The sequence below is a fragment of the Zosterops lateralis genome (assembly GCF_965231275.1).
Source record: "Zosterops lateralis genome assembly, chromosome: 2".
NCBI classification, from domain to species: domain Eukaryota; kingdom Metazoa; phylum Chordata; class Aves; order Passeriformes; family Zosteropidae; genus Zosterops; species Zosterops lateralis.
The window spans coordinates 92,000,853-92,072,100 of NC_139763.1; the positions used below are offsets into that span (position 1 = coordinate 92,000,853).

General features: G+C 47.9%; 1 protein-coding gene across 1 annotated transcript; it reads right to left on the reverse strand.

Annotated features, from left to right (window-relative positions):
* Positions 1–384: 384 nt before the first annotated feature.
* Positions 385–26,131, reverse strand: ATP1A1 (ATPase Na+/K+ transporting subunit alpha 1). Its single transcript, XM_083855293.1, has 23 exons — positions 25,910–26,131; positions 18,339–18,446; positions 17,068–17,127; positions 15,848–16,051; positions 15,379–15,492; positions 14,735–14,869; positions 14,465–14,582; positions 13,716–13,984; positions 12,521–12,719; positions 11,005–11,114; positions 9,506–9,640; positions 8,793–8,985; positions 8,139–8,314; positions 7,474–7,610; positions 6,105–6,255; positions 5,416–5,584; positions 4,663–4,817; positions 4,184–4,307; positions 3,254–3,399; positions 3,001–3,131; positions 2,322–2,423; positions 1,143–1,234; positions 385–724 (listed from the first exon to the last, which is right to left on the reverse strand). The coding sequence occupies exons 1-23, from the start codon at positions 25,919–25,921 to the stop codon at positions 696–698; spliced, it is 3,069 nt and encodes a 1,022-aa protein (XP_083711419.1). The 5' UTR covers positions 25,922–26,131; the 3' UTR covers positions 385–695.
* Between the last annotated feature and the right edge of the window lie 45,117 nt (positions 26,132–71,248).

Here is a 71,248-nt window from a genome sequence, read left to right on the forward strand (position 1 = left end):
TTGGATCCAAGCGCCAGTCAGTGGAAGCCTGTTCTCACTCAGAACCCAGCAAAGAGCCCCTTTAGGCAGGCCAGCTCTTCACTCAAAGCTCCATTTGCTCAAAGAAGCGAAGATGCACAGTCAAAGGGCAGGAAGGTTCCTGAGCTTTAAGCAGTGAGATTCAAGTGCTGGCAAACAGTTTGTCACATTAAGCACAGAGCTAGAGTAAGATGCACTGGCTTTTACATATGCTGTTGTCTGTGGGTCAAGCAGCTCTGCTTCCCGATTACAAAAAACAGGAAGCCAGACACTAACCCTTGCACTCACCACCACACCCTAAGCCAGGGTGAGGACACTGCCCTGAACCAGTTTTTGCCTTGAGAAAAACATCCACCTAAGACCATGTGGGGGCATCCTCTTATAATCCATCTTTATTTGTAAAAATCCACATATAAAATCTTCAGTTTCCTTTTACAAAAACATAAAGGCACATAAAACTACTCAAACTCTCATCCCCCTGGACTGATGGTCGGACATTCCCCCCACCCCAACCTCCCCCTTGCTTTCTCCTCCAGTCCATGTTTCTTCATGTTTCCTTTAGTTTCAGCTCACTTCTGCTCAGGCACAGTTCTGCTCTTGCAAAGATGAAGTATGCACACAGGAGAGATGGTGGAGAGGTGGCATGGGCTGTGCGTGGAATGTTTTACAGGTACTTTTTAGTAGTAGGTCTCTCTTTCCACCCAGCCTAAAAGAAAAGGGAGAAAGCAGAATTAGTCTCAAGGCAAACCAAATATGAGGTTTTTGAAAACTTGCATTGTAGCATGTGAGCTAGTAAGTGACCTGTAGCAATGGGAAAATCTTGCCAAACTAATGTTCTCCAGCTTTCAGGACCTCTTTCAGCTTTCTAGATCTATCCAAGCATTAATCAGTCTTTTCCAACTACTTCTGCATATCTGTACTTTTATATAATGGGAGAGAATGTAAGGACAGCAAGAAGTCCTTAATTTGAACTAACTGCACATTGATGTTGAAAAAGGGGGAAACACAGCAAAATACAGCCACAAATAGTGCTTAGGAGTCTCCAAGCTTTGCTGGGGCTTCTGGAGAACTCAGCAGCATGAAGGGGTGGGGAAGGAAACCACAGATGAGCAGCGCATTCTTACCGCCAGGGTTGCGTCTGATAATGAGCTTTCTGACTTCATCATACACGAATATGAGGAGGGAGTATGGGAAAGCACAGAACCACCAGGTTGGCCTGTTTGGGAGAGGAGACAGTGAGAACACAGGTTATGGAGGTGCTCTTTGCCTAGCACACCTCTGACTTGATGGCACACTCAAGCGCAAGAAGGCTGGCATGACCCAGCCTGCCAGTTCAGTCTGGCTAGGGTTCAGTCAAGAATCCTCCAAGCCAAGAAAATCCGTAGCCAGGTTTCCTGCTACAGTAGATTAATTCACTTTTGGACAGTAATTCCAACACAAGGCGTGTCATAGCACCTTTGCTCATCTCTGTACCAGCACCTCCCCACCTACCAATCAAGCAATATTTCCTATAAGTGCACAACCTTTGTGCCCAGAGCCTTGCTGGCTGGAACTCTATTGTTTCCCTCGTGATTTACTAACATGCAGCTGCTGCAGGCACTGGGCAGAGGCCAGCTTTCTTGTAAGGAAATGCTCCCACTTCAGCACCCAACTCCAGGCAACGCTTTGAATGGAATGCAAGATGTACCAGGATTTCTTTTTTTCCATGAAGATTTCGTGACGCTTAAACTTTGAATAGTCCTCTGGCTTAAGACTAAAGCCTGCCATGGAAGTGTTGCAATGCTGTTGAGCAACACTTAAGATGTTGGCACCTTTCCAACCATTAGGAAAGTTACTGTGCATCAACTGGTCATCTGCATCTACGTAGCAGCTTTTAAAAGACTTTACTACTTGTTCTCTTCCCAAGGAACATAGGAAAAAGGCACAAGACGTCATCAGCAGTTCTGCCCTATGATTTACAGCAATACAACTGGCTCTCTTTGGAGGTGCAGTACCCTAGCCATAAAAATACTCCATGTAGATAAGTGCAAGAGGCAGCTGCACTAGAGCACATTGGTACTCAAGTTGTACTGCTGATTTTTAGTGAGGCACTAAACAGGAGGCTACTCATGAACATTCCCACACACAGTGAAGAAAACCCTGGTGTGCCACAGGACAGCAAAGGATCACTGACACCCTCCAGCCTAAACTCTTAAGACCAGGTTTGATCTCCACTGGTTCACAACTACTTTTACTCATCTCCCCACTCATGCACTATTGTTCTGTGGTACAATCTGTTACACAAAAAGCATGATGCAACTTACTTCAGAGGATACATCCTTAGAGCAACATCCATCCCAGGGCAGTAGGACAGGAAGGCAGCCAGAGCAGTCTCCTCAAAGAGACCAAATATTAAGATCTTGTTCCTAGAAGAGACAGAAAAGAAATCAGGGACAAAGTACTTTCAGAGATGACATCCTAAAAAACACCTAGTTGCCACATGGGAGTGAATTGAATGGAAACAGACATTCCAGTCCAGCCCAGGAATTCATCAGATGGGGACTACCAGGCCATCCATCCAAGGTGACAGCAGAGTTGCCATGATGGTATTTTAAGTCTCTTCAGAGACAGTTCATGATTAAGTCAACCAGCAATTGCTTTCATCACAAATTCAGGAGGTGTCTGGGGGTTCATGCCACAAGATCTCTTGATGTATAAGATCAAGAGATCAAAGCTGTGTACTGGAGTGTCAGTGTCCTTTGAGGTGGGCTAGCTCCCACAGACAATGCCAGCAGAAGCCACCATTTCTTTGTTTCAGCCTGACAACTGCAAGTCTACAAGCAAGTACTACAAGGAAGAGAGCACCCAATCCTCTTTTACTCACTACCGAGACAGTCTGGTCAAGACTTTTGCCAAAACAACTGCTGGGATGAAGGACTAGAATGCTGTGTGCTGGAGAACACAGAGTCCACATCTAAATCCACCATGGACAGGATGACTTACTTCATTCCCTGCTGGAAGACAGAGTTTCTTCGGGTCTTACAAATGATCAAGTCTGCCCACTGCACGACCACGATGCTGACAAAGAAGGCTGTATGGCAAGTGAACTCCACTATCTTCCTCTGTTCGTAGGTCTAGGAAGCAGACAAAGCAGAGAGCATTCAGACCTGCTGCCTTTGCTCTCTGGTGCTCATACCAAGTTCAGCAGGCATTAATATTTTGGCTGGCAGCCTTTAAGCTGTGCCTCAAAACTTACCCATTGCTGCCCATAGCTGTCTTCCACATCATTAATCCATCGGTCATCCCACTGAACTCTGATCCCTAGCAAGCCAGAAGGCCAGAACCCATTCTCTGCCATGATTACAAAATAGGTGAAGAAGCCTCCAAGGGCCTGGATCATACCTAAACAGGTAAGAAAGGATGATACAACTGATAAAGCTACTGTGCAGAGCAATTATAACAGAACAACTGTTTGCAAGAAACGCTAACCACATTAAAAATTACTCCCTGTGGGGCTTAGTGTCTCAAGCAGCAACTGTAGAAATAGTTCACACTAACATCAAACTCAGCTGCAACCCTTTTGCTGAGCAGCTTCTGCCCCCGACTTTGTACAGAGTTACTTCTGTTCTGCCCTGTGCTGTGATGGCACTGTACTCAAGGACACAAGATAAAACTCCCTTTGTATTCTCATCATGCCTTGCCCACCCCCAACCCTTGCAAAATACAGTCAAGAAGATTCCCAAGGTCTGCTGCAATTAAGCATGAGCTCCCATCCTGTGAACTGGACACGTCTCTGTAGCTGCCTTTAATCAAGGCTCCTAATGCTGTGCATTTAGGGATATGCTGGAGAGAATCCTTTACTTCTAATTAAACTAACAATGGGATCTATGTTCTTGCTGAACAAGTCTGAACCAGAGGAGAGCTGGTTGTCAGCCAGTTCCTTTACAGCACTGTGCAATTAAACAAAATTACTGTGAAAGCGATTCAATGGATCAAGCTGCACAAGCCACTGCTATAAGCCATGAGGGAAGAATCATTGCAAGTTCTTTACAGCCTGAGGTTCTGGTTTACATACCCCAAACCTCAACCCTACCAAAATAAGCAGAGCAGTCACTGACTCAAGATTGTTTACAACTCCTGCTACCATCAAGTTCAAATTGGTGCCAGAGCAAACAGAGCAGCTTACCAATCTGCCCATAGGCCATGCTGATCAGCCGTTCATTCACCAGCTTGTCTGTTTTGGGATTTCTGGGCTGCCTCTTCATGATGTCACTCTCTGCTTGCTCGTATGCCAGGGAGATAGCAGGGACCTGAGGGTGTCAGGACTGCTGTTAGAAGAGTTTCAATTCTCCACTGTATAGTCTTCCCTGTCTCATATATTCAGTGAGAGCAACACCACTCCCCAAAAGCCCTAGATGTGACATTCCAGAAGGACCATAGCCCCTTCCCAGCCCCAGTTTGTCCTTACAGGGAGCTGAAAGATCCTCAGACTCAAGAGCCATGAGATGAATGTGAATAAAAGGAGTATCAGATGGTCATTTACTTTAAATCAGAACACTAGAGGAAACTGCATTTAAGCATTTTCCTTCCACCTGTCCTTTCTTCAGGGTACCTAAGAATATCCACATCTTTTCTTATAACAAAAAAAAAAAAAAACATATTCACCATGTCAGTGCCCAAGTCAATGCAGAGGATGGTGACTGTTCCCAGAGGAAGGGGTATGTTTGCAATGATGAAGATCAGGAACGGCGTGATTTCAGGAATGTTACTGGTCAAGGTGTAGGCAATAGACTTCTTCAGGTTATCGAAGATCAGACGCCCTGGGGCAAGGAAGAGAGAACAGGGAACTCTCACTTGTCAGCAGAAGGCAGCCAAACAGGCCACAGGCAGCCTCACTGCTAACACCAAATGGCAGAATGTTAGTGTAGCAAACAAAACGGTTCTCTTGTAAGTAAGGGTGAGACTGCTCCATGCACAGTAACACCTGTGGAGAGTGACACTTGTGGTCACAGCAGTCAGGGCTCACTGCATACAGCACTAGGATACTAAGCCTTTCTGGACATCATCAAGAGCCCCTGGAGGGACCCTCTGTTGTGCTCCTGTTTGAGAGCTACACGTCCATCAGGGAGGAAAATGTCACACCCAGCTGGCAAAGATGACTGTAAGGTCACATGTTAAGCAACACCACAAAGTGGCTTTTGTTACTCAGCTGCTTCTTACTCTTACCCATCCCAAGAGGTCAAGCCGAACACCCATGGAAAGGAATAAAACTTTGAAGGGAGGAGGAAAAATGCTGTTCTCCTTGAAAACTCTTGCCATGGAGGCAAGTTCAAAGAAGAGCCCCTCAGATGCCTCTATTTCAGAGGTGATACTGAAGCATATTACTTTACCACCACTGCACACAAATTATAGACTCACCTTCTTCAACCCCAGTGACAATGGAGGCAAAGTTGTCATCCAGAAGAATCATGTCAGCTGCCTGCTTGGAGACATCTGAGCCAGCAATACCCATAGCAACACCAATGTCAGCCTTCTTCAGGGCTGGGGAATCATTCACACCATCACCTGTGACTGCTACAATGGCACCCTAGGCACAAAGAGAGGAACAGCAAGACAAATCATCATGTAAGACGTTTTGGGCAGAAGAGCTTTCTCCTACCTTTCAGATGAAGCACAAAAAACTATTTCACTTTGCTGTAAAGAGACCTCAGTACCTTCTTGCCCTCCCCTCACCCTTTCCCAGTTCTGATCAGGCTCATCCAGAGAACCATGCTGCTCTATCCAAAGGAGACCTTGAACAACACATGAACATGTTGGGTCCTCCTCTCTCAAGCACATCCAGCACCTTTAATGAACATCCTAGGATCAGAAGATAGCCTCAGTACAAACTGAAGATATTTTCCTGTCAGACCCTTAGATTTCTGTATTGTAGAGCAGCCTGACATCAGCAGCTGAAGGCTGCTGACAGACAGATTTAATCTGGCCCTTTACATAAGGGCACTGAGGAGACTTAACCCTACCACTTCAACAGCAGAACTTCCTGGTAGTTTACATACTTATGTCTGGGCACGTCTCTAATATGACACCCTTATTGTCCCTCTCTTTACCTGTCTCTGACAGCCTTCCACAATGATAAGCTTCTGCTGAGGAGATGTCCTGGCAAAGACAATTTCTGTATGGTGAAGCAGGATGTCATCCAATTGCTCACTAGTCATGTCCTTCAAATCTGAGCCATGAACCACGCAAGCTTTGGCATCCCTGCAAAATAAGTTTCCTGTTAGCTGTACTTGCCCCATAAAAATAGGGCTCTTCAGTGCTCTTGGGAAAGTCCAACTTCTGCTATGACTAAATACTAATCCAGGCAGCCTCTGCACAGAGATTTGATGCTCAAAATTTGAGAGGCAGATGGGGAACACCAAGAAAAAGACAACAAAGCAGAACCAAGCAACAGACAAAAACTAGTTGTTTCCACAAATCTTGGTCTCTCTAAAAAAAAAAAAGGAACCCCTGGCTCAGGTAGTTAGCTTCCAAGGTTTCAAGAGATGCTGCTGTCTTCTGCAGGCAATCCTTTTTGCAAGACTGATGACCATGTGACTGATGACACATGGTTCCTCACAGTGTGTTCACACCATGCCAGTTCCAACTAATTTACACCCTTCGGCCACAAAAGCATGCAATGTTATATTTAGACTGGTTTGGTACCCTACATGCTGCAGCAAAATACCATCTCTCCAGCCCAGCATACCATCCCTTATAGGTCTAGGAGACTATCCACACAGCTCTTGGCATCACCCAGTTTAGACAGGGTAGACAGGGAAATTCCTTCCCCACCCTTAGAGCCAGCTGCTGACCTGCTCAGTCATACAGCCCAGCCAACCCTAGCCTGCATTGCTAGGTTTTGAAGTTACCCTCAAAATTTTTTAATAAAGAAAAAAAATCCCAACCAAAAAAAGCCCCAAGCAATTTCATTTCACAGGGTGTCTCTATTCACAGTTCATAAGCTACATGGCTGTCCTCCAGCCCAAACACAGGCTGGGTCAAGCTAAGCAATGCAGACAGCCCAGCCATTCTGCAAACAGCCTGCTTATGCCAAAGCACATTTTCTGAGGATGCCTCAGTTCCAGCTAGGCTATGAAGGCAAGCTTTAACCCTTAAGAGGAAGGAGTTCCCTCTTTACATTTATTCTGCTTGTTGCTATGAACTAGTGTCAACTCCTGTACCTGGCAAAGCCCTGCTCACTTTGCTCTCCTATAATCTTACTCCTAAGTACTTCCCACACACAAGACATGCACATTTAAGACAGTCTTGTGCATTCTTCACGTAACTCATGATACACATTGAAGAGCCACAATATCCTGAGCCAAGCAAATGCCAAGCTTTTCATGCCCAGGGGGGAGATAAGGAATTATCAAAGGCAAAGAGAGAGGCAAATGCTTAATTCTTTGAACAGCTCTGGCCTTTCCCAGCAGACATTACCTAGGGTTGACCTGGCTGACAGGAATGTTGAGGCGAGCAGCAATATCTTCTACTGTTTCATTGCCCTCGGAGATGATGCCGACACCCTTGGCAATGGCTTTGGCTGTGATGGGATGGTCTCCAGTAACCATGATAACCTGAAATGCAAACAGACTGCCATGAAAGCCTTGCCTGTACTGCAGAGCAACACTGCCAAAAAGGCAGGGTCCCTTACACTGAAAAGGCTATGTATCTTTTGTTCCACTCATGTGCCCTAGCACAGAGCAAGTCTGAGTTACAGGCAGTAATCTGCTACCAGTATGTGAGGGATTGAGGTGGATGGAAGACAAAAAAATTGTTCATGTTGAGATAATGGAGCCAGCTACGTCTCCAGCCCACACTTCCTATCATTTTAGTCAGTATTGTGGCACATGCAGAACTCACCCTAAGCCAAATCATGTGCTTTGGGACACCATGATCTCAGTGCCCGAGCAGTTTGGAGTTTCACTTATTTTTCAGTTAATGAACACACAACCATTTGTATTTAACTTAGAAATTAAGCCTGTAGTAGTTAAATCCTGATCAATTACTTCATCCACTCACATTACAGTAACATAGGAGGTCAAGGAAGCTCTTTATTTCCACAGGTATGAAATGAGGAGTTTTTCAACTCAGGAATAAATTACCTTGATCCCAGCACTTCTGCATTTGCCAACAGCATCTGGCACAGCAGCACGAGGTGGGTCAATCATAGACATCAGTCCTACAAAGCAGAGTTTGTCTACAGGGAAGTTCAGGTCGTCTGTATCAAACTGGAAGCCCTCAGGGAACTGATCATCAGGCAGAGCCAAGTGGCAGAATCCTGTAACACACCAAAACCACATTTACTCTGTTTCTACACATCAGGAAGCAGAGAGAGTGAACATTTATTGCTTCTGCAAGCAGCTACACAAGAATAACAGGGCAGCTTAGTCAGAGGTTTAGCCAGGGCTGCTGAGAAAGGAGTCACGCTCCCATTCTGAAAACTAGCAGCTGTTGCTAGGTGTCCAGACAGCCTGGTTCTCATGCAGTGGAATAAACACAATTCCATGTAGTCCCACAGAAGGTCCCAAATGCTTTGCTGCATTTTGATCTATGTGACTTCGCTGCCGGGAGAGACCAGACCCTGCAGTCTGCCTTTTAGATTAAAGGCAGGACTGTCCCTACATGAATTGCTGAAGTGACCTTAATACCATGGTTACACTGCAGGAACAGAGTGACCCTTCACTTAATCTGTGAGGACTACACAGGAATATGAAGGACAAATCTTTTTCCAATGTAATAAGGCTGTTTTTCCTTACCTAACACTCTCTCCCCGAGGCCTCCCAACTCAAGGTATGCATTCTGAAAAGCATCTTTCATTTCCTCATCCAGTGGTTGCTCTTTGCCATGAATAAGAATGGTGCTGCAGCGATCCAAGATCCTCTCTGGAGCTCCCTTCATCACCAGCAAGTAACGGGATTCTGATGGATTTGCGTTTTTGTGGATAGACAGCTAAGGGTGGAAGAAATGAATGTGTTCTATAAACATGTAGTGTGAAGGACACAAGTAATAAACTTCAATGTTTTGAAACTATGGCAGCTCAGGGCCATTTGTGATACTCTGCTCTAGTTTCATTTACCCCCCCTTTAAGAGGTTTACAAACTAAGGAATCTGTGCATTCTTTAGCATTAGGGTATAACTGCAGGTGTTGAAATGACCTTTTCTGTATCCAAGTGCCACCTGTCAAGGTCACTTCCCAGCAGTTCATTCCTATTCCCAGATTTGAGTTACTCCACACTCTGTGCACTATTGCTACACAGGCTGAGAGCATGTCTGATCCTTTGTTAGCAGCTTACACCTTAGTGTCAATGCAGCTCCACTTGGTCTGCTAACTTAGATTTATAGAGCAGCCTTCAAGCAAGTAATGGCTAGACAAGATTTAGGTGCCAGGACAAGTTTTGAAGCACACTGTGTGCAAATTTACACAAGTACTTCACACAGCAGCTCTCTTTTCAAGAGGACACCTGCTTACCTGGTACTTGTTGGTAGAGTTAAATGGGATTTCCACCACTTTGGGATACCTTTCTCTCATCTCCTTGACAGAACCACAGCACAATTCAATGCATTTCAGAAGTGCAGACTCAGAGGCATCTCCTGCCACTGCTCGCTGAGGAAAAAAGACAACTATCAAAACATACAAGCACAGAAGACTGGATATTTAAAATAGATTTTTAAGAGTGAATTCATCACAGCCCAGTCATAGCTTCTACAGAACATTATATGAAAGTAAACAATAAATAGTTCTATTCTCTAGTACTGACAAATACTGCATTTCAGAAAGCCAGGCCTCCCATCTTGAGAAAGCAGCAGTCTTCTTATGACAAAGTCAAGAAACCCTTTTAAAGGGTTAGAAAAAGTCACATAACCAGGTACAGTCAGACCAAGTGAGGCTGGAGGGTAAACTTTGAGAACTGCTGTAAGCTGCTTGCCATGAAGAACAGCTAATATGAGATGAAGAGTGATGACATGCACATAAGAAACACTTTCATGTGCTCTCCCATTCCAATATAACACCAGTTTATCAAGCCTCTGGGAGAAATTTGATCTGTCCGTGTCCCTCCTCCCCATAAAGGTTGGCACTGGTAGAGATGGGGCTCCTCAGCCCAGGAGATCTGTATGTGCTCAATGTCCTGGTGGAGTTTCCTTTGCTGCAGTTGAAACCAAGTATTTCTTGTCCTTCTGGTCTCTGAGATTTTTTTCTTCCATTTCTGTACTACTTTTTGGTATCTAAAGACTTCTCAAAACTCCCCTCTTCCAAAGCCTTCCTTAAACAGGAAGAACTCCAGCTCTCCTAACTTCAGGTCACATTTTGTCGTCTTAAGATACAGTCAGAGGAGTGCTGGGGAAAAATAGTTTGTTCCATCATCTCTACTACCACTGCATCAGAACACCCCTGGGAACAAGTTTACGAAGCGACATGACTAATACTTGACAGATTATAAGCACTGTATGGTTAATTTCAGCCCTGGCTGGGTCACAGTTCAGAACGAGGAATGTGAACTGGTGCTGTGCCAGCACTTGCACCGGCACTGAAAGCTTAAGGAGACTTGCCAGTGAGAGCAGACCGTCTCTAGCCAGTCTCCCACAACCACTGCTCCCCCAGCACCAGGTGTTTGTAGCTTTGAAGTGTACAAATGCCAGAGATAGCAATTCCTGGAACAGCCAGATACTGGAAAATGCTTAGGAAAGCTTTCTGTCTTTCCTAGCCCTGTCTGAAATATCTGGCCTCCCAAACTGAGTGTAAATGGCAGAGGATAGCAGGGATTCTGCTGTGGGAAAAATGTCTCATCAATCCCATCTTCCCTGCCCACAGCACACTTCCATTAAGAGTGCCAGACTGTAGAAAAGATTAAGATTAGCAGCTACCTCTACTTTGCAGGTTCATATATCTTCACAGGATATCATCTCACCACTATTATGAGAGGATGGTGGTGAGGAACAAGACCAACACCTTTTTTTTTGGGAACTCACCTTGAGAATTGGTACATTTTCCTGGCCAGCCTGGAACACAGCACGGTTACAGAGACCTGCAATTCTGGACAAAGCAGTCCAAGTGGCTGAGCTCTTGTCAAAGGAAGCACCTGATAGCAGAGAAGACTGTCAAAAAGCCACCCCTCAAAAAAGTCACATAAGCTCAAAATCCCACAGGTTTAAGAGCAAGAAACTTTTATCTCAGAAACAGGAAACACTCAGAACATAACTACATCTTTCAATCCTCCTCTCTTCCCAGATACTTGATGAGCAGCTGATTATTTTAAGACCAGAGAGTGGAACAGCAGCAGTGCAAGAGAACACCTCTGCTTTTAAGATTCCAGTAATGGCCATATCCAGCAGCAACAGAGGAACATGCTGACGAAGGTAAGGAATTCTGGACAGATAACATGCTTTCAGAGGGCTTGAGTAAGGGATGCTGGGTTCTACCTCCAGGTTGTCTCACTTTATCCATTAGTCCAGTAACTGGATGAAATAACTCCCAAAGGAAAAATGCTTAAATAAAGATACTCTCTCATTCTGACTTTTAAGTTGGCTTTAAAGGAGATGAATTGAAGAGACAGTTAACCGATAACCTAACATACTTTCCATGAAGTGAAATCCTCTAGGTTTATTTCCACTGCAGCCAAGCCAACACTGCCAGGCCTAGGGCTTCCAAAAAAATCTATTTATAGCTCATTACTTCGCAGTAGTGTTAAATAAAGTGGCTTTTTAAAGCAGTGCAGATAAGCACAATGTTTTGGACTAGTTCAGGGCAGGGTGCAGCAGCACCAGTGGAAAAATGTTTATGTTAATAAATGTGTTGCAAGTACAGCATTTCACAAGGTAGACGACAGCTAGGAAACTCCTAAGTTTGGTTGTATTGAACAGTTCTGGAGAGATAAGCATTTCTCTCAGTTGCACAGCACGCTGAGATTTCAGATTCTTATCAACTAGGAGAAACTTCCTGCTAAAGTCTTACATTCATTACTGGCACTATGCAAACACAACCTGGATGTTCTGGGAAAACCCCTGTCCAAAGGCAACCATCTAGTTCCACATGGGAACTTTCCATTTATATCCAGCCTCAAGTAATTATTACTGGGGCCAACACTTCTGCTGTCCATACTTTCAACAGACTTAAGATTGAGCAATTTCATCAAGAAACATTTTAGCAAAGATAATTAGGTACTTTGCAAATATTTCTATGTACAGGACAAACATATGGGGCTGAACATTCAAGAGGCTCAAATTCCAATGGAGTAATTCCGCACAAAAGGCAGCAATACAGACTTTCAAGATTAAACAGAATTGTGGTACAGTACAAAGCTTTCTAGGTATCATTTCAATTTTTTTACACTTATTCTAGACTGTCCATTAGAAATCCTTGCATTGTGAACATCGCTTGGACTGGAGAGCTACAAATAAAGGCTTTTAGAAGTACCAGTGTCCAGAAAGGCCCAGAAAAAAGCCATTTTTTAAACGAGATGCCTCAAGCACAGAGAGGCTGTCTTACCACTCTGGTTCTCTGTAGTATCAGCCTCATGAATCTGATTGTCAAACCACATGTGGGCAACTGTCATGCGATTCTGTGTCAGAGTGCCTGTTTTGTCAGAACAGATGGTGGACGTGGAACCCAGGGTCTCCACAGCCTCGAGGTTCTTCACCAAGCAGTTCTTACGAGCCATACGCTTGGCTGTTAGTGTCAGACATACCTGGGGACAAGAAAGAAGATGCCAGGTTAGATGCACTTGTGCAGTAGTAACACTGCTGTCCAACTCAACATGCACATGGAATGACAACCAGCTTCCATGCCCTGCAGTGATTCCCTAACTCCTTGATCACCCTGCCAGTATAAAATAAACAGCAACACTTCAGACCAGGTGCTAGGTTTAAATGACATTTTCCTCATTACAAAACCTCCAGAAAAGGCTTCAGCCTCCTGCTTCTCAGTGCATTAGGAAGGAAATAACATGCCTCAGACTAACATTTCAGTCAAAGTTGCCACCTCCTAATCATAGGGGCTCTCGAAATAGGTGAAGGCAAGCCACATATGAGATGGCCCAAAGTAGCTCTGGTGGTAGGGCTTGCAAGTTACTGGGGTAGAAAGTGAGCAGCTCCAGCTCACGTTTTTGCTAGAAGCTCTTAACTGGTTTGAGTGCCCAACTGTTCATTCCCTGGCTTGGTTGCTACTCTGCTTCCTAAGGCAGCATGAAAGCATTTTCTCCTGTCCACCACCACCCTCCATACACCTAAGAACACCTAGATACTCTCACCACCTCTCCAAGAAACCAAACTTAAAAAAACCTGACAGATCCCAAAAGCTGGGGCTAGAGTGAAGCTTGGGGGATGCTCTGCTAGCTCTAAAGGGTTGGTGTGCATGTGGGTGTAGAAACCCTGATGGTTGGAGCAGGAAAACCCCTTCCTGCCACAGAAAAAGGCAGGACTAGAATGCCTAGTCTTGCTCCCTTCAGCTGCATGATGTGGATGTCTAACTCAGGGATCCATCTTTATGAGATAAATTGCTGCAGAACTTGATGTTGATTCAGGCAATTAGTTAAAATACACTGAGATTTATAAATCCCAACCCTACACACTCACCTCCCATTACTTTAGTGTTCACCTCTCTGAATGCACACTGAGATAAGGCACTCCACTTCCTTAAGGACCACATATGTAGCAAATTCAATCTTTTTTCCAACTTCACTCACCGTAACCGTTGCAAGCAGCCCTTCAGGGACATTGGCCACAATGATCCCAATGAGGAAGATAACAGCCTCCAGCCATGTGTACTCAAGGATGAGGGAAAGGATGAAGAAGGAGACACCCAGGAATACAGCCACTCCAGTGATGAGGTGGATAAAGTGCTCAATCTCCATAGCAATTGGAGTTTTACCCCCTTCCAGTCCAGAAGCCAAACTGGCAATACGTCCCATCACAGTGCGATCCCCAGTGCTAATGACAATGCCACGGGCAGTGCCTGGAAGAGAGATGGTTTTCAGAAAACAAAAGCAACCACAGCTTAATATCCTGTAGGTGTGGAAGAGGTGTTCTGGGTGGGCTTCAGCACAAAGACTGTGTACTTCCATATTCAGAGCTGCAACAGAAGTCCTGCCAGAGGTTCCTCCTCTCTGCAGCAGCTGTACTACTTCATACAGCTCTACCTCATGGTTCACATTATGTTATCTGCACTTCAACACGTTTTTCTTGTAATAAAACAGGCAGGCTCGAAGACACACCACATGGCTGCTCCTCTAAAAGAAGCAAGAACAAAAGACCCAGTAGTGCTGTGGAGCCTTTGCCCATTCTACAGTACTGCAATTGGAATGGGCAAGGACTTTGATGCAAACTTCCACCTTGTTCTTGCATGGTAGAAATAGGCTCATGGTATATTCACACTGCTTATCTACACAGCTCAATATCACTGTTCATACTTCAGGGAAGTAGGAGACACACATACCTTCCACACAGTTGGTGGAAAAGAAGGCAATGTTCCTGGTCTCTAATGGGTTCTCATGGGAGAAGTCTGGAGACCTGGTTTGAGGCTCTGATTCACCAGTAAGTGAGGAGTTATCCACCTACACGAAAAAGAGTACTTCATCATACACGAGCAGACAGTTGCCTACTAGGTACTTCCCCATCCTTCTCCTCCACTCCAGCCCCCATTCACAGCATAGAAGACTAATTCATCCTCCTTCAGAATTAAGTTTTCCAATAGTCACTACTGTACCTTGCAACCATGTGCAGATATGATCCGAAGGTCAGCTGGAATTCTGTCTCCTCCTTTTACCTCCACTAGATCTCCAACAACAACACCTTCAGCATTTATGCTCATTTTCTCACCATTTCTGACTACAAGTGCTTGCTAAAAGACAGTGAAGAAACAATCTATGTCAAAAGCAACTCTTAAGACAAGGCTCAAAAGATTTGAGAATCTTAAAATACTTATGCTATGCTTCTACAAGGTTTCTACTTGTACTAAGATGTTTATATGTGATATATATGCTATTTAAGAAAAACAACTTTTTTTCTTGATATTAAAGCTCCTTGTTACCAAGGTGACAGTGTGATAGTTAGGTATGATCCAGACTGTCCATGAAGGAATCCAAATTTTAGTGCTTATTACACTGGTTACTGAACTCCTCAGACTATGCAGAAAGTGTCCAATGATTATTAAAAGGCTGGTGGAACCCACAGGTTTCCAGGAACTGCCTTGGCCTATTAGCGTAGTTACTTAGAGGAGTCTCACAGATCCCTCAAAATTAAGAGCTAGTAACCCACATTAACAGCAGGCCCTTGCAATTGGAGATGATGTTTAAAACCTTTGAGCAAGCTATGGCTTGCCACACCACAAGGAAATGATTTATTCCATACCTGAGGCACCAGGTTCTTGAAGGACTCCATGATCTTGGAACTTTTTGCTTCTTGGTAATAAGAGAAGCAGCCAGTAATGATAACCACAGCAGCCAACACAATACCCAGGTACAGCTACAAAAAGCAGAGAAAGTGAGTCAGAGGACAATCTGCCTGAAAGGCTTCCAGTTTGTCCAAATAAATTGCCTGGCATTTAAATGCACCATCACAAGCATGAAGGTACTTGCAGTCTCTGTACATTTTGAACACAAAAGCTGTCCACATCTAGTGTTGTTAAAACACAACACAAAGGAAGTTGCCTGTTCATTTCATTATGTGGAAGCACTCCAAAACATGTTAAGCTCACACACTGAATTTCCCATGCTTATGGGAAAAGCTTCTGGACTGAATGCTTAAAGGAAGTTAATCTGCCTTGAGCCCAACAGGCTGCTTGGCCTGCCTTTGAGGTAAACCAGACACTTTTACTTACGTTATCGTTGTTGGGCTCCTCCTCCATCAAGCTCTGTATGCCATAAGCCAGAAAACACAGAATAGCACCAATCCACAGCAGGAGTGAGAATCCTCCGAAGAGCTGCCGACAGAACTTTACCCATTCAGGAGTGGTGGGTGGGGGTGTGAGGGCATTGGGGCCATCACGAGCCAGGATCTCAGCTGCACGTGCAGAAGTCAAACCCTACAAGAGAGGTTCCTTTTTCAGGCATTGTGGCAAGACCAGCTGCAGAAGGTAGGTCTGAATTTGTTCAAGTTCTACCGCAGCAACAAGCAGCTGCTAACAGGTAATGGAGATGTCCAAACCTGCCAGGGCTCCACAACACAAGTGCAGGATGTGAAAACTGAATGCCAAAACAGCACCTACAGGATGCTGAATGCTACTTGAGGAGCCTGCAGACCATGGGCCTACGAAGAACACTGAAGGGCAGAACAAGAAGGCTACAGACCAAAACTTTGAGCTCTGAGGTACAGCACAGTGCCATCCACCCTTATCAAATTATGGAACAAGTGAAACCTGGAGGCCATGAAAGTGATGACAAGTTAGAAGAACCTGCCAGGAAGTTCAGCTTTCAGAAGCAAGTATCTTGGACACAAACATGCAAATCTCTGTACTGTTATAAGAGCAGACTTGATGCTATCTGCAATCATACAAGAGATGCATTAAGCAAAGCAAACAAAAAACCAGCAAAAACATAAAACCACTGCAGTGCTTCTGCACTGGACTCTACGGTAGCCTAGAACATTTGCATACCTCTTACTGCACAAAGGCAAAATTTTAACTGTTACTAGCCGTCATTAAATCTCTGGGTATGTGCTAGCTCTCTAGACTACATTTTCAACATAACAAACAACAAAAACTTTGTTACATGCTCCTCTGGAAAAAAAAATAACACCAAGAATCAATTTGACCTTGAACAACTCTGAGGCAGGTAACAGTGACTTTGTTAGAAGTAAAGTCACTGAAGCATTGCAGTCAAGTTGTCCAGCGGGAGGATAAAGAGAAGTACTTATGAATTCAACAGCTCTTCGAAAGCCTGAGAAACTTAACTGGAGGAGGGGAGATTAAACACAAAAAGGAAAAAAAAAAAACTCATACCAAAATCAGACCACCCAGATCTCCCTTTGTGAAATGCTCTGAGCTGCGGCTGTTTCTTTTCAGATCAGGGCAAAGAGGGAAGGAATACAACGTCTACCTACCCGATTCAAGTCTGTTCCATATTTACGATGAAGTTCATCAAGGCTCAGCTTGTGGTCATCCTGAAAGACAAGAAATAGTTGGAAGAGAAAAGAATCTGAGAAAAGAGCTCAGCAATGCCATCCCCACCCCAGGCTTTCTATCTGTAACAGATATGGAAGGACTCTAGTTCATCCTCTCTGTGAAGAGAAATCTTAAACTCATTCTGGAGTTCAGCAGAGTCTCTAGCATTCTTGTGACTATTTGAGTACTTGAAAGCTTTTCTGAAAAAGTCTGACTTTCTCTCAGTGCAGTCCTTACACCCTCAGCAGATTCTGTGAAACCTCAGTGGGTGGGTTTTTTTGGGAGGTTGAGAGAGGAGTGGAAAGAAAAGGAGTTGAGAAGGAAGGTAGGAATGCACAGAAGATAAAACCTGTAATTTCACACGTTTTTAAGTAGTGTTGCTATACTAAACACTACTTTGGGGGAAGTGTTTCTTTCCCCAAAGAGGCTTCTTCTCACAGCCAGGCTATTTTTCAGTTGGATCAAGATGGTTCAGAGCAGTGCTTCACTTAAATAGCTGTACTGGAGGAGCAGATGCTTTAAGTATACATCACTACTGAACACAGAATGTGATCTTTGGGCAATCTTTAGAAATCCCTCTTCCTAACAGAGGGGTCAAAAATGTTCAAGCCCAGTCTCGAATCCACAGAACAGAAAGAAAATCTGCATCACCTTCAAGGACAGCAGATCTAAGCCAGATGATGCTCACAGACATATCTAGCATCAGCCAGCTTTCACAGATGGAGATGGGAGACACTCCTCACAGCCTCGAACATGACTAGAAGGAATACTACTGAGGTCAGTTTGAGCAGAGGCCAGCAGTAAATGGAGCTGTACAGCCTCAACTCCTCAGCTGGAATGAAAACAGCAGTCCCACTCACATGACAGCACAATAAAGCCTGTAATGCTGCTATGCAGAGTGCACTTGCCTGGCTGAGGAAATACATCTATACTATGCTATGGGTAATGCAGGCAGGCACAGACTTAGGCTCTGTGTCAAGTGCCTTTTGAGAAGTGATGTTGCCAGGGTCTATTGTGTGCTCATCTTGATGCTGAAACACTTACAGCACATCTGGCATGGGAACAGAGGGGAGGAGAAGGGAGATCAGTGCCTTCAGTCACACTATGCTGTCAGCACACCAGCTCCTTTCTCTTTTAGTCAGATTAGGCACAGGGCTTTGGGCATAGCTAACGTTCTTAAAGCTGCTCTTTCTGTGCTCTACACTCTTACCATCACGACTTCCTTTTTAAGCTCATCCATGTCCCTCTCCTTCTTCCCCTTCTTCTTCTTCCCGCCATGCTCTGATGTAGCAGTGGGCTCATACTTGTCTCTTCCATCCTGCAAGGGAAGACACAGCATTATTAGAAACATCTTACAGTCAAATTCCACAGCAGCAGCCATGAACTATAACACACAAGACTCCCAGGCAGACAAAATTATTACAGTTTATTAAAGTTGTCTACCTAAACTTTAGTAAAGCCTTTGACACTGTTTCTGACAGCATTCCCTTGGAGAAACAGGCTGCTTGTGGCTTGGACAGGTGCATTGTGTGCTGGGTAAAAAAAAAAAAACAGATAGAGGGCTAGACCAAGAAAGTGGTGGTGAACCGAGTTACATCCAGCTGGCACCTGGCCACCAGTGGGGTTCTCCAGGCCTTAGTATTAAGGCCAGTCCTGTTTAACATCTTTATCAGTGATCTGGACAAGTGGATCGAGCACACCCTCAGTCACTTTGCAGATAACACTAAGCTGGGCAGGAGAGTTGATCAGCTGGGGGGCAGGAAGGCTCTGCATTGGGATCTGCACAGGCTGGATTGATGGGCTGAGACCAACAACACAAGGTTTAATAAGGCAAAGTGCCAAGTCCTGCCCTTGGGTCACAACAACCCCAGGCAATGCTACAGGCTGGGGGAAGAGTGGCTAGAAAGCTGTCCAGTGGAAAAGGACCTGGGAGTGCTGGTCAACAGGGGCTGCACATGAGCCAACATGTGCCCAAGTGGCCAAGAAGGCCAATGGCACCTGGCCTGTGTCAGCAATAGTGTGGCCAGCAGGACCAGGGCAGGGATTGTCCCCCTGTGCTCAGCACTGGTGAGGCCACACCTCAAGTCCTGTGTCCAGTTCTGGGCCCCTCACTGCAAGAACACTGAAGTGCTGGAGCATGTCCAGGGAAGTGCAACAGAGCTGGTGAAGGGTCTGGAACATGAGTCTGATGAGGAGCAGCTGAGGGAGCTGTGGGTGTTGAGCCTGGAAAAAAGGGAGGCTCAGGGGAGACCTTATTGCTCTCTGCTCCTCTCCCTGAAAGGAGGCTGTAGCCAGGTGGGAGCTGGTTTACTCTCCCAAGAAGAGACAGGCCAAGAGGAAACTACCTCCAGTTGTGCCAGGAGAGGTTCAGAGTGGCTCTTAGGAAAAATTTCTTCACGGAAAGGGCTGTCAAGCCCTGGAACAGGATGCCCAGGAAATTGGTTGAGTCACCATCCCCAGCAGTATTCAAAAGATGTGTAGATGTGGCACTTGGAGAGATGATTTAGTGGTGGACTTGGCAATGCTGGGTTAGTGGTTGGACTTAATTATTTTAATGGTCTTTTCCAACCTACATGATTCTGTGAAAGCTATGCCACTACAGTAAATAATAAAAACAACGTAGTTAGCAGAGAAGTCTGCTCAGTATCATCCCCAGTACATAGATTAGAGCCAGACATTGTGCAAGCCTATCAGCGGAAAGCAAGCTACACACTATTCAGGCAGTCTTGACGTGTGAGCCCCAGCTCAAGCTGAAAAAGTGATAAAGAGCAGAAGAAACCAATTCCTGAGAGCAAACGTATGTTTCCTTCAAGGCATTAACTCCTCCTCCCCCCTCCCAGTCTTCCACATCCTCTGGTGAGGAGAAGCAGCCTATCAACTGGAGATAAATAAGAGGTGGTACCTCTGGCTGGTCAATTCTGGGGGGCTAAGTTCCAACACTTTCATTCTCAGTTTGGAGAACTAGCTGGCCAGTTTATGCAACAGAAATCTGCTTTCAATTTATGGCAGTTTGAGCAGCCAGAATGGTATACAAAGCAGCAGTACACTTTTGCAGATTCACTCTGTGCTTAGTCCTGCTTACACTTCACAGAGCAGATGATTCGCTCAAAGCCTCTTTATTCAGTAGGATTTTTATTCACTTTTATTATGGTTAATTCTACATGAAATCATGCAAAGATTTAAATCTAGTCATAATGGGGTAAACAAGCATCTAAGGACAAACAAATCATGACTTAGTGCACATAAACATCACTTAAAAGACAACCTGCTGTTCCCTTCTGTGTGAGACCCATTACATCCCTACACTCCGCCAAGTTTTATGTGATGAGATTTTCACCTAATAAGATCCCCGAGAAGAACTTTAAGATGAAACAGCATTTAGTGGCACCAGACTCAAATCTTTAACACGATTAAGAAAAGGTTTCAAAGGCATTGCCTTGCTTGTTCTTTGCCTGAACACCTCAAACCATGAACTGGACTCCTGAGAGTGATCTGGACACAGGAACTATTGTTTGGATCCAAGACCTGTCCTGATGAGCAGCTAACAGGAAATTTTTATTATCTATTTCGAGAGAAATAGAAACCGAAACCAAAAGTGAAACTGCACAAAAAAGACAATCATTACTTTTCTGAAAGAGCTGGTCAGTCGCATCTAGACAAGGGTTTTTACTGTGCTGAGAAAGCTCTGTGTGCAACACTCTGCAGCCACAATCACACATTTCACATGCAAGGAAGTCCCCCCTTACGCTGCTCAGGAAAGGCAAGCTTTGCACACTACTACGGAGCTGTGCAATGGAAACAGTTTTTAATAAGTGGAGCAGAGCCGAACTATTTGCCTCCACTGATCCAGGAAAAGGACACAGAGCTACAGACTGTCAGCATTCCTGACATTCTCTTCCCTGCACCTAAACTCCTATATCCCTTCTTAAAAAAGTGAAAGCCACAGTACTCCAGCAAGGTCCTTGCATTCCAGCATCACAGGAATTTGCCTCAAGGCAATTCACAAAAAGCCACCATGAAGCATCTCTCTCCTTCAGCCTCTGAAGGAAACAACTCTGACTTCTGCTGGAGCTGTGGCAGACAAGTCCGAACAGAGCCTTGCACAAAACACATGCCTCTTGGTTACTGCTTGAGATGAGAAAGGATTCTTCACCAAGGTGAAGGAGTTAGTGCCTTGTCTGACTACCACTCCATCACCTTCAGCTTCACCCCTTCTCCCCAAGAAACGCCTGGCAAGCTCTTGCAGGTGATCTAAAAACCTCCTGGTTCTTTGAAACTTCTGTGAGAAATAAAGTTACTCAGCTCATTGGGGGCAGTAAATAATTCAGGAATATAGGAGTGGTTAAGCTTTTTCAGCTGCAGCTGAAACAATCTACAAGTGGGCAAACATGAAAAGGCTCATTGCCTTTGTTCAAGCATGATTTGCTTTAAAAAAAAAAACAAACTCAAAAAATCCAGCGATCAGCTGCAGTCAGAACAAAGAGGGGATAGAGTTACTTGTTTCTTTAAGCACCCCAAGTATTTGGGTCTTAATGGAGTCCATCTTACAGAGCAGCTCAGCAATTCCTCAGCTAAAAAAAAAAAAAAAAAAAAAAAAAAAAAAAAAAAAAAAAGCACAGTACTTGGAATATTTTCCCCTTGCTTTAGTACTACATCCCACCCTTACTGAAAAGGTAAGTAGGAAAGTCAGGAGAATCAGCTTCAGCTCTTGTTACAGGATCATTTCATGCAGAATCTGAACTTCCTGCTCCATCATTCAAATCTGAACTTGACACACACATCAGAGTCCAAGTCCTGCCCCTGTTCTGTGCCTCCGGGGCCATTACCTCCCTTCCTGCAAGATGAGCCCAATCTGTTCAACAAAGGTTTGTGCTGGCTGGGCTGCCAGGGGGAGAGGTTTCCATCCCACCTCGGCGCTGTAGGATTTCCCTGTTCTCCCGTTCTCTTCCTGCTGTACAAAGAGAAGAAGGCCTGTGGTACTCCACATCCACGTCTTATCACAATTTAATCACATGGCCTGAACACAAAGGAAGGTCTGTCTCATCAGAAATGTCACCCCTGTTCCTTGACTTAGCCCAAGAACTGACTCATCAAAACTGCCTCAGAAAAAAACAATGCAGCTTCTTTTTTTTCCATGCAAGATTTATTTTTTTTCCACTGGCTTAAGCACAACATTTGTATACACCAGAGTAAGAAGTTTTATACATCCCCCAGAAAATCCTATTGTCTTTCAGATACAGCTGATGATTTTCCGCTCGGGACTAATTGAGCCATTCATGGCTGATGTTCTCAATACAAGCCATGATTGACCAGGAAACAGGAGGGGCACAAATGAGCAGACAAGCTCAGAAGTACCCTGTTCTAAGATCACCTAATCCAACAAGAAATGTCAAGTAAGAGCCAAAACAAATTATGCAGTCTCTGGAGGCCTGGTCTGTTTTACTGCTTATGTCATTATAATCAATTGTGCAGAGAAAACAGAAAAGTTACTGTCCTCCTGCCTTGTGAGACAGTAAATATATTAACCAGATGAGTCATAAAACTAACTCCGCCTATTGGACTGAAAACTCTGTTCCATGACCCTATGTAATCCTGGCAAAAGATGGAATGGCTTCTTTGGATCCTTCTTACTCCCCAAGAACTGTGTTCAATTCCCTGTCTTGAACCAAAAATCCAAGCTGCATCAATTGATCAGACTCTCAGCATCTAGGACAGTACAAGGCAGTTTTCACTCAACAGCCAGTAATTGCTAATTGTGCACAGATTGCTGCTTCGCAAATTATGGAAGGACAAGTTCTTCTCCCATGAGAAGAGACGTCAACCTCATCAGGCTTTTAATCATCAGGATAAAACAAGGACCACCCACACACCTTAAGCCCTCTCTGGGTATTAGGACAAACAGCTCTGCTGCTCTGGAGCTGTGTGAAGACCCAAGAGCAGAAAGGGCTTTCCAAATGTCATGGCTGGACAGCTGAGCAGCCCATCCTGGGTTTTTTTGGTGCTCTGCCAACTACGAAGAGTCACCTTCCTCACTTCTTTGCCTCTAATAGTCACCATAACTCCAGAGATCTCTAGTAGTCGACGAAACACATCAAGGTGAGGGGACTGGACAGTTTTCCCCTAGATGAGCTGGTGAAGGCCACCCCCTGGAAAGGGCTGGGTGAAGGATGAGGTGCAGTTTTCAGCAGGTCAGGATCAGAGTAGGTTGTACAGCTCACCTCACTTGTCAGAGACCCCTATCCCTGTTCCCTCATTTTTCCAGAAACATGTGTTGACTAGGCCCAGGGTTTTCTTTGGCAAAAGGACTATCCTCTAGCCATAGTAATAAAAAGTGAACTGTCATAAAATAGCCATAGTAATAAAGGAATGAAGAAGATGGGGGAAGGGAAAGGTAATAGATTAAGATTGTTTTAATTGCACCAGATAAGGATTGCTTTGATTTGCATGATTTCCCCTCAGCTGGTTTCATTATGCAATAAACCTTCCTAGTTTCTGACAGAGGGGGGGAAAAAAAACCCCTTAACTGGGGTTTCAAGGAAATCTGAGCTAGCCAAGAGGTGTTTCTGCTCCACACATGGGTTCTCTATCACAGCATCCAGCTTCAAAAGGTCTTCACTACTGTTTCCAACAGCCTTCACACACACTTCTCTTGAGTTAGAAGATACGATTTGAATTAAGGACTGAAATAAGGACGTCTCCTCCTCATGGCCTTTAAGGCAGAGGTGACCTCCAGAAGTGCCCCAAGGCACACACCACTGACTCCATGCTATGCCTGTGCAGCAAAGGAGACGGAGTGAAACATGCTGCTGTCTACAAACAGCTTCCAGTCAGCTCTGAAGGGGAATGAAATCCAGAGTGCTTTCCTCCACTACACCCCGCCCCCCCCCCCGTTGGATAATCTGCTTTTTGGGCTGCATAGCAGCCGCTGACAGCCTTTCCATTGCCCCATTACCATTTAAAGTAAAACAGACGCTCCACTCAGCTTCTCCTCACAGCCACAGAGAGAAGAAACTTGTTTTCTCACACTTTAGGCTCTTTTCTGCTCTTCCATCCCATGCACCCATGGGGAAGAAGTTTCCTTTTCGGGCAACCCTAACTCGGGGCAGGCACATGCCGTTCAGTGTTGCATCCACACTCCACCTTTTTCACGGCCTTGCTCTCTCACACGCCTGTTTTTCAGGGGGTCCCCAATTATCCGCTCGCATTCCCACTGCTGAACGGGCAAATCTTGTGACTTGCTTGCAGAAAACATGAGGCAGCCGTATTATCCCCGCTGAATTATCCCTTGTGGCGGCGCTTCAGTTGCAGGCTAATTGCTTTATTATCCGTGCAACCTATGAAATCTGAAGCGGAGCAAGACAGCTTTCTACACTGGAAAGCGTCTCTACCTTCTATTAGTCCCACCAAGGCAGGCTAAGCCCCCAAAGCCTTTTGCTCTGCAGTCCTATGTACATAAACGACTCAAAGGCTGCTCTGGTGATATAAACAAGATTTAGAATACTGCCCACACTGCCAAATCTCTCCTCAGTGCTTTATCTCCTAGATGAACTTTTACTGTTCACACCGCCTGTTGCCTACTGGATTTAAATACAACAGGCTGGGGCTGCCAAGCAACAGAAGGACTTCCTTAGGAAGAGAAAAAGAAGCCCTATATACAGAACAAATGCTGAAAGCTCACCCCACACACTCAAGCCCCTTTTCCAAGCAGCTGTCCACTCAGCCATGTTCTTGCAGCTCTCCCTACTACTCACGCAGTTATGTCAACACTGCTGCTGCTGTGCTGCACCGGTGAGGACAATGCAAAGTCAAGTCAATGTTTGAACAGCGCTTGGGAAGCAGAGAACACCTGTTGGCAGGGAACACGCTACCGCCGCTACCACCACGGTCACCCTCTCCTCGGGAGGCAGAGAAATCTGGGAATTTTACTGGAATGTGCCTAAACCAAAAGTAAACACAATCTACACACCTCCAGCTACACAAGATATACAGGGAGGTATTCAAAGAGAAAAAACGAACACCCAGGCAACAAAAACCAGAAAGAGGTCTGTATTTTTTTTGCCATAAAACAAAACCAGAGCAAGCCTAGAGGTGCTGCTGCTCCACACAGGGGTGCCTGAGCACAACAGCCTTCCAACACTGTTTCCTTCCAACAGCCCTCACATACGCTTTCCTTTAGCTAAAGCATACGATCTGAGTTAAGGGCTTCTCCTCCCTATAAGGGCTCTAAGGTAGAAACAATGCTGACAACGGGGCAGAAACCGCTGCGAGAGTTTATCACTCCAATGAACGGGAGCCCTCAGAGGTGTCCGCCTCCTCCCGCCACCATCTCGCTCCGGCTGCCACCAACAGGCGGGTCAGCCCCAATAGCGCTGCCGGCTCCCCTGCTCCTGCTCCCGCCCCCGGCCGGGCCCTCGTGTCTCCGGGAAAGTCTAAAGTACTCTCGGGAGTACTCTCTCCCTGCCCGGCTCCGCAAGGCCACCAGATAACACCGGCCCGGGGGCTGCGGGCGGGCGGGCGGGAGGCCCCTCGGCGGGGAGACACGGCCTCAAGGAGGAGCCGGGGGCTTTGGGACGGCGGCTCCCGGCCCGGGGCTCCGCCACGCCCTGGCCCGGCTCTTCCTCCCCGCGGGCCTCGCACGTTGCTGGGGCCAACGGCCGCGCTCGCGCCCGCCCCGGCCCGCCACGGACAAAGCGCGGCCCCGGCCGAGGGAAAAGGGGCACCGGCCGCCCTCCGGCTCCTCGAATCTCCCACTCCCCGCCCCGGCCCGGCCCCGCCGCTCACCCCCTTGCCCATGGTGCCGGGCGACTGCGTGCGGGTCAAGCGGCGGGGGGCGAGGAGCGGGACTCAGCGGCGCCACGTGTCCCGGCCGGCGCAGGTGCGGAACAATGGGAGCACCCCGGCCGGCGCTCGCCTTCCTCTTCTTTCTCCTCCTCCTGCTCCTCGCCTTCGCCTCGCCCCCCTCTGCCCCCGCCCGGGTCGTTCCTCTCTGATGCCGCAGCCGCGCGCAGCTCGGGCGGCCGCCGCTTCCCGCCGCATAAAGAGCCTCGCTCGGGCCACGCCCAGCCCGCGGTGGCTCCCCGCCCCCGGCACGGCGGGCGTCAACGGGGGGGCGGCGGCGGCCGGGGCTGGGCGGGACGGGAGGAGCGCCCGCGGGCCCTTCCGCCCTGCCGGGGGCAGCTTGGGACGGGGGGCTCACCTGGAGCCTCACCCGGAGCCAGCGCCCCTTCCTCGGCGTCCGACGTGTGCTCCTCGCCAGGCCGGGGCTCCCTCGGCGCCTCTCCCGCCTCCCCTGTGGGGGCTCGGTCCTGTGGGGGCTCGGCCCCGTGGGGTTCGGCCCTGTGGGAGCTCTGCCCTGTGGAGCTCGGTCCTGTGGGGCTCGGTCCTGAGGGGGCTCGCCTTGAGGGGGTTCGGTCCTGTGGGGCTCAGCCCTGTGGGGTTCGGTCCTGTGGGGCTCGGCCTGTGTGGGCTTGGCCCTGTGGGGGCTCGCCTTGAGGGGGCTCGGCCCTGTGGGGACTCGGCCCTGTGGCCGCCCGGAGCCCGCAGGTGCCGGTTCCCCCCGGGTTTGGCCGCCGCTCCTCGACAGGCTCAGGACCCCCCATGGTCCCGGCCATGCTGCTAACCTGGGGGAGCCTCAGCGCCTTCCATTCCCTGGGAGATGTGCTGCTACTCCTGGTGGTTCAGGACTCGGTGAAGAGTTAGGGGACAGCTTTTCGTGCCCTCTGCTGCTCTTGGAGCCTGGCTGGGGGACCAAGTTTAGCTCTGGTCATCCTTCCCTTATGCTTCAAGTTCTGACAGATGCAAAAATTATGACTGTGTGTTTGTTCACTTTGTTTGGTTTCGTTGGGTTTTTTTTTTTTTTTTTTGCAAAAGTTTGTTGACTTCACTTTTACTTCTGTCTAGGTTTTCTGGCAAAGAAAATGAGCTGATGCTCTTTTTTTTTTATTCTCCATGTAGAAGCCCTGGAACCCTGTATAAACTTGAAATGAGAAAGTGTTTCAGGCGGCTTCACCTGCTGAGGGTCCCAAAAATAGCTGTGAACTTTCTTAGAAAGGAGGAAGACAGTTACAGCACTTCCCTGCTTAGCATGGCTTGAAACCCTTCCACAGGGGAAGAGAACTGAATTCAAACCTTGAACATCCTGCACAAAGAGCTTGCTCATCAAACTTCCCATGGAACCACGGTCTGTCAGGGGAAGATCTGCCACTGCAACTATCATGTTCATTTAAACAATTGTGTAGAGGCACCAAACCAGCAGTGGGGCTTGGCCCCGTCACTGCTCCCTAGGCCTGCTTTAGGAACTTCTGATGGATCTGCTGTTTGCAGATGTGGGGGATGCTCCATCATTGTGACTCCTGCTGGACTTAGAAACATCTTGATCACTCAGTTCTGAAGTGCTTCTGCAACAGAACATACTGAACATGAAAGCAAAAACCAGCAGTGAGCTCAGATGCAATTTTAGACAGCAAGCTGGCATTTCAGAGACACTTTTTAGTTGTCTACATAAGCTCCATTTTGAAGCCTCTCATGGTCATTATTACATCTGGCACTGTGTTGACAGACTGGGAGACTGAAGCTTTTGGTTTACCTAGAAAATACTTGACAGCTGCCTCCCTACCAAGCTGCCCCCACCTCACCCTAGGGTGACGCTTACACAGCTTTCATTACCAACCCTTGAGATTTTCTTCTGAAATTTCCAAGGAACAGCTTGGCTCTTGCCTGTGGGTGGGAAGAAGGGGATAGGCATTAGGAACTGGGTCAAAATTCCAGTGCCTGAAATCACCTATTAGTTTCTTTTTCACTCCTTAACAGCATTTTACTCCTGAACAGCAGAACACCGTACCAAACCTGGCTTTCTTTGTATGTGGCAGTGAAGAAGCATCAATAGGACATTAAAAGAAGACCTCCAGATCACTTCTGCACTATATTGCCCCTTGAAGTGCTACCTAACCAGTGTAGTTGATGTGGCACACTATGAGTTTGACCCATCTTTTCCTTGGGGCAGTTGATGCATTGTCATTTCTGCTCAATACGAAACTGTAGCATGCAGCTGTGGTGCTGTAAAACCTGGATTAGTGTCTCAGTGTCATTGTCAGTGATTTAAACGGAGAACAAATCCATACAGATTAAAGGAAATTTTATTACATCAAACCAAACAGAGATAGTAGTGTTCTGTATTGGAAATGCTTGTGTTCTCTTTACATAATAGGTATCAGTGAGATTAGTTTAAGAAAAATTAGGAGTGCTCTGTTTTCAGTATCTACAAGCAATTACAAACTCTTTGAGACCTTGGCAGGGTGACTGAGAGAAGCAGAGATAACATACAAGGGAACTTCACTCCTGCCAGCAGGTGAAATCCCAGTCAGGCTTTGATACCTGAAAATTCCTGCTCTTTGGCTTGTGCATCCCTCTCCAGGTCATCCCAGGAGTAATCTTGAATCGTTACTTTGCAGATCTGCAGCCATACATCGTTTTCCCCTCAGGCAGCAGCTGTGGTGTGGCTGTGGGCTGCTGCACAGCAGTCGAATTCCAAGGGTAGGTAGCATGGGATGCATTGAAAGGAGAACGATGGAGCCTTAGCTAAGCAGTGCAGGGCATTATGTGAATACCTGCTGCTTGGACATCACAAAGCCCTCCTGCCACATTGCAAGGATTGTTTTACAGCAGGGAGATTTATTATGGCCATTTTCTGAGTGGGAGAACAGTCACAGTTAGGGAAGGTCAGCACGCAGAAAAGATTTAGCAGGTTTCAGTTACGAGTCCAAGGGTCTGAAAGCTCTTTGCTCCTCCTGCTAGATATGACAGCTTGCTCTCAAACATATTCCTGCTTCCAGTAATAGATTACATGTAGCTTGACACAGAGAAGCAAATCTTCTTTACTCCTTCACAGCTGCCACAGCCTAGGGCTACATTTGCTGGGAAAACCAGGATCCCAGCAATGGATGGTCCCCAGAATAGGAAACAATGCCATATCTCATCTGTTTTTTCTTTCTGTGACATCTCCACCACGAGTTCTTTGTCAGTGCAGTTCAGAGAAGTAGTCAAAAGGGTTTCATGCTTTTTTGAAGACCACTCCCCTTCAGAGGGGAAACATTGAATACAAGGTGTATGAAACGGTATTTCTGTCGACCTTCCATCTGTAATTACAGGCCTCATACCCTCTGCTGTCTTGTCCTCTGCCTTTATCAGATCTCTTTAAGAGATAAGGCAGTGACTCCATTAAAAGGGGGGGCGGGGGGAACAATATCTAACTATGGGGTGAGCAAAGATCAAGATCCACTATACCCCGTCAGGCTTGGCTGAGCTTCTGTCATGTTTTCCGTCCCCCTGGCTGAGGGATACAAACATTTTGCATTTTTGACAGTATTTAATATTTTTCTGAAGCCTTCCAAGTCATTCAAATAGTGTTGAAAAACATGACAAAGGCTCCTCAAAGGCCCGGTGAAAATGAAGGCTCCAGCCTCTACCACTGCATATAAATAGATTCACCTTCCTTTAGAGCGACGGTGTCCCGGGCAGAAGGCAAAGGGCACAAGTACACAGCATTCCCGTCATTTCAAGTGCCTCAGTGCTATGCCTGGACAAAATTCCTGCGCACTTGGCACTTCCGTAAGTGGGAACTCTGGCCACTCAGCCTTCCTCTGTACTAAGCTCAAAGGGCTTCAGCCCGAGAACTTAAAAACTGTGGATCTTTTGTTTTTTCCCAGAGAGGAGGTGGATGGAGGCTTACAACAGTCATGCAGTGAATCAGATCAATGTGTGGGATTTAGGGGAGCGTGGTTCCTGTCTGACTACTAGGAGATGGGGTTTTACTTCTGGTTCACAGATCCCCAAAGACTACTTGGAGGGGGGTGATGCTGTGAGAGCACAAGAAAAAAAAGCCATTGCCAGTAGACTGAAATGCACAATTCAAGGATTTGTACTTCTCCAGGAAAAAATGCCTAGGAATCCACAAACCAAAAAAAGAAAAGAAAGGATTGCTCTAAACAAATCTGTAACATGCATTTAAGTGGCACTTCTTTTTTAAAGCTGATATTCATAACCTATCATTCCAGTTTTAGTTACCAACACTGTTATTAATTCACCCTTCTTTGCCAGTGAGTTATCTGGGAGATAAAGCACCTTTGAAATCCCTAGACTCCCTGGAACCACAGTGTATATCTGTGTGTGCACTTTGCCATTCCAGAGCAGATAAACTGAGTGCCATGTAACTTACGTTTGCTCTGGAAATCATTTGAGCACTAGTAGATGTATGGGAATAAATCTAAGAGAGCATAAGGTTTAGCCAAAAATGTCTGCGTGTACCTTTTTTTTTTTTTTTTTCCCATTTTCTTCCCATTTGCATCTGCCCATATTCCATGGCAGGGAGGCGGTTCCATCTAAGTATAGACAAGCTGGTGAAAAATGCCAGATTTTTGTTTTAATCCGTACTTTGACTGTTTTCTGCCTAACTGAGAGGACAAGTGGGTGTATTGATAAGTAAAAGGGAGTAGAAGATTGTTGCTGTAGGGTGGACAAGGAGAAAAAAATAAAGTATGTGTTGCCATACTAGAAACAGCTCTCTTCGGCATTTTACTATCTATGGAAATATTTTCAAACATACCAAAGGCACAGATAATGCTCTACTGAAGATTTTCATTAGAAAAAGATGATGTTTCTAAGGAGAAGCACCCTGAACTTAGGATATGCCAAAGTCCAAGCTCTGCTCTGTCCACCTGCCTGTGGTACAGCCTTCAGCCACAGCATGCTGCTGCATCCAGCATTTCAGGTGAAACACTGCTCAGCAAAAGCTTTCATAGACTGAGGCTTGTGTTCCCCTGCCATAACACTTCATTTTCCAAGGCTGGTGTTCTCTGAGTTGGAGAGACCTTTTCAGCAGGACAGCCCGAGGTTGTTGGAGTGAGGAGAGCAGCCTGACAGGGACCCTTGCTGGCTGCAGCCTCTGAGGCTGAGGTCAGCACAGAGCTCACTGCCTTGTCTGGGGACTGATGCCCAGGTAAGGGTCATGGCACAATAAATATTAAGACCCTTCTAATACCTGATCTGGCCTCCTGTGGAGGCTGTGCCTCACTTGCCCACATCTTATGCAGCCAATAAGGGCACTAAAGCTCAGTGTTCCTGGTAGAAAAAGAGAGGATACTGGCTGGAACTTGTTGATCTGAAATAGCCTGAATGTGACAAGTTTCTAAGCAAGCTACATAAGCCATCAAATTGACAGGGTGCTGGGGGAGAACTGAGAATATTCTTCCCAGCATGACAGGGATGGATTTTCTGGAGGTGGCTGCTTCTTTTCCCGTACAAATGATTACTTTAAGATAATAAAAAATGAACAATATGAGTTTGGGCACCTCAGGCCTTAAATAGCCATGTCTTTAATTTTCATTTAAGTCTGCATCCATGAATAAAATATTTGATATGTTCACTAGACAACTGAGCTCTGCACAAGATGTTCAGTTTGGCCCCAGTTCATCAAAACACTTAAGTGCTTTGCTGAATCAGGGACTTGCCTCTCATTAGAGCAGGCACTTTTTATTCAAGGAAGGAGAGAGAGCATGGTGCAACCTTACCTCACTGTGTGGGCTCTCTGGACAAGTGTTGCACAGAGTAATTCGTTATGGATTAGGACCCTGTTTTTAAGGCCCACACTCCCACTCTGGATCTTCCACCAGACACATTTTTCAGCTAGTTATCAAACTGTCGTGGCAGTGCTTGAGCTTTGGGAAGGCACTGGCTGTTCAACACTGATTCGTTGCAGACTTTGCCTGAACCAGGGAAATTCTACTGTACAGACTCAGGATAAGAGAGAAAATTTGATAGTATTGGGCTCTGAAATGAGTCACTCATTATGCAGGTTCACTTTTGTAAGAATCCAGCCCCCATTAAGATTTTTGCAAAAGGAACAAAGCCAAGTATCATGATAAGGCAAATACTACAGAGCAAATATTTTAATAGTGCCTGAAGTATAATTGTCTAAAAAGCACCATGTGGTGAGAAGAAACCAAAGTGATAAAAGGTGCCTCTCCCAGGTACATGCCTCAATAAGAAAGAGGGAGAGAGACTTGTTTGGATGTCCCCAAAACATCCATCAGCATTTGCAGGGCAAAAACTTTGTCTCACCACCACAATCCCGTGGCCTTTCCTTTTGCCCTGCCACTTCCCACCTCTCCCAGCAGCTATGTGGGCTCAAGTGCTACGGTCAAACACTGAAACAGGTTGGAGAACCGGTCCCACTTGAAACAAGCATACAGAAAGCATCCCCATTTTTTTTTCCCATGGAGTCTTTTATTTGGATATCTTCTCTAAGACCAGATCCACAAACAGCACTGCCAGCACAAGGCAGCATTGTCATAGACTGGTATTGCCACCACAGTGTGTGAGACAGGAGCCCCCAGGTTTGCTGGTGATCAGCTATAGTTCCTATAGCCAAGTCTTCCACTGTTAGAAAAAGCATCCTGCCCACCTGGAATTACTAAGGAAATGCTCTTGTCTTCGTGAGGAACAGAGGCAGGGCCTCAAGTGGGATCCCCCTGGGGTCCTGCAGAGGTGACAGAGCTGGGGAAGGGGCTGTGAAACACGTAAGTTTCACAGCCAGTCTGGATTTGGGACATTCTGAGTATGGTCCTAATCCCTGCCACTCAGAAGTACTCCTTACTCCTGGAATTTATATGCAGATTAATTGGTTGTCATCTTAGCTGAGATGCACAAGAATCTAGGAAAGACCAAGAATGTCACCTACACCAGCCAGAGCCAACCAAGTTGGTGGTTAGAAGGTGCAGGCTCATAGTAGTTCTCCTATGGGGTTTGCAGAGGGAGTTTTGTACCCTGGGAAACACGAAGCACATTTGCATAATTGATGTTTAAATATAGGGCTATTTCAGGACAATGTAACTTGGGGGAAAGGATGATTTAAAAAAGGTTTTGAAATGGACAAGATAGCTCCATAAAATCTTTCACTGCCTGGAATGGAAAGCCAGCAAAAATAAGCTTCACCAACAAATACATTTCATTCCAGCTCTTGCGGTGGGTAAATAAAACAAGAGAACTGCCAGAACAGTAGGTTGCAGTCCATGGCATGAGTGCATTGGTATCATTATAGTCTCGAGATGAGCAGTTACCCTTATTAAGAAGTGCATATTCAGCAGCAAAATTGTTCTGTGACGATGGGCTGTAGCCCAAGGATGTGTTACATTCCCAGTACTTACTGCCCAGAGCAACTCAAATAAGCATGAGCAAGCAAAACACTGACCAGCTATAGATTTTTGCTTCAAGTCTTCTTATCTGCAATAGAATTTTAATTCTCTAACAATTTAATTCTGTAAAAAGTCCTGTTTGCAGAAAATCTTTCTCCTCAAGGTTTTTGCAAACCCTGTTTCCACTCATCACTGTTCTAGGGCAAAAGAAAAGAGCTGCTTATCAACACAATGTAATATAACCCCATGGAAAAAAGTAAGAAAATTAATTAGAAGAAAAGAATTGCTGAGTGAGAGAGAGAACTCAGATGACAGGCATAGTTGACAAGGTCACTGGCTTTTACAAAAGTGTAATTTTTTTTGTGCCTACATGTTCAGATTCAAATAAGAGACCTTAAAAAGTAGCCTCAACTAGCAGTAATTGAGAAAGAACCTGCATAAACTTGCAGTTTCACCTGTACCGTGGATGAAGTTCACTAGATCTGTAAAAATTAGACCAAAGTCCTAGCAAGTGTTGTGTCTATTGCTGCTTACTCTGCGTAAAGACCAGAGGACACAGAGGCTCTCACACTTTAATCAGCTTCAGCATGTGTTGCAGAGAGAGGGTTTGAATGGGCCATGGGCACTGGTGTATGCCACACTCCCAGGACACTGCCAAGCCAGCACCCCTTCATGGCCGTGTGCTGAGCACAGCCATGGCCCCACTGCAGAGCAGAGCAGTGGAGAGCTCATCATCTTTCCAAAAGTTCCCGCAGAGCCATGATGGCTCAGGCTAAAACCAGAGAAGGACCTGCCTCATCTTCTCTGTATGGTATGCAGGTCACATAGTCTGTGTTGGCAGGGCAGAGCCAGGTGCCAATGGAAAGGTCTTGGGAGGATGCTGCCCCATTGCTCCTTCCACCCTCTCTGGCCTTGGAGGGCTTTGCAAGGCCAAGGGGATTTACAGCCCTCAGGCTGTGCTGAGATGGCTGCAAGGCCACTCCAAGTGGCATATCTTGACATGCTGGTGAGTTATAACTTTCAGGCTGCTCCAGGCACTCCCCTGCACCATCAAGGCACCTCAGCAGTCCCTCTATACATCTGAGGGGAACAGGGTGGCAAGTCCTTTCTTCCTGGTGCCACCCATTGTACCAGGCAGACTATCATGCAGCTGTCACACTCTTCTGGCTGCCCTCGATAAGAGTTGCACATAGACCAGAGGCAGTGGTAGCTCTGTCTGAGGGATTACACCCAGATTAGGAAAAATTGGTCCTGCGTTTGATCAAATTAGCAAAAGTACAAGCTGGCAGCTGGTAGAAGCACATACCACGCATATGGGAACAAATTATTGCCAGGGAAGATCATGTGGATTATAATGCATCCATTCCTGAGGCTGCTCAAGGCTGAGCATGGGATGCTGCCCATTTGCCATGATTTGCCATGAGTGAGAAGAAGTGCATGTGGTACACCCTTCTGAGAGCTCACTTGTGTTCTCCTAACTGCTCTGATGCACTGCATTAGACACTCATGGATTTACTCAGCTGGCAAACTTGACTCTCCAGTTGTAATCCCATACTAAAAGCTTTATTGTGTCATTGTCTATATAGTACAGGAGGGAGAAACAGAGCACAAAGGGGCCAGGGTTGGATGTGTGTGGTTTCTAACTCATTCGAGAGCACCTCTCCAAAGAGCAACTCATTCTGTTGGTATGTACCACTGATCCTAGAGTGAGGTGTCACTCTGCAACACCCCAGGTCTCCCCACTAATTCTGGCCCTGTTCAAAGACCTGAACTTTTCAATAAGCTGAAGTTAGTGAATTGCACAAAAACTTGTCTTGGCTTAGCTCTTTGGAAAGCTCATGGGGAAGATCTGCCCATGTTCTGATTAGGATCACACAGCTCCAGGCAAACCTGAAAGCCCAGCCTCTGTTTAAGGGGATATCATCAGCTCTTCACCAGAAGGCTGATGCCTCTTCTCTATGTCCTTCTGGCACCGGCTGCTTTGGGGCAAGTGCAGATTTACTTTCATGATACACATATGTGTACCAGGACCTTAACGTTTCGTTAACAGCACCTGAAATTGTGGTCAATCTGCTGACTTTGAGCTTGGGTTTTCCCCTGATGGAGTGAGAGATGTCTACTCTGCTCTTTGCCCCAGGCGCTCTCTTGCCGTCCGCTTTGTTCTTTCCCACAGGCTGCTGAAAAAGCAGCATTCCCTGGGGCCGTGGCGTTAACATCTAGCACTCCAAGAGGCAATTACAGTGGAGACGGCAGAGCGGGGGAGCAGCTCTGAGGAGCAGCATGTCTCAGGAGGACGTGCTTTGCTCCTCCCATGACACTGCCCTGCTCTCTGCACAGGTATTTGCCAAGTACACGCAGTACAGCAGCCCGGTTCCCCATCCCCCGGTGCGGTTTTTTTAAAGATTGTGTGGTATTTAGATACATTTAGACCTTGGCTTGCCGGCACATAGCTATTGTCTGCATGGGCATGTCCGCAAGAAACGATGCAAAAAGTCCTTTATGGTTAGTGATAGACCTGGGCTGGATAATTGAGATCCACCCTTAAGCCTCAAGATCTTCTGACCTAGTGCTAAAATCTAGCAGATTCCTCTCTTGCAGATAAAAACAACCAACCCCAAACCCCAACCAAACCCAGCATTTTCAAAGCTGAATTTTCTCACTTCTAAAAAGCCTGAGGAATTCATTTTGGTTTGAGGGTTGTGTCAGAGTTCAGATCTTGTTCTCATATATATATGAATGTTCAGATGGACTGCTGGATGCATTATCTTGTTTCAAGCCTGGTCTTCACTTATATTGGAAATGTTTAGTGGGAGAGGATAATCATGAATTCAGTGAATATCTGGGAAAACTAATTTTAAGGCATGCCTGTGACAGGCTTTTTTGTGCCAGAATAACAATATTGTTAAGGAACAGCTTTTTTTTTACTTTTTTTTTTTTTTTTTACTTCATTTTTTTTTCCTTTGGCAGAGAAGTTGAAATTTCCATAATGACAAGAACCTTAGTGCAATGCAGTTGAATCCACTTGAAAGTCTTTTTGCCAATATGCAGCAATTTTTATTTCACTTATCAAAATCAGCTAAACCAAGAGAACTCTCTTGTGACAGCAAAAGCAGTACTCCCACAAGGAAGGTTGGCTTGGATAGCTCTTCTGGAATACTTACACCTGAAAGTTTTAAGACTGAGAACATCACTGAAGTAAATACATAGAAATATATACATATTGCAAAGAGGTGGTGAAGAAAACAGCCTGAATAATCTCCAGTCCATCCCAATGGAAAACGAGAAAACTTCCAGTTCCTGCATAAACAGAGGGAGCTTCCTGTTTCTATGCCCCAATGAGTAGGAAGACAACAGTAACAAACACTGCCAGCCTTGCCTTCATTCTTTGAAGCTTATTGCCCTTACAGTGTGCACACAAACCTCTCCAAGAGTGTTGCCTAACTCACCAGACAACCTCCTCGAGGTACATTCTGAAGAGCTAATGCATGTCACACCCATGCAATCCTCTTTTCCTGCATCTCCAGGCAAGGGCTCGAACCGCCCATAAAAGTATGCAAATCATTCCCTAAGCGCTGTACCAAGGCGGAAAAGGAAGTATTTCCTTGCCCCGAGGAAGTCAACAGCAGTAATGAGATGGAAAAGAGTGGGGAAGATCTAGAGGGGGTCGGCTCTTCTCTAACTGAAATAACAGGGGGCTGACCTGGAATATTGTGTGTGGGTTTTGGTCACTGCAGTAAGGAGCACTGATCTCTTCTCTGTGGTGACCTGTGACAGGGCCCCAGGGAATGGCCTGAAGCTGAGTCAGGGGACGTTTAGGTTGGATATTTGGAAAAAGTTGTTTACCCTGAGGGTGGCTGAGCACTGGAATAGGGTCCCCAGGGAACTGACAGAGTTCAAGAAATGTTTGGACAATGCTCTTGGGGTGTGACTCTTGGGGATGGTGCTGTGCAGGGCCAGGAGTTGGACTCTGTGATCCTTGTGAGTCCCTTCCAACTCAGCACATCCTGTGATTCCGTGAAGCTGGGTGATGGAGAAGCCAAGACCTCCACACTAGCCAGCAGGACTGGGAAACGGGGCAGAGGGTTCCCCTCTTGGCTCAGTTCACCCTGACCTGAGCAGCTGTGGTGGCCCTTGGAGGAGCTCAGGCTGCTGCTGACTGGGATGGCTTGGGCACTGCACCTGCCCAGCATCTGTCACCCACCTTGAGCTTGTCTGGCTCTCTTGGCCATCAAGAAGGGAGCTTAGAGAAATCTGTGGCTTCTGGGAGCTGGTGCCCTGGGGGTAGTGCCCAGGGCACTGCAGAAAAACATTATTTCTGCTGACTAGCCAAAGGAGTTGTGATGGGCATGGAGGGGATTGCTTGCTGCTGGCACTCTGCTGCTGGCCTTTATAGGCTGGACCTGTTGCAGAAAGGGCCTTTCAAATGTTACAGATACTTTCAAAATCTTGCTTAGCAGCCTGAAGAAATAGCCTTTATCCTCTTCTTTAACTTTTGGGGCAACATTTTCCAGGTATATACTTCCAAACTCAAAACATAGGCTTCCTGATGTAGGCTGAACACATAGAGCAAGAAGCTGGCATTAAAAAAATTGGAGCAGCACCATCTCCCAGAGAGCCACACTAGAAAAGCTTTTGCAAACCTAGTCCTAAAGGAAGTCACACAACCAGCTCCTCTCAAGCCAAAACACTGAACGCTTAAACAACAAATCGAGATGTTGACTGAGACAGGAAAAGCCTATTAAATCTATATTGACCAATGCAGTTCAAAAGGGAGGTTTATTGTTGCAAGTGTATATAGTATAAATAAGGGGGTTATTTGATGTTCTGAGAGTTGCGTAACAGATTGTTTTGTGTGATCTTCCAAGGAATGGTTTTAGCATGAGTGAGGTGGGCGGTTCTTTGAGGTATAGGATTTCACCAGTGTGCTGAGGCTTTTGGGAGAGCTTCCACCCTAAGAAAGATGGATTTGTCATGCTGGGGTTTTTACCTCTCCCAGGAGACAGAGAACAGACATGGTGATGAAAGGGTATAACCCCCTGAGAAGCAGGAGGGGAGAAAAAAAGAAAAAATTGTGCGGGTAAAAGAGGAGTGAGTTTGGTTTTTTTTTTTTTTTTTTTTTTTTATTGCTCTTCCAATCAGGGAGTTGGCTCTTCACTTCAGTTTTGGAAATAACTTTATGTTAATATTGCCAACACAGGCAGCAGTGGGGGGGTCAGCTAGGTTCTAACAGCACTTCCAGAGTCCTTGACAGCAAAATACAGGTGCCTACATGCTCTGTAGACATATAGCAATCCTGAAATCAGCCTAAAATATGGCAAGGACAGGAAAAAAAAAAAAAAAAAAAAAAAAAAAAAAAAAAAAAAAAAAGGAAGGGTGTGTGTAATCAGATATGGAGAGGGTGCCATCAGGCAAGGTGCCATGAGGCAGGTGTGGCAAGCTGGAATACAGTTAAAAGATGTCAGCTCTCTTTCTTCACCTGAAGGTCTTCAGGACTGCAGAGGGACCTGGCCATGGGTGGTGTTCAATCTTGTACTATTGACTCTCTTGTTAGGCCATGTGGAGCCTCATTTCCCTGCTCAGGAACAGGGCAGTAGATTGCAAAATGTCTCTTGCAGATGCAATGCCTTTAGCAAATGTAATGGTCAGGGAAGGCCAGGGTGGAAAACAACCCTGCAAGTGGATGCAGGTTACAGCTCTGGTTCCTGTTGGCACGCAGTGCTTGTGTCTCTGTTGATACAGGATTATTTTTTGTTTGTCTAACGTGTTTGGGACAGGAAAGCCAAGCTCCTTGCTGTCAGTCCATCTGAGTTAATGAGTGGGAACTGGGTTTGCCTCTATAAAAGAGAATGCCTTGAAGGAACATTGTAGTGCAATAAACAAAGGTAATGCAAGTACTGAACTTATTTTTGTGCTTAGCACTGTGTAGCTGCAATCTTACTTAGTCTTACTAGACCTTTATACCAGTTGGATTGCAAGACTAGATTTCTACCCAAAGTCTGAAAGAGAAAGAAAAGTTGATCCAAAAGGTAGGGTTTAGGCCTGGACTGTGAAGGAGATCAAACTGTAAACTTCACTTCACAGGCATTGCCCTGCTCCTAGCCATACTTAAGTCTCAAACACCATGTACTAACTGATGAGGATTCATCACGGATCCTAGGAAACTCCAGCTATATCTTAAGTGGAAAACTGTAGTTCTCCACTGCACCATGCAGCCCTATACAAGGTGCCCTCTGAATTTTCTCCTGCAGTTGAGCAGTGAGATTCTGGCTCTTTTCACCCAGCTCCACCCAGCTGAATGAAGGGGATGCTGATTGAATGCATTCCTAAAAGCCTTCTTCCAAAAAAGCCATGGGCCATGCCCAATTGCCTCACCGATTAGCTCATGGTGATCTAAGCTTCTCATTGCTCTGAGGCAGGATCTAGGATGCTTCACCCTCCCCCAACTGTGGAGACAGGTTTTTAAAGATAAATGGGTGGTAGCCCAGCAGCACTGTCTGTGGGTACTTACTGGAAGAGTAGAAATCCTTAAAAACTTGAAAATATTGCCCCTATGCCTACCATGAATCACCTTTATTGTAAATCAAGTCAGCCCTGCCTTGCACCCATGGACATGGAGAATAATGCATCACAACTTTTACAGTTGAGCCTAGAGAAAAACATGACAGAGTCTACCACATCTCCTCAGAGGTCATGCTTTCTGAGCCCTCTGCCCAGCTTGCTGCTTTCTCTTAAAATTCTTGCTCACCTCTCCAAGCCTTTATCCTGATGTAGTGCAAACATAAGTCTGAATCCTGGCCCCAACATAAAACTCACTGTGGCCCTAAGTGGACAATTTCCCTGGTGAGGGAATAGAAACAAAATCAAAGATGATACTTGTCACTGGGTCATTATTTCATAGAGTCTTCTTTTAAAAAAGACTGAGCCAAAATCCTCCCTTTAGCCATCTCTGAACTCTGGATAAGCTTACACTTGAAATGCACACCTGGGCCCATAAGCAGAGCTTGACCCACATTAATTCCTGAGCAAGACATTAATAATGCACAAGAATTAGAAACTTGGGACACTCAGCTTGATTTACCAAAAGGTCATGTCCACAGATTGAGTTGCAGGTCTCAGCACCAAGGCGTGCGTGACTTCTCTATGACAGCAGAGGTGGAGGAGCCTTTCCAGGTGGCATTCCCTCTCCCTGTCCCAGCAGTGGGGACAGCAGAAGGCATGGTGTGCATTACTGCTCCGGATTTCAGCACATCTACCTGTGGTAACCAGAGAAGCTGTGGCAGAGCCATGAAGAAGGCAAGCTGAAATTGATCCAATAAACGTGCAGTCCACCAGCCTATCCTGTTGCAAATCCCACTGAGAGGATGTCAGTACTGCTGTATCAGAGATTATGGAAGAACGGGCCTTTCATGTTTTATAATTATAAATACAGAGATAAAGGCAATTGAAGTAAGTTTCCATATTGTGTGTCCCTGTCATAGTAACTGAGAACCTGAGAGGGCATGTATAAGAAAGTGGCAGCAAGAGCTGAATCTCACAGGTATCAGCTTGACCTCTGAAGTTTAGCATCCGGGAAGAAATGTCACAGATCTGGAGTGCCAAGCAATACACAGAGGAGGCTGTTCCTGTGAAGCAGCCAGTGTGGATCTCAGCTACCACGAGGCTTTCCCTGGCTCAAATTCATATCTGCATTTATCTCTTGGGACAGGGAGGAGGGCGTTAACAGTCTTGTAGCTTCCTACTCCAGCCTGAAGGCACATGACGTGCCCAGGCAGAGAGGAGGGGTGGATTGATGGGCCCTCGGGCTGCATACAGAAAGGGAGGGTTGCAGGGTATCTGGGGTGACCTGTGGAAGCAAAGGGCTCTCAGGCTGCACAGAGCAGCACTGGTGCAGCTGCATTTTGTACCACTGTGGTAAAAGCCACCCCAGATGCAGGGGCAAGGCAGACTGGGCTGGTGATGTTTGGAGAAAGCAATACCTGCCAGGCATCCTGCTTGCCTGAGGTCTGTGTCCTTCCAGTCCTGACTGAGCTGGCAAAGGGCATGGAGCCACCAGGAACATGTGATACCTCACAACTGTGCACCTGCTCCAGGAGCTGAGGCACTTGGTACTTCACTCTGTGTGCAGGTGTCTTCCTTCCTTGGGGGACTTCTGGCCAGCCTGCCACATCCCCAGGTGCTCAGGCCTCAACTCCATCCTCCAGGGCTGGGTGTGCCTCAAGCCTTGCACAGGGTTTGTGAAATCCACATCTCTGCACTCATCTGTCTTTCCAGCTGTGCTATGCGGCTGTCAGAAGTACTCCCAGTGCTGGAGCTTGTCTCTAATTCCCAGTGCCTCTTAGCTGTGTGCTCCTTAATCAGAAAAAGCCACAGGTGCTCAGGAGTCTGCTGCCGGGGTTGCTCCCACAGTCCTGGAGGAGAGGGAAGGGTGGACCCTGAACAGTGACCTGACACAGGGCAATGGAGTGAGGGGCTGCCCCTCATGCTTGCTAGCACTGGGGCTTCACTGAGGGGCTGCTCTCTTTGTATAATCCACCGCTGCTCTGGGAGCTGTGGTTCTCCAATTGCCTGTCACACAGGCTGCATCCTCTCAAAACATGTCTCCTATCTCCTTCACAACACATCAAAGCAATGAGGTGAGAAACAGATAAGGCTGAGATTCCTAAAGTCCCTCCTCTGGGGTGCCTGAAAAGCAGTACCTAGATGGCAACTCCTGCTGCTGAGATGGGAGTTTTCTATCTGACTTCTATATTTGTTCCTGTTCTCCTCTATTTTACCTGTTCTCTGCCTCTTCTAATGACAAGGGTCAGTCTCCTTATTCTCCCCAAGTCGGGCAAATATCCAGCTGAGCATGGAGAGGGAGAAAGGAAGAGAGTGTTAGCAGCCTTAGAATAGCATATAAATCATGGGCTGTATCCATTGCTCAGCTCCACCATGGGGATTTGGAATGGATTGACACTGTTTTCCCACTTGCAAAAGAGAGATAATCAGTATTCCTAAAACTGTTGCTGGGAGAAAGTTTGGCTTTGCTCATTATGCCCTTTGAGGTTGTTGAAGAGCAGACTAGCTGGTCTATCACCCGGCTGGAAGGCACTCTGTGACTTGAAACACAACAGCTCTTTGCAGGGGGGAGGATCATAAATTCCACAGGGCACCAGATAAACTGGAGGAGGTGAAAACACAAAGGGGCAGTTGAAGTTTCAAATCCCTTTCCACCACCCCCCTCCCCATCCCCTGCCTCCTTCCTCCCACCTTTGCCATGCCAACACAACAATAACGCTGACAGCCCTCTCCATCACCGCTGGGGGCTGAAGGAGCTCTGCTGCACCAGGTCCTGCTGCCCATAGGCCGTGTTTCTCCTCAGTCCCTGTTCCTCTCCCTTGGTCAGCAGGTGGACAGCTCGAGCAGCCTCTCACCTGGGGAAAACAGGAGAGGAATGGTGATGGAGGGAAGGACAAGACTGGAGAGAGGCAGGGGGAATGGAGGGTTGCAGAAGGGGGTGGCATGGAAAATCTGGAGCTGAAGAGAAGGAAAAAAATGGAGGTCCTGAGGTAAAAGCTGGAAGGGGAGAAAGGAGCATACAGACATGGTTGCACAAGAAAGTCAGTAGGTGGAAGCATGGAGGAGGGCCTGTCAATAGGAGCTGGTGTTGCACACATTTCCTGGCAGAGGGGAAAAGATGAGAGGTCATGCAGAAGCCCTTTCCCAGCACACACAGCTCCAGGCAGGTGCCTGGTAGCACTGATGCACTCAGTTAGCAACCAGCTTCACCTGGCACTGCTGGAACAGTTTGGGGACTGGGGCCAGGGATCCTCAAAAGTAACATCCCCTTCATTTGGTGCAAACAGTGCCCACTTTGCCCATCTCCGGCTCTGACTTTGTCTTCCTCATGGCAGGGTGGTGATCAGTCACACAGTGGTCACCCAACTTGTTCTGCTGCTTTTGTTGGACAACACGGAAAAGTTACAGGAGAGTTCCCATGAGGATGAAGACAAGGAAAACAAGGCTGTATTTAAAAATGTTACCGGTGTAATCATTTTGGAAGGGGGTTGGGAAGGGGAGGGAAGACAGCACTCAGTCAGAGCAGCAACAACCCAAGTGTGGGTACAGTTATACTGCAAAGGAGCACTTTTAATAGAAAAACTTATTTGCACTTTTTCAAGGAAAGCCCGTTTCACTTGGAAATTCCTGTAAACAACACTAACAATTGTTTTGTGTGGAAAAGTATGTATGCAAGAGCCTAGAAATGCACCCAGGTCACTGTGGTATGGCAAACTCCTGCTCATCAGCTGCACGTTGCCTGGGGCAGAATGTCTGAATTCACAACATGCGGGGGCATTGCAGATAGACAAACAAGCTACAATCATTATTTAGTGGTAGTTTGTTACCACACCTAGGCAGTGTCTCTAAGCACTAAAATGTGTGCTGTGCAAGGAAAATGAGAGAGTAGGCTAAATGCAATTTTGGGAATAGCATGCAACTGACAATCCTCTTTGGGGAAGACAGAATCTTCACTGGTTGTTTTTCTTTGCATAGAGGAATATCTGCAGTAGCTCTGCAGCAAAAGACATGTCCACATGTCTTCCCACCGCTGAGATACTTCTCTGCTAGAGATTCCCAGGGCGGGTACAGCCACAGAAAAAGGACAAAGCCACAGAGGCTACAACAGCAAGATTGACTGACTTCAGCCTGGCTCCTTATGTTCTTGGACTCACCTCCAAATTCTCCTTCATCCAGAAACATTAACCCCAAGCCCTCGCTGACTGCATCTATTTTTTCAGCAGCGATGCATGCTCAGGCTTGGAAAAACACCGGTCATTAATGGATCCTGCACGGAAAGGGATCACAGGCTACTTGCAGCCCTTAGGCTGAAAAACACATTCCTCCAAATGAAGGGTAAAAGAATTTGCCTCTTTGTTTTAGGGATTGTTCTCCCCAACCCTAAGCACAAGCTGAATATTCATGAACCTCCTATATGAATTGGTTATCTTCTAAAAGCAAATACAAAGTCCCCATTCTGCATGAGGTGCCCAGGCACCGGACAAAGCCAAGTGTCTGCTCTAGCCGTGGGTTTCCCAGGGACTCTGTGTGCTGCTTTAAACCAGTTACTCTTGCCTATTAAAACAGGATCAAAAATGAACAAAGAGGAAAAGATCCTTCCAGAGCTGTTTGAGGCAGCTGCAGCTAGTTCAGACTTCTACATCTCTTGACCTAACATGACTCCCAGGCTGCCACATTGTCTGGATGGGAAGCCAGAGGGGAAGGTAACGTGATTTTTATTGCAAGAGCTGCTCACCGGTGCAGTCAGCCTAATTTATTTTAAGAGTTCGCTGCTAAGTAGCTTGCCAGCACAGAGGTTCAGCCTCATGTCCGAGCTGTATTTGTGGTAGGAACAAATGGGTGTGTATGAGCACAGAACTGTGTAATGGCCCATTTGCAGGTGTTTGTGGTAACGTGCACAGGGGAAATGGGCATTTGTGGGTGAGAGCACTCCTGAGGTTGAGGATATCTGAGCATGGTTCATTCGTTTTATAGATAATGGTGGCATTTAAGAACTGAGTATCACTTAGGAGACAGACCCAGGTCCAAGTGAAATGGCAGGAGCGTGAAAAATGAAGAAAAAAAAAAAAAAGGTGAGCACTTGCAAGTGTGTACACAAAATACCCAAGACATGTCTACATCTGTGCTGAGTCTGTCAGGAATGGAGTTAGGAAGTTAACTTTTTTCACAGCAGCCTGTGTAGTGCATCTGCCTCCCAAAAGGGAAGTGGTGAATGAATTCCTTGTTTTGTTTTGCTTCCATGTGCAGCTTTTGCTTTTCTTGTTAAACTGTAATTATCTTGACCACAAGGGGATTTTTTTTCTCCCCCTGACCTATTGAGGTGGAGGGAATGAGAGTGGCTGAGTGGGCATCTGGCAGCTGGTCATGGTCAGCCCACCACTGTCCTGTCATTCAGGTGGCCTGCTTCCTTCCCAAGACCCTGTGTGCAGAGATTTTTAGGGACTTTTAAGGGATTTTTTAGATTCTTTGGAGGCTGGTAAGCAGTTCAGGGGGCCTGTGTGAGGAACTGCCTGGGGCTGGGCAATAGGAAGGAGTACCAGGGTCAGAGTGACCTTGTGTCTGAATGCCTGGGAACACAGCTGTCATTGCCCCTGAAAATATCACCCAGTACTGGTGCTATATCCCAGTACAGCAAATGCCTCTGGGCTGGCCTTTCCAGACTGGGATTTCTGAATTGCCAGAGACCACTGCCTCTCCGTGCAGTGAGCCGAGGGACCTGCTGAGAAGGGGGCTTTGGGGTTGCTGCTCCTGGCATGAGCCAAAGAGCAGACCTGGGGCATGTGGAGACCCTTGCCCACATCAGTGCAGCTCAGAGCACCAGCCAGGTGTCTCCCTTTGCTTATGCTCTGTGCTATCCCGGGACACCAGGGTGCCCAGGACTGTCTCTGCTACTGATTTCTTTCCAGCTCAGAGCAGCCAGGTCTCCTGCAACCACCAAGAGGCAGAGTGGGGATACCCTTGTTCAGTTCCCATTGTTTATCTTCCACATCTTCTGTCCAAATGGCAGAGACACCCAAGTTCTCTGGAGAACAATCCTGGCAAGTGTCACCAAAACCAGAGCTTTTCTGAACTACAAGTGATTAGTCTCCACTAGCTTCCTTTTTCCAAGCCCTAAGTGCAGTAAACCCTTACTCTCAGAAGATATTGAAGGACATCAGTGGGACTGATAGTTCCATGGGCCAACTCCACACCTTGCAGAAGGAGCAGGCATAGGCATGGTCACAGCATGATTTATGGGGTTCCTGGACACAAATCCCTTCTGCAGCATGAGACAGAACCTGGCACATGTGCACCTGGCATGCCCCACTGCCTCTCCCATCTTCCCCAAGGGCTGTGTATTTTTCTCACTGCCTTTGAACCAGCACCTTCTCCACCTCCAGGCCCACTATGCCACAAGGCCTTGGCAGCCTCCTCTTTGCCTTGGTCAGACTGACCAAGCAACCCCAGGAGAAAGAGGATGAAGAGAGGGGACTGCAGTGGCTATTTCTCTCCCTGCACTTTGCATGCTTGTAGGGAGAGGTGGGCAGAAATGGTGGGGTTCTGCTCTGTGTCCTCTCCTGTGCTATCCTGTTCTGCTCTGTATCCTCTCCTGGCTCCCTATTCTTGCACTTTTAACCTCTGACCTTCATCCCTTTTCTCCCGTGAATTGTTCCCCTTTCTGTTGTTTTCCTTTATGGCCTCTCCCCCCTCCAAGAGCCATATGTTTTAGTGAGGATCAGCTGACACCCAAACTGAGGGGTAGGGTTTTCCCCAGCAGTCCTTGGCTGGTGGCCACATAATTAAAATCAGCGGGGGAGCGGCAGCAGGAACCCAATCTGGCATTAATGAGAGCGGGAGGTTGTTGCGTGACCGGCTGAGCCGCAGGAGCCCGGCCAGACAGCGGCACAACAAATGGCACCGTGTGTGCAGGGCTCTGTGTGAGCATAACATGCATCTCCACTACACCTGGGCTGCTTGGCCTCCCAGCTTTGCCCTGTCCTAATCATCCCTCATGCATAAGCAAATGATAAAGACTGGATTCTACTTGTTCACTGCAGGAAAAAAAAAAGAGATGTCTGACATTTCTGCTTCAGTAGAATTTTAGTGTTTTTGTCTTGCCCATCTCCAGAGCTATTGGGATCCTGATGGGGCTGGTCAGGGTAGGTGATGTGGGACTGGGTGGAGGAGGATAATCTCAAGTCTCTTTGCTGGAAGCCTGCTTCCCCCAGTAGGGAGTGAAGCTAGCAAGGTGTCCATAGGCAGGGAAGACCAAGCAGGATACAGAATTTTAGGCTTTGCTGTCATCACTGCATGGATCCGAGCACAGCTTGGATTTGTGGGATGCAGTTGTTTTGGGCCTTACTGCCCTTCAGACCCCCAAACCCTTGTCCTTTCTTTATGCAGACTGATTTACAGGCTGCCCAGCTTCAAAATTCTCTTGGCCGGCCACTGTCTTGCAAAGTCTGTATTAAGAAACTCCTCAATGTAGCTCACTGCTACGTTGTAGCAAAACATGAGGGGCTTTACAGCAACTACTAGTTGTAGTTTAATTCAGCTCTCCATGTACAACCCAGCAGGGCTTGCTGACACAGCTCAGTAAGCCAAAGATCCTCCTTTTGCACAGCCATGACTGGTAGCAGATGTAGCAAAGGTCCTCAAGTCCCTGATGTGAATGCAATCAGATGTAATTATATAGTTTAGCTATTACTATACCCCTGCTCACAGCAGTGGTCTCAAACTAGAAGTTTGGAGGCAGTCCATAACCTTTGTGCAATCTTGGGAATTGATTGCAGTCTGAGGAAGCTACAGCTGATGCAGGCCAGAGACATCAAAACAGGGTATTGCCCACAACGAGCAATCTTTGCATGGTATTGGCTAAGGAATGACATGTCATAAGTGGTCATCTGTTTGGCTATGGCAGCATAATTCACACAGTCAAAGTTATGTCCTTAAAATTTCTCAAGTGGACCGTCCTCATCATGTTTTTCTGACATCCACATAATTCAACATTTTCACACTGCTCAAAGCAGCAAAAAGCACCAAATTTTTTAGTGCAAGCACCAAAATTTCAGTGTAAGAAATCCTTTGAACAAAAGGAACATGTTAAAGGCAAGGTCACCATTGAAGGGTTTCTCAGCCTTTTCTGGAATAAGGGAATGCATGAGCAGTTTCTGCTCTTTTAGAATATGAATTCAGAATAAATTCTGCCAGGAGCTTCAAAATTCATCATTTGGAGCTGGGAACCTAACAAGACAGGCAATGTTTGGTCTGTGTACATCAGGAGAGTTTGTAGGGGCATCTGCATTTCTACAAGAGGTATGACTCACAAGATGTGGCTTTTTCCACCCCATGCAGAAAGCAAGCCCATCACAGGAGTTTCCACAGACCTTGTCTCTTTGCACAGATCTCCACTAGCAAACTCCCATCTCAGGGCAGGAATTCTGAGTTGTGCCCTCAACAGAAGGGATAAGTGAGCATTTATGATTTTGAGGATGTTTCCTTTGCACGCAGCCTGAGTGGGGACCTGTGAGTTTGACTTGACCACATCTCCAAGGTCAGTGACAGAGTTGCTCTGGGGAAGGAGGTGAAGCTGTTCAGTGCTGAGCACAGTAATGCTGAGCTGCCAGAGGCACTGCTGTGCTGGTTAGTGTCCCCCCCATGTCAGTGAACAAACAAAAACTGCCACTGGGAGATGGCACCCAGCCACCAACATGAAGTGCACCCTGGTCTGCAGCACACGCTCGCTGTGATTGGGAATAGTGCTCACCTGCTCTCAAAAGCCTCTATGAGCACAGTCATTGGGGCAGATCACAAAGTTCTGCTGTGCAATGACAACTGTATCCCAGCAAAAGCCCAGTGCAGGGGCCTTGTGCTGGCTTTGTAGAGCCTTCCACAGGCAGAATCTCCCCAGCACCTAAAAATGCCCCAGGGTTCAGCTCTAAGGAGAGCTGTTGAAATGCTACCTGCAAAACATGATTTTGTCCTGCTGAATACAGCAAGACAATATTGCACTCCACTGCAATATTGTTGGAGTGACCTGGGTTTAAGTGTAAGAGGGTTAGACAATTACACTAAAGATAGGAAGTGTGCCTGTTCAATAGATTAGATACAGAACAATGTCCTGTCATAAACAGAGTTTGGCCTCATCTACACAGGAGGGATCAGCCTAAGTTTACCATATCACAGCCTTGCAGAAATCCTGGACCAAATCCTGACATTTCACTAGCTTCAAGAGTGGTGCTAACTCAGAAAATAGTTAAATGCAGTTCTAGTTCTCTGTGGATGAAGAGGATTGACTTTGCAATACCACAAGGGGAATACTGTACCTGGCTGCTTTAGGGCTGTGGTATCTGCAACAGGGATGGACTTTGGCAGGCCAAGGAGTAGGAGGCAAGAACAAGCCATGAACTGTTTCTGTGAGGCCACAACAACAGATGGGGCTGGAGGAAAACCATCCAGATGAAAATTGTCCATGGGTTAAGCAAAGACTGGCTTGCAAAAACCTGTCTCTGAACTTGCCCACGCAGAATGGGTGTTTGGGTCTCAGTCCAAGCCTTCCTGGAAGCTCAGTGGTGTAAGAGGGAGGTTAAGAGTCAGAGCAGAAGAGATCCCACGGTTCATATCAGCAGAGGGTTCAGACCAGGTAGCAGAGTCCAAATCCAGCAGCTCCTTTGTCCAGTGACTCATGAGGATGAGGGCAGTTTTGCAGAATCACAGCTTCAGGCCTTTGGATGGTTTGAAGAAGGCACCTCAGTGCTGATGCATGTGAACTGCTCTGAGCTGAGCTCTCTGAGTAGACATCATGGATGGTATTTGACCAGTTCTGGTTTTATCCACTCCCTCTGTATCACCACCATCCCAGGCAGTGAAAGAATTGCACAAAGGGTTGCCCAGCTGCCTCCCCCACTCTGACTGTGGTGGGAGGTGAGAAAGCATGGGCTGTGTTTTCATCCAACCTGGAGGAGACTGTGAGGAGCCACTGCAACAGGCTTCAATCAGGTGAAAGGTCATTGCAAAAAGCAAGGGAAAAAAAAAAAAAAAAAGAACCTGTTCTTTTTTCCCACAGGGGAAAAACCAAACTCATGTGCCTTAAACACACTAAGAAGGCCCACATCAATACCATTAACATTCTCTAAATAATAAGGTGAGTGAATCACTTCCTGAGTTGGCTGGAGGGTTGTAGGGCTGTTAAATACATGTCAAAAAGCATCTGTCAGGCATAGACTAGGTTTAGTTAATCCTGCCTTGGAGAGGAGGATGAGTTAGCTGATCCCAAGGCCTTATTCTATGTTCAGTGATTTCCCCATTCCTCATGGTGCTGAGGAACCAAATACAGCTATCAAAAGTTTTGTAAGATCCCTATTAGTCTGTGTTTCTTCCATTAAAAAACCCAACAACAGCAACAACAAAACAAAAACTCAAAAAACCCAAACAGACTCACCCATGGTTTATTTAGGAAGGAAATAGATATTCAGAGAAGGAAAACATCCTCTATTTATTCCGTAGTCAATGCTTAAGGGAGGACTGTGAGAGGAACCAGGTCCTGCAGTGCTTTCTAAATGCAGGCAAAACTTGTCCTGTGGGAACAAAAAGATAAACCACAGCCAGCACAGCAATCTCTCCTGCAGGTGCCTCCAGTTTCTTGGGCTGGTGGCTTTCAACTTCTCTGATTGTAGATCTTCTTATGATTTTCTCCCTTTGAAGATGCAGGCCCCATACAGTGAACTTAAAGTGGCCAGCAAAAGGCTTGCTCTCCTTAATTACCTTTCAGAATGAGGGTCTGCAGGCCACAGGTCAAAGGGCACTTTGCTGAAGAGAATACAGAGGTAGGCTCTTCAAAACCAAGTGCAAGGGATCAGGCATTTGAACCTGGGGCTCTGCCTTGGATTACACTCCCAGGGAGCATTTTGTATTTTGGAACTCTTCTTTGGGACAGACCTAAAAACAACCAGTTCAGTGTCGAGGGGGCTGTGCACAGGCCAAAGAAAAAAAAAAAAAAAAGTCTTTTTGATTAACAGTGACAGACTGGTCTATAACCCCCCTGGGGCTTATCAGTAACCTCATCACAGGCTGCCCTGCCATTTCTCACGCACTCAGGGAAGTAGCTGGGCCTTTGCTCAGACACGGTGTCTTCCTAAGTCATTTGCAGCTCTTACGAAGTTCCCTGATACACACATCTCAGGACAGTGACACTGCACAGCTTTTGTGGCAGGGTAGGAGCCTTGTGGAGGTTATATGAGTTCCTCACTGCTACACTTCCTGGGGGCTGCCAGGAATTTCTCTTTCAGTTCATGCCCCAGAGGGCTGGAACACACCATATTGCAGCACGGAGCATTGTCAGCAGAGACTGGAATGGGTTGTGCTTGGCAAGCACAGTGGAAAGGAAAAAGAGGGTGACCTGGGAGGATTGCTGTTCTCACTTCATTTTTCCATTGCATCTGCTGGTTTGCTTTTTTTTTTTTTTTTTTTTTTTTTTTTTCTATCAAGCCCAAAGAGAGAAAGAGAACAGAAACAAAATATAAATGGGTTCTCTCACTGTAAGTGGCACAGCAGGGGAGCATTGTTGAAAAGACAAAAGCAAGAAGTTCCGGATTATAATCTCCATCCTTACATTCACCTCTTTCTGTGTCTTTTCCCTCCCTGTCTCACTTTCTCTCCAGCATCCCACCACCACTGCCTCTCGGGGTGCTGAGCTGATGCTTGTGCTGGTGCTTTGACAAGGTACCAAGGAATTATACCACTCACAGGCTGGCCCTGAAGAGACATTTTTGAAAGCACCTCAGCTCTCCCCACAGCGTTTTGTCAACAGATACAATGGCTCAAATAAAACAGCAATTGAAGGCGGCAAGAATATCATTGTCACCTGAGCTGCTGGGAGCAGCCTCTGGCTGCTCAGGGGGGCTGAATGTCCTGGTGAAGCACTGACCTCAAAGCTCAAACTGTATAGAGGGTGTTGGCCTCCTGCAGCACCACCTCCAAACCACCTCTGGCAGAGGATAACCTCATTGGCATCTCCCTCCCCTAGAGACACCCAGCCCTTTCCACCTGGTCCAGCACAGGCCTTCTTCTGGCTGGCTTGGCTGGATGTCCAAGGAGTGAGTGGTCCAGGTCCTGTCCTGTCCTGCAAAGGAACTGCCATGGGGAAGGGTTGTTCTGCCACCCTCTGGGCTGTGCCCTACCTCCCCAAGGCAAAGCATGCAGTGTTTGGCTCAGGCACACCATGTGTCCCTCAGGAAATCTGCTTCACCCTTCCCTACTCGCATGTCTCCTGCACCACCTGCCTCTATCGATCCTCAGGCAGCAGGAGAGCCAGGGGACAAGGGGTTATCCGTGCTCCACACCGACAGTCTGGCAACTTCAATTGCCCATTTCCATGACAGCGTCACGGGCTGCAGAGAAAGGTTTACAGAGGGCACAATGCCAGGAAAGTCCCTGGAGAAGGTCTACGTAGAGCAGCTTCCCTTTTAAACCACAATCTCACCCACAGGGCCCATGACAACTGATCTGTCCTAGAACTGAATACATGGAAAAGGTATTTATTTTTATGCATTTGACTGGCAATGGGCACAAGGTAGACCCCTGAACTTGGCTCCTCATTCACTGGCAGAGCTGCAGTGGCTGAGGGAATCGCAGCTCCCAAAGCCTCAGAGCAATCATGTGCCTCCTTGCAAGAAAAGTTTTGAAGCTGGAGGACCCTTTACTCAGACCTGGAAACAGAAAAGCCAACATTTCTTCACTCCATAGCATCTCTCTGAGAACCATAGGTACCATGAACTGCCTTGAAACCAGATAGCAGCCAAAAGCAGGCTCCCAAAGTTAGGACACTCTTCCTAATGCCAGAGAGGAGGCTGTGTGTGTGCCCCACCTCTGAGTGTAGCCTCAGGCAAGGCACTGCCTTGGTTGCCTGCACCTCAAACCTGCTAAAAGTAACCTTTTCTGGTCTTGCTTTAACTCTACAAGAACATGAATTCCTCTGCAAGCCCGGCATGCACCAGTCTCCGCCTTTAACTGGCCAAGTAGACCCTCTGGAGCTGCGGCCTGGGCTCTTTGATTGCTGCTCCTGTATTTCAAATGGCTCTTGCAAACCTCCTGTAACCTGAGCAGACAAAATTGGTGCTGGCACTGGAAAGCATTTATGCAATATGCAGGAGGTAAAACCCTCCTGGCAGAGGCACGTGAAAGGAGATACAAGTGGGAGGCTCCAGTTGCTGAGGTGAACACCATGTCCAACGAGAAGACTGGGAGAGAGGAGATATACATGTCATAGAATCATAGAATGGTTTGGATTGGAAGGGACCTTAAAGATCATCTAGTTCCAACCCCCAGTCCAGTGCTGTTGTTCTCCCAGACCATCTCTGCCATGAAGGGTGGACAGATCTGGGCAACAAGGTGAAGACACTGCTGGAAAAAGCAGCAGTCTGAATCTGAAAAGCCAATAGACAGGAGGCCTGTGCAGACGCTGTTCACCCTTGTGAACGTGTTTCAAGTATTACCTTTTTGTGTTTGAAGCTGTCAAATCAGCCACGTGTTCATTGAATTGTACCTTGGCTTCCCTCTCTCCATGCTACCCTGGAGCATGCAAACACAGGAGGCTCCTGGGGCAGAGCTGGGAAGGTGCTGGGCACTCCCACAGGGCACAGCCCACCACCTGTTGCCCTGCTAAGTGTGCCATGCCATGCCATGCCATGCCATGCCATGCCTGGCTCCTCCACCAGCTGGACCCCACTGCTCCCAAGGGCAGGGTTTGGCTGAGGCAGACTGGCTCTGGCCCGTGTGAGCAGCAGGGCATGGATCTTATTTCCTTGCCTTGGCATGTGCTGTGCTGTGTGGTGGGGCTGTACAGGCTTGAGCCATCCTGTCTCCTCACGTGAAGTGTGAGGCTGATCTCACCTCTGCTGCCAGGGCAGCTGCTCCAACCTGTAAAGGCAGGATTTTGCCCATAGCATGTTTTTCTCCAGCCATGCAAATAAATTTGGAATTAACCAAGAAGTGGGATCTAACCAGTGATCTGCACCACCTACCCTACCTGTGTTGGAGTTGCTGGCATTCCTGTCCTCCTTTTCTCCCTGATGAAAGCCCTCAAGTTGCCAGCTCCATGGAGCTGCACTCCTACCCTCATTCAGAGAGACCTGGCTTCCAACACTGCCAGTTCAGCTGTGGACAAATGTCCACCAATTCCTTACTGCATTCTCCTGCATCAGCCATGCAAAATATTGGGATTTTGGCTGCAGAAGGTCTTGCACGCTGTTCCTTTCTAACTCTTGCAAGAAGCTGCCTTGCTTTCCCCTGCCGGATTAAGCACATTCCTTCCTCTCTGCCTTCTTCGTTCTGCCCTGCAGCAATTTCCAAAGCATTTTTGTGGCATCCAAAACCTGGAGACAAATTCATGAGCTGTGGAGATGTGGTTTTTGTCATGTGCTCTCAGCTCTGAGTCCTGGCTAGTGCAGGGGCACTGGGTCCACAAACATGAGGGCACCCACTGTGCTCCTTTCCTGAGGGTCAAGGGGTACTTACTGTTACATAGCTGTCTCTTTCGAAGTGAAATCAGAATGCTCACTGTGAGCTGATTGGCAAAACACTGTGCATTCTCTCCCAGGTTCCTGACTCTCAAAATAATAATAATTATGTGGCCTGGAAAAAATTATTGTTAACCATAAGCCTGGGAACTGCTTCTATTATTCAGCTTTATGGGAATCTATAAGCTCCCATGGAAGGGGATTATTTACCTAGGCCCTGAGAAACAGTGGAGGAGCCTGCATGCTCCTTCTGGCTATTGTATTGCCAAATCCCACGGCAAGGCGTCCGCAGAGCTGTTTCCTCTGGCTGTCATTAATCCTTGTGGGCTTGGCGACCTCAGCACACGGCATCCTTTGGCTCCCTGGCTGCTGGGAAGCCAGACTATTGTTTCAGGGCTTTTGTCCCAGACAGAGGAGCTGAGGAACCAGGCTTTTCAGGTGTCCCCCCATCACAAAGTGACTGGCTTGCAGCCTGGCACTTGCTCAGACCTTTCCTAGCTCTGATGCTGGGAAGCCAGCTGGATTTGGACCCATTTCGAGGAGGCCAAAGGAAGGAGTGGCCCTGGGATGTCCCAGTATGAGCTGTGCTCATCCTGCATGAGGGAGCTTCCCCACATACCTTGCAGCTGCAAGGGGATGGATCCACCACAGCTCCCATGGATAGGATGGAACCCCCAGAACCCCAGGCTTTCTCCTGGTCTTAACTCCCAGTCTGATCTTCTAATCCCTGCAGGGCAGAAGCAGGAAGTCCCAGTTTTAATTCAGTGTATGAATTGGAGCAAAGGAAATGTTCTCTTTCTCTAAGAGCTAGCTAAAAGAAGTCTGGCAGGGAGGCTTTCTAATAGGGATGTTGCCCATGGCATGTATATGCAGCAATGTGCATGGAAGGAATTGTGGCATAGAGGGAAACCCAAACAGACCCTTCATACTTGCCATGGGCTTGTGGAACCCTTTGTGGCTCTTTTTATGGTGATAATTTTAGAGAAAGAAACAGAAATGTGTGTTTTCCAAGTCAGGGTTCAAAGGGGGTTTATAGCTCTGATGGGAAAGTCTCTCTTCAAGGTTGCATCTGTCTCAGCACAAACTACACTTTAGAGGCAGCTCAGAAGGAAGTGAGCTGTGATTTCTTCCCCACTGATGCTGGCAGGCAGTGCACTGGTAAGCTTGGAAAGAGCTGCCTTTTCTTTCTCTAGGTGAGGCATATAGCAATGCCTTCATGTGGGCATTGCTCCCCCGTCCTGTCCCTCTCAGGGCTTCAGGAAGGCCCCAGGGCAAAGCAGCCAGACCCTACTGCCACCACATTGTGACTAGAAGTTTTCCTCTCTGGCTTGCAGCTGGAGCTCCCTCTTCCTGCCCTCTTCAGGGGTGTTGTGTGCCACCACAGCTTTGCCAGTGACAGCAATGTTATTTTGATTCTGCAATCACTCTTTTTTGGTAACTCATTGCTTTGAGAGGTGCTGATGGATTCTGCTGATGGATTAGGACAGGAATGAGAAAGTCACTGTTCACAGCAGCCCAGCAGTGACTCCAGAAGTGCATCCAGGATCTGAAGAAGGTCTGTCTGATGGCTCCCATAAGCAGAGCTGTGCTAGTGTCCCCCCAAGTGCCACGTGGGCAAGGGACACAGGGAGAGTCTGTGGGACTTCCCAACCCACACAGCATTGGGCTGCCTCAGAGACCCCTGGGCTGGTGCATCTCATGGCCCTGTGTGCAGTGCTGGTCTGGGGCTGGGGGCACACCACTGTGGCTCCATGCCTGGGCTTCCAGCCCACACCTCCAGTGTGGAAGTGCAAGGACCCAGCTGTGCAGCTGGCCCAGGCAGCCTCCATGACTTGTAGAGATCACAAAGCACCAGCATGGCCCAAGGGACATGCCCAAGGGATGTTCTCCTGGGAATCTGCAGCACAGCAAAGGTCCAAGCTCTGTGTGACCCAGCCAGTGCCTGGTGAAAGCAGAACCATGCTAGTGCCTGCATCGGCCTTCACAGTGCGTGGGAGTATGGGGTAACACTGCTCTCAGGCATCAATCCCCCCATCTTCTCCCTGATTTTGCCCAGTGAGGGGCATGCAGGGGCATGGAAGGACACTCTTCCCCTCCCCTGTGCTCAGCGGATGCAGACCGTGGTGGCAGCTGGACAGAGCTGCTTTCTCCAGCACAGTGCTGCATTGTCCAGCTGGGCTCTGGCCCCTCTCATCCCCACCAGGCAGGCAGAGCCAGGACCTCTGCAGCCCAGCAGCACAGACAACAAGGTGCAGGGGATGGATGGAAGCCTCTGGAGCAGGCAGCCCACCTTTGTGTCTCTATGGCGCAGCTCCACTGCTTTTTGGACCTCTGTGCAAAAGATGATATAGGGGAGCACAGTAAGGTGGTGGCTAAAAAGAGGAAAATCTGAATGAATAGGAGGGGGAAGGGAGAGCAGATGACGCTGAGATGCGAGGGGCAAGGCAGAGCCAGTGAGACAGAGCTGGGCTGCGAGCCGGAGAGGAAAAGCCGTGAGCCCCGTGGGAGCTGGGCTGTGGGAAGAGACAATGCGATGGAGGGGAAGGAGCCAGCTCCCACTCTGGGACAGGCACAAGGCTGCAATTAGAGACAGGAGACAGCATGTCTGCCCAGGCTGGGAAGTCTCCGGCCATGGATGCAGGGTCATGCAGGGGCTGGGGCAGAACCCCCTGCCTGTTCTGTGCCCCTGCACACAGCTCCCCCTCGACTGTCACCCCGAGAGAGGCAGATCTGCCCCAAGGACAGACACTGGCAGTACCTGTGGCTCCAAGGTGCAGGGGCTTTGCTCCCCAGAACTGGCACAAGATGCCTGGGTTGCTTTGTGCTTGTGCTGCAGTGGCAAGGTTATACCAGGCTCCCTTCCCTGGGTCAGCCCTCCTCCCCTGGCTGCCCAGGGCAGCCCCCTCCTGCCTCCTAAACCAGCTGATCAAATACCAATGTCCTCCAGGCAAGCAGGTTGCTTGACTGCTCACCTCTCACAGCTAGCACCCTTCAGTAGGATTCTGGAATTTTCCTGGATGAAGGATGCTATGGAAATATGCAACTCCAGAGCACAAGCTCTGGTTTTAGTGTCCTCCTCTGCACTGTGATTATCTAGCTCCCAATGGAAAATTCAAGTTTGTTTGGAAACAGTCTCTGGGTTTGGCTTGAAAAGGCTCAGAAAATACCATGCAAGGGTCACAAACTTTTAGCACAAGCCATGTTTGGCTGGGGCTGTAAAAGAGGAGGGAGGTAGAGGAGGAATATGAGTACACACCATTTTTGCTACCACAAACTTGGCTGGGAAACTCTTTGTGCTTCACTCTCTCTGGACATAAAGGTCCAAGAAAAGAGTTTGGTGCTTTTAAAAGAAGACAAACTAGTCATGCAGCCAGAGGAACTGATTTCCAAATTTGCTTTTTACAACTCATTTTCACCACCCAGCCAAGAGTCAGATAAAGCAGAGCTCCTGAAAACTTCTGCTGAAGTCACAGCAAAGGGAGATGCTTAAAAAAAGCCATCAGTTCCTGGCAGGGACAGAAGAAAGAGGAGAGCCCTGATGAACCAATAGTGGTTTTTTTAAAACATAAAATAATATACTTCAGACTTGCAGTGGTTTTTGCTTCCTGATCAACAGTTTTAAGCCAACCCAACTGCTTTCCTCTTTTTCTGGTCATTTTAAGTTCTTTTCACTGAGGTGAAATTAAATAGGAGGCGCGGGAGGAGACCTGACGGTTTTCCTGCCATTCTCACCTGCGTGGGAGCAGCAGGAGCTGGGAGTTAAGGCAGCACCGTGTATTCTCTGACCAGGCAGACACTGAGAAGTGTGGAAGATCACCACAGTGTATTTAAAGCTGTGCAGCAATAACAGCTAATTTGTTTTTGCCTAAAGAGCAGTGAAGGCTGGTTTTGCTTCATTTTAAATGAAGACATTTGGGCTCCAAAGGTCATTTCCGTGGAATAACAATGCTCCTTTCAGAAAGGGGCACCAGCAGGGTCTCCGTTACTCCCAGTGCTCCCAGTCTGGTTTGCAAGCCCAGCTGCAGCTCAGCCGGGCGAGCATCCCCTGGGCTGCCCTCTACAAGTTGCTGCCCCAGTGCCCCCACCACGGGAAGTGCAGGAGCTCAGGAAGAAGTGCCGGTTTCTCTGCTGGGTTGTTCACAGGCACCCAGTGCCTACTTGACAGTAAAATGAGGATGGTGTCCAGTCCCTTTCACCCTCACCCCAACCTCAGCAGCACCCCTGTGCCTTCTGGGAGCACTGGCAGAGGCTGCTGCATCCCCAGCAGGCAAGATACGGCTGTAGGTTCTCCTCATCCTCATCAGGTATGGCATGAGGAGCAGATGTGATCAAAAAATTCCAATTTAAAACTTTTAAACAATTTGCATTGTGGGAAGGTTTTCCATGAGCTGCTGCTGCCTTTAAATGGCAGGTGAACGTGCTTCACTGACTTCAGTGAAATTGGTACCATGATCTGCATCCATGCAAGGACACTGAAGCTAGGCAATGCAGGAAGCATTCAGCAGAGCTGGGTGAAAAAGCAGGAAACTTACTTCTCAGATCCAGTTACATCACATACTTATTTTCCTACATACTTCCTAAATAGGTACTCTCTCAGGCTTTAAGCAGGCAGAAAGTATTGGAGCTGTGAAAAAGTAAACTTGAGGCTCAGGCTATTCTCTGTCTTGCAGGCATGTATTTGCCAAAAATTTCCTCTCTGCTTCAGTGCAGCCCCCAGTATCACTTCCTATCAGTCAGTCTTCCAGTTACAGGGCACTTTGCTTGAAAACTACCTTATCTTTTATTCTATGTGGGGAAATGATCTTCAGAAAGAAAAAACCCTTGAATTAAAAAGAGCTCCCCTCCTTAGCAAGCCCTGTTGTTTGTCACCCTCTCGGAAATTTGTAAACCCTTTTCTCTGTATTTATCTAACTCTGCTATTTTGGGATTTGCCATAACTGTCTGCACCAATGAGGTGTGTGTGGAAGGGAGAGTGTCTCTGTTGCTTGGCTGATATTTTTGGCCAGTGCAGATCTCATTTCTGGGAACCTGGTACCGCGGGAAGATGCAGTTCTGATCCCCTCATCTCTCTGCCTCCTCTTCCTTTTCTGACAGCATTGATGCCCACTGTCCCCAGCCTAGATGCCTCTGGGTGTGCCAAGGGATGGAGGAGAGGGGAGAAGGAGACTGGGATGGATGGCACAACTGCCTGCAGTAGGATCTCTTCTCCCATGCCAGTACTCTTGCAGCTACAGGAAAATTCATCATGACAGCTGAAGGAGGTCTGTACAAATTTGCCTCCCAGGGGCATGGTGGGACTGTGCTGCTCCGTAAGAGAAGGCAGTTTACTTCCTCCTCTCTTCCCAAAACTGCCCTGGCAACTCCCAGACAGCCAGCTCCCATGTGGGAAAGAGCAGCATAGGCCAAATGTGGCCAGCCAGGAACAGAAAGGAAAGGACTTCATCAGCCCACAGACCTCCCCAGGGAGGTGTGAGTGCACACATATTGTATGCATACATGTGTGTATGTACCTTGATACCCTACAGCTTACAAGACACTCATAATTTTAATTTTCTTGTCCAGCAAGGGCCTTTCCAAACCAGCTCCAGACAAAGTTAACCCTGTCTGCCCTATGCTGCTCTCTTGTGCTGTCAACAGAGAGATCTGTCCTAGCCGAACCAAAGCTGTCTTCAGAGCCATTGTACTTCTACTGATCACAGACAAAGGTCTTCCAGATTTCTTGGAAGCTTGCAGGAAGATTTTTTTTTCCGTTCCAGAGTTTTGATTAGGGCTTGTCTTCCAGTAGCCAGGAGGTCACGGTGTCTGCACAGATCACAACCTGAACATCTGCATCCTATTACACAGCATGGTGATTATTTTTCAACATTCCCTACGTCTTCTAGCAGTGACAGTGGTGATTAAAGCCTGGAGTGGATTCCTGAATAGCATTTCAGCTTCCTTTACTTTCGCATCCTGACCGTAAACAGGAGAAGAGGGCTTTCCTTGGGCACTAGGTCAGGAAGCCCGTGTGCCTTAGGGTGATGCTGATGCACTGATGAAAGCCCGGAGATATCAACTGGTACAAAGCAGCTGAACAAACCTGCCAAGGGGTGCCAACAATAGCAGGATGTCACTGCAGCTTGCAGGGAGGAGATTTCCATTCACTGATTTGGCTCCCGTGCCAAAAGCCGTCCAGTGGTCCAAGGAATAAAGCCATTGTCTCCAGGAAGTGACCTGCAGCAGACTCTGGTGGCTCAGAGCGAGTGACGGGGATTTGGTTTCCCATCTGCAGTGCCAGAGCAGCAAGAGGAGAAGGAGGAGAAGGAGAAGGAGGAGAAGGAGGAGGTGTGTGAGGCAGGCTTTGGGCAGGGCACATCTGGGCAGTCCCCCTTGCACCTCTTACATGATCTGGAGCTCCTGCTACAAGGGAGGACCGTCTTGTTGAAGACTGGGACTTTATTGTTCTCCTTGGTGGAGGGAGGGGAGACAGGTCAGGGAGATCAAGGAGCCGAGAGGAAAAGAATTATTCGTGTCAAGTCTATAGCAAGAGGCTGGAGCTGCCGAGCAAGTATTCCAGCCAGGAGACAGTCTCAAAGTTTCCTGACTGAGAAAGGATTTTACTTTCCCTGCTCATTATGCACGGTGGCATTAATGAGCCCACATTTCTTGTGCAGGTCAGCATGCAACATTCAAGAAACTTCCTTCACCATAATTTTCCCTACAAGTCTGTGGGGCAGCCAAGGGCAGGAAACTGTCTATAAATGAGGACAACTGCTCTGGGTCAGGCCCCAGCACTGAAAGCAGCTGCTGCCTACAGTCTGGATCCAGCTAGAGAGGAGAGAAGAGAGAAATGGCCAGACTCATCCAGCTGCTCATGCCTTCTCCTGGGAAGAGGGGCTGTGGCACACACCAGGGCACATGCCCTGCACAGCACCTCCTGCTGCTTCCCCTCACCACAGGCCCCTGCAGCTCCTCCTGTCCTGGTCCCTCATTACCTGCCTGGTCTTTCTCTGCTTGTCTGATCATCTCTCTCCTCCTCGGCATGTGCCAGTGTCCTGTCCCCATGTGCCTGCCTGCACGTGCAGCCCTCTCTGCTTGTCTTGCTCTCAGTAAAGGCTCAGGTTGCCCGGGGCTGCCTGCACATCCACGTCCATCTGTGCTTTTCTGCTCGGTTACGCTTGTGTGCCTCTCCTCGCGTCCGCCTTCCAGCGCCTGCCTGCGTCTCTGCTTGCATCTTCCTCCACTGGCCCTTTTTATCCTGGTAAACAGGACAGGCACGTGCATCCAAGCCCCGTGCGCCCAAGTTGGCTGGAATTGCACCGGCTGTGAGCCAAGACAAAGGACAGGGAGAGGAGGAGGGACGGGGGAAGTGAAGGGGAGCGAAAGGGCTATTGGAAAAGGCCTAGGGGACAACCCGGCTTCTTGTTGCTGTGTTGCATTGCTCTCATGGAAAAGATCCTCAGATAAGCCTGCTCACTATGATAATGACTTAGTGCCTGCAAGCCCCAAGCTGGAGGTGAAGAGCCCTCCTTCATCCTCCAAGATGAGAAAGGACAAGTATGAACCGAGGCAGCTGCCTCTTGGGCTAATGGGGGTCAAGGATGGGGGGGTACAGATGCACATCAGAGCTCAGGCAAAAGGGGAGGCTGCAAGGCAGTTTGAAAAGGCAGACTCAAGGCAAAAATCCTCCAATTTCACAAAAATGCAATTAAGGCTGCTTAAAATAGGAGTAACGTTACACCTGTCCCTCAGAGAAAGGGCTGCTGGCCCTGCATGACAGTTTGGAAATACCTGCTCAGAGCCTTGCTTAAAAATGTGTCCCCAACACACTGGCCACCACATCACATCAGATGAACTGCCACCTGCATGAGGAGTTTCTGTGCTGTGCCCACAGGTGTGGTGGTGCAGAGGGAGGATGCTGCATCAAGGGCTTTGTTGAGACTTTCCAAAAGAGTTTGCAAAGGGCAGGGGAACTGTGGCTGTTGTAGGCTTTGAAGAGTGCAGAGGACCCTGATGGACCAAATTACCAGAAGCAGAGAGGTCAGGTGAGAAACCCCAGAAGAGGAGGGACTGGAGGTTTCTGGAGATATAGCTGGGAGGAGGGATGGAGCAGGTTGGCTCTTGCTTCATGCATGGCAGGTGCCACACAAGTGGTCAGAGCCACCCTGGAGCAGCAGCAATGCTGGCAGTGTACACATGTGCAGGGAGATGCAGGGGTGGGGAGACAGGAAGAGGCACAGAGGCAGGCACGAGATGAGTCAGCTGTACCAGCTGATGACTAGGGGGCGTCCTGGAAGATGTCAACATTTCTGTCTCACTTTCTGGAAAATACCCAGCCTCGATGGAAAACTACTGCAGCAGAAGTTACCAATGCAAGTCCTGCTTTGAATATTGAGCCAAAACCAACACGGCAGTGCTTGCTTTGTCAAATTTTAATATGACTCCTTAAGTCCTATATGAAACCTTAATGAAGCAGTTCACACAATGGCAGCAAGGGATGCCATCCAGACAACCTGAGCAAGCTTAAGAACTGGGCACATCCAAGGCCAAGTTGTTGCGCCTCGTGCGATTGTTGTCATAAACACTTAATCCAATTTCAATCTCAGCAATGTCTTCTGGGAGATCAGGCCAGAAGACTCTGAACGATTGAGGAGACGCCTGGCGCTTCCTTCTTCTCCTGACCAGCCAGCAAATGACAGCAAGCAGGACCAGGCCAACTGCAGCAGTCCAGAACAGCCACCCATAAAAGCGTCGGGCTTCCTCTGCATTCTTGCTGTTCTCAATCTCCTGCAGCAAATTAACTATCTCCTGGTGCAGATACACCTCACGCTCCAGCATCTGTTTGGCCGTGGCTCTGCTGATGTGGTGATGCTTCTTCTCGCCAGGCTGGATCATGTCTCTGGCCAACGCAGCCAGGATGAGGGCATTTGCTGCAGCCATAGCCTGGAGGAAGTAAGAGGAAAGGGGCTCATCATGTCTGTGTGAGAGAGAGTAAGGAGCTGGGGAGCACCCAGCATATTCCCAAAGCCTCCCTAGGCACTGCCACCTCTGGGAGCCCCAAGCCTCTCTGCCCCAGACCCAAGGGTGGTAGTGCTTGTCCCGAGGGGCTCAGCTCTCTGTTTCAGAAGCCCCTGGCACCTGCCCTGTCCTCCATTCAGCCCAGCCTTCTCCCTGCATGAGCACTCACCATCGCCTAAGTGCTACATAAGTGCAGCCGTGGTGGAACTGGGGCTGCCTACTGATGCCCCTGGTGACTTTTCCAACTGTGACACATCCTCCATGATGTCACAGGCACCACAGCCACATCACCCAGCCAGTAAGCCCCGGCTTTGTCCCCACCACCCAGCTTAGTGAGGCCTGAGTAAACACACCAAGAGCAAACCCCACCTGTAGAAGTGAGCTCCCAGGAATGTTCTTGACAAAGAGACTCTCCTCCAGAACCTTAATTGAAATGAAAATGGGGATTGCAGGTGGATGTCCCTGACACAGGAGTGTGATGTTTTCTGGGCCAGGTGGTCTGACTCCAAATCACCTTGCAAAGAAGAGCTACGAGCCCTTGGGCAGAGATGACTCTACTCCTTCTCATTCTCTTGGCTTCCTTTTGCTGGGGGAGGGCATATGGATAGCATTTAACTTAAGAGAAAATTATTTAAAAATCAGTGCAGCCACAGCTAAAGATCTAGAGAGGGATGCCTGCAGCTGCCAGTCCTCTCAGGTACAGCAGTAGGAGGGAACATCTTCACTGCCCATGGGAGAAAGTAAAAAAAACTAAAATAAATCTCATTACTTTTCTTTCCCTCAACTACCCATTTAACTCCCCATGCCTTCCGCTTGTTCCTTGCTATCTAATTAAATTTCCTCAGATGACCGTGCTTCAGGGCAGAAGGCTGGCTTGGGGGGTGTGCAGGTCTCCCAGTCCCTGGCCAGCTGCAGGGAAGGAGTGGGAGTGTGTGCACCCCCATGCTCCCTGTGTCCAGGCTCTGTCCCTGGCTGCTTTGTAATGGAGACATAACAAAGGGAACACTGCAATTGCCACTGCAGGTTAGGAGATAAGCAGCCCTCCCTTAATGAGGACACGGTATACCTGGCAAGACTGTACCCCTCATGGGGAACAGCAGGCTCTTTCACTCCAGGCCCTGGCACAGCCAGGAGCAGCTGTGGGACAGAGGGAACAACAGCTAAACAGATAAATCAGCTCAGCACCACCAGCTATAGGAAGCCCAGGCTAATGGCACAGCCCTGCATCAGCTGTTGTTGGGAAGCCCTGGGATGTCCCAGGTTGGATTCCACGAACAATCACAGCAGGACAGCAATTTTGGAGGGCTACAGCTTTGCTAAAATTGGCTTTTCCAGGAAGGCAGATGGGCATGGCAGCTCTCCAGTGCCAAGGGAAAGCTGCATTTCTGCTGCCAATATCTGCTGAGGCAAGCCAATCCCGGAGGGAAAAGGGCAGCATTACCACAGAGAGACCTCTGCTTGCTGCTTGGGAGGTAAAATCTCCATTGAAAGGAGCCAAATTGTTACTGTGTGTATCTAAAGGCATTGAATTATTAAGGAGATTTAAGGCTGCAGGTGAAGCAGAGAGCTTTATGGATGGATGATATTAAATGTAATGGACCTCTAATGGAAAACCACCTGATTGCCACAGAATTGTTTCTCAGTTGTGGAGCAAACCCAAGCAGCTGGAGTGATTGTGGTACAGACCATTATTGCCCTAGGGAATGACTGGATTTGGTAGTCCTTTACAGCATTTTGGAGTATTACAGAGAGCCTATGATGGAGAGATACTCCCTCCCACCCCATTCTGAGAATATTCACAATTCAGCCTTTGCTTTTTCTGGATGAGCCAAAAACAGCCTTTCCCTGTCTCATCATGTGATTAAGGTCATATAAAAGCTGGCTGTTGTTTCCAAGTGTCCTGAATTTGCCAAAATTACTCTGGATTTGTGGAAACTGGGTTCCCAAGACCTCGGGCACTTCCTGCTTTGAATACCAGGCCAAACACAACACTGCGATGCTTGCTTCCCAAATTTTACTATAACTCTAAAAAGGTCTCACATGGAGCCACAAATTACAAAATTTATTTATTGGAGTGTCAGAGAGGAATCATGAAACATCAATACTTAAGGAAGCAGCAGGGAAATATTCATCAATCATCCCAAAGGAGTTAGAGAGGGTTCTTCCCAAAAGGTAAGGAGGGTGATAGCCCAGCTGAAGTGTCTCTACACCAGTGCACATAGCATGGGAAACAAGCAAGAGGAGCTGGAAACCATGGTGCAATTAGAAAACTATTACCTAATTGCTATCCCAGAAACATGGTGGGATGAGGAGCACAACTGGAACTCTACAACTGAGGGCTATGAGCTTTCCAGAAGAGACAGGCTGGGAAGGAGGTAGGGTTGTTGTGCTCTAGTTAAAGGAATGGATGGATTGTGGAGAATTGCTTCTGAGAAACAGCCACAGACAAGCTGAGAACTTGTGGATGAAAACTGAAGATGGGACCACCAAAGGACAGCTTGTGGTTGGGGTCTGCTCCAGGTGCCTTACCAGTTGTTAAGGCTTCTTGTTCAGCTACAGAAGCCTCACACCCACACGTTTACATCCAGATGGAGGCTTTCAACCATCCAGACATCTGCTAGGAAAGCAGTACAGCTGGCTGAGAACAATCCAGGAGACTCCTGGAGTGCCTAGAGGACAACCTAGTGGTCCAGGCATTGGACAGACCAGGCAGAGAAGTGTTGCTGGACCTGGTGCTCACACGTGCTGAGGCTCATCAGAGAAGTTAAGTGGAGGCTGTCTGGACTGCAGCAGCCAGGCCCTGGACGAGTCCATGATCTTGAGGAACATGGGTCTCATGGGGAGGAGAGTGAATTTCTATCTGTTTAAAAAATTAGTGGATGAGATCCCCTGGGAAGCTCCCTTAGGGCCAGAGGAGCTGACCAGAGCTTTCAGGACACTGTTCTTAGCTCTCCATCCACGTGAGTCAGGAATCAAGCACTGAGTAATTCTTTAGGTGACCTGAGGAGTAGAAAAGGCCATTACAGATGACAACTTTGCTCTGCTGTGACAAAGAAGCCTTTTCTCCAAGACCTTGTAATCAAATATAAGACAAACAAGAAAGGTGGAACAACCAGGGTGGAGAGGAAGTCAAGGGCTAGAGGAAAGTGTGATGTGTACCAGAGCTGCAGGGACTGAGACTTTCTATTCCTAATTAACAGACTCACTTGTCTTATTTTCTGCTCTGACCACCATATGAGCCTTTTAAATATAGAAGGCTCCTCCCTGGCTATGTACACAGCCAGCCCGGCACCACCATCCATCTCAGCTACATGGCCACAGGTCACATTTTCAGAACCACTTGATGGGTGGATTAATGGCTGCCTTTTTATTGCCAGCTCCCCAGCTTTCAGGGTGGGGTAGAGGCAGGAAGGAGAAAAATAACTAATAAAAAAACCCCATATGTAAAATTTTGAAGTGTCATGAAGGTGGATTAAAAAAAAGTTGAGATTTTATTTTAAAATTAATCTGTAGGGGGTTTATTTGCTGCTTAGTATGAAAAATGTGAAGCTTGTAGGTTCATTTTTCACACTTTCCCCCACACACAGCCCAGGCCTGTAAAGTTACTTTATTATTTTTAAATGAAAATATGGAGCTTTACTGGAATAACTAGTAACTGTGGGTGTTCAGTGCTGCCCAGCACAGCCACCCGCACAGAAAAATCAAGGTTTCTATTCCCTTTAAGCTGAAGAGCAGGGTCTCTCATCCTCTCTTTCAGGCTCTGAGAGGTAATATTTATTATGAAAATCCTAGAAGTGATTTACGAATAACTGTGATGGTTGATACAGGTTTGATGTACTAAACAGCTGAAATTGAAGCATTTGGGGCTGTTTTGTCTTTTTAAACTATTACTATCAAGAGGGAAACTACGAAGATTTAAACGCTGCCCTGTGCATAATGCAAATAAAACCCCAGCAGGATGTAGAAGGTGGTCTGGGTGCAGAGTAAAGGGAAGTCAGTGAATGGCATACACAGAGCCTGGGCTCAGAAGGGGGGTAGCAAATAAATCACCGTGACTCGCTCTCCCCACCGCCTTTGGAACTGCGGCAACGCAGCGCTTCGCTCAGAAACCTCCCGTCCGAGCCGGCGTTTCTCACAGTAGAAATCCAACCCCTCCGAAGGACAGGGAGGGATTGTTTTAACCTCTCGGGCAGAGCCAAGTCTCCAGCGGCGCTGCAACAGGCAGCACGCTGCTGCGATGGTGCTCCTGCTGCGGCTCCCGCTCCCACCCATCCCAGGGCCGTGGGGATCTGCCTGCAGGGCGCTCCTGCCGCCAGCGGAGCCGAGCTGGCTTTGCATACAGCTGCTCTGCCCGCAGTGATTCAGCCTCACCCTGCCTGCCCAGTGCCGCCTGTTGTGCTGCAGAGAACCAGGGTGACATGAGTCATCTGGTCACACCAGGACAAGGCCAAACACTTTGGACTCCCCGCAGCTGGCTCAGCTGCTCGGCTCATCCTCAGCCTGCAGGCTGCAGTGGAGCTGTGCTTATCCTCTGTGCTCCTCAGGGCTGCAGCTGAAAGCACCTGCCCACGACATGGGGACACACAGAATCCTAGAATGGTTTGGGTTGGAAGGCACTCTAAAGGTCATCTTGTTCCAAGCCCCCTGCCATGGCCAGGGACACCTTCCACCAGACCAGTTTGCTCAAAACCCTGTCCAGGCTGGCCTTGAACATTTCCAGGGACAAAGCATCCACGATTTCTCTGGGCAACCTGCTCCAGTGCCCCACCATCATCAGAGTAAAGAATTGCTTCCTAATATCTAATCTCAACCTACCCTGTTTCAGTTTGAAGCTGTTCCCCCTTGTCCTATCACTATATGCCCTTCAAAATATTTCTCTTCCTCTTTCCTGTAGGCCTCCTTTAGGTCCTGGAAATCTGCCTCGTGGGACAGAAGACGTGTTCCAGGGGCATATCATCATGCTCACAAGAGGTCCTCTCCAAAGCAGGGGAGCATGATTTTTACTGTGACTCTGTTGTCGAGGCTCTTGGAGGGGCCAAGCCCCCTTGGTACCCTATTTCTCACCCCCCACCTCCTTCCACACTGGGCAGGGCTGGCTGCTGTGCTGTGAGGGTGCACAGGAGGAGAAGCATCCCTGATCGGGCCACCCCTTTCCAGCTGCACCCAGGGGCTGCTGCAGGTTTGGGGATGGTGGCAGGGAGGGAGAGTGCTGACAGGGCACAGGTGCTGTCCCCAGGGCTGAGCCAAGCTGCACTGAGTGCCAGCAGGGAGTCACACCAACAGCCTAATGCTCTTTGTGCCCTGGCTGCCTGTCCCAGGAAGCGCTGTCTTCAAAAATCACATAACCTAGGGTAGGGCTGACTTGCTGACACAGGGCATGCCCTCGCCCAGCAATTAATTTGGATGCAAGTAGTATTTGCATGATAGCTACTCTGCCTAAGTAACACCATGTGCGGTATGAAGTGTGAGTGGTTTTCCTCTACTCTGAAATAACTCCATTTAGAGACAAGCTTGTTGAGATAAATGAAGTTCAAAGCAGATCCAAGGCACTGCCTGCAGTTTCCACGCAGCATTATCCTGACTTTCTTGGACTGCTGTGTGTGACTAGAGAAGCCGTAAGGTGCCCCAAATCAGAGTGGGAGGGTAGAAGCACCATGCTAAGCAATTAAAGGACACCCCCAGTCCCCCATGCCAGCTACCTGCATGCCTGGACTTTCCTTCCGGCTGGCACAGCACCCAGTGCCTTCCTGAGCTGGGATCTGGGCGGGTGGGAAGGAATTTGGACCCAGTGGGTTTGACTGCCAGCCAGCGCTGTTAAGGAGGCACATGCAGTCATCACAGCCTGAAAGTTTGGCTTTAGGACTAGCAACTGCATCCAAAGTGCCTGGCTACATCTGGACCCCACACTGCCTGAGGGCACCTCGATCCCAGCAAGGGGGCTGCTGTGCTCAGCAGCCTGGAGTCTGCACCGTGGTCTGGTGAAGCAGGGGGCAGTGGGTGGTCTCAGTTCATCTTTGGTTTTAAAAGCCCTTCCAGAGAGAAGGAATGTGGGGGAGCTGTGTAAAGGGCTGATGAGAAATATTTAAATATTTCAGTTTCCAGTGTAACTTGAGTCATTTGGAATGGAAAGTTTCCATTACTCAATAAATCTAGTGCATTCATTTAAAAGGAAAAAAAAAAGGAAAAGAAAATGGACAACTTTTGGTGTTGGCTTGAGGAACATAACAGTGCAGCAGAGTCACAGACAAGCACCACCCACCAGCAGGTACATAATGTTCTTGGCCCAGGCTAGGGCCAAGGAGGGACACAGGGCAGGCAATGGAGCAATGGGCACATTTGCTGCCCAGGGAGGGCCTGCTCAGTCATGCTGGCACAGATAATGCAGAGAAAAACTTAGGCTTGGATCAGAGCAGGTGAGAACAAAAATCCCAAACCTATGCACCCTCAGATGAAATTAAATTGCATGAGAAACTGTTTTTGAAAATTTGTAAGGAGGTGCTCATGTCTGAAGCGATGCTCTGCACTGCCTGACTGTGAGAACAAACTGCCCGGGGGTGCAGACATGATCACCCCTGGCTTCTGCCCAGGAAGGGCAAGTACTTACTGCCTTGCCAGGGATGGCTCTGGTGCTGGACTGTCCCAAATCCAGGAGGCCTCTGTTTAAAATGGGTTGGAGGATTAGCTCGACCTGCCCCAGCTCCTTCTGCTGCACCCCACGAGTGGGGCTTGTTCCTAAGGCATGCTTCACAGAGGACCACGCTCCTCACATCACGGTTTTTGGGGGAAAGGAGGAGGTTTATACTGCTATTCCCAAGCAGCCCTCGGCCACCTCGATGGCTTCAGAGTGGGGACACGAGCCGGGAGCGGGTGGGTGCTGGAGCCCGGCCGCGGGCGGATGGCGGGGCTGCACTGCACTCCAGCGGCCGCCGAGCTCCCCAAGCAGAATTCCTGGTGGGAAAAAGGATCCCTCGGGCTCCCTCCTCGGGCATCCCTCAGACCATCCTCAGCTTTCCCTGTGCGACAGCTCCTAGCCCTCCCCAGGGCCTGTCTGTCACAAAGACATTTTTAGTATTACAGCCACTTTAGTGCCTCCCGTTATCCTGCTTCCCGTCTGTCCCAGTCTTTTCTCTGGCCACTACAGGCAGAGGAAAAGTTTGCACAAGGACTGTGGCACAGGGTTTGGGGAGCTGGGGGCTGCTTGCAGCAGATACAGGAACACACGAGTAAAATAAGTAAACACAGCAGGACCCTTGGCAGCACTTTCTTCCCTCTCAGACCAAAAAGACAAGGAGCACAAGGGAGAACACAACCAAGGCAACCTGGAGCCTCCCAGCCTCCCTTCTCCCCTGTGCTCACAGGGGAAGTCCTTGCTCCTCTGTCCTCTTCCAGGGGAGGAAGCAGGGGGATGGCACTGTGACACTCTAAAGGGGACCAGCGGGTATGCATTGGATGTAGGGCATGAGCTGTGCCCTCTCCAGCTCACACACACCAGACCCTACAAGCTCAGGAGAATGGGAGGAGAGTGACAAGGGTTCTGCCTGGAAGGCTGTGAACAGAGCTTGAAGCTTCACACCCACTGTCACCCTGATGGGCACCAGAGCTGCCAGCAGCAGGGCTGAAGTGAAGCCCCGCCCCTGATGGGGGTGAAATAAATGCCCCCTTCACCTGGAGGTGCAGCTGCAGTGCAGAAACTGTTCCCAAATACAGCTGGTGTTTTTGTGGAGCTGAGACACAGACAACCCCTGGCAGGGCTCCCACCTGAGCTGGCTGGATCAGACAGCAGAAAGGAGAGCAGAGGAATGTTGCCTCCCAGCAGCAGGACAGTGAGACAGTATCCACTCACACCCTGCCCCTGTGTTTCTGGGCAGATACTGACAGTAGTC

Bases quoted from the DNA above. Each gene is read 5' to 3' on its own strand.
- ATP1A1 (XM_083855293.1), bottom strand. The intron at 16,052-17,067 runs GTAGGTAGACGT...CCTCTCTTGTAG, and splicing joins ATGGAACAGACTTGAATCGG to GGTTTGACTTCTGCACGTGC. The intron at 11,115-12,520 runs GTAAGACAGCCT...CTCTGCTATCAG, and splicing joins TACTACAGAGAACCAGAGTG to GTGCTTCCTTTGACAAGAGC.